Genomic DNA, 70920 nt, shown 5'->3' on the forward strand with positions numbered 1-70920 from the left:
TACATTTATGTATAAGCACTCAACAAAAATGAAGTGTGATAATGACATTAATGATAGTATTAACATTTAAAATAATAAATGCTTTAAAAGTATAACTGAAAAGTTAAAGAGTGCAAACTCTCTTTTTTCCATTTTTTTTAATTTTATTGTAGTTGATTAGCTATATGGTGAAAATAGTCTATTATTAATTCCCTTAACTGATCATTTTAATTTTATTTTATTTATACTTGTATTATTTCGTTCAAAATTAGCTCATTCCCATCGCTTTAGGACAAATCATTATTTTTAGTGAGGAATAATTGATCTTTTTAAAATATATCGAGAATAAGAAATATCTCAATAAAAGAAGGTCAATAGATCGCTGACTACAAGATAATGGGATAGTCTTGTACATCCGTCATAAAAGCGAAAATTTATCTAGTGTAAAGGAGATTATTCGAATCCGAGATCTCTCACTTCCAAGAGCAAATGCTCATACCCTTCAAGTGGGATAATTGATTTTTATTTTAATTAATAAACAAAATAAATAATACTATTGAGATAATTATAATTGCATAATGGCGATTAACACTAGTTAAAATTAGTGGCTATGATGATTTCAAAGAAAGATATTAGTGATTATGAAAGCAATGGTGCGAGGAGAGCAATAATGATTCATAAGAAAAATATTGTAGTTTTATATATCTTAATATAATTAGGTGTGTATCTTCTTTTGCAACAAAAATAATAATGCAGTTTAGAACAAAAAAGAATATGTAGTTTGTTTCATAGTAATTAAAGATAAAATAACTTAATTATTTATGCATTTGTCTGCCAATGGAATAAATGATAATAATATTATCTTGCTGTAAGAAAAAAAGGTATTAAAGAGTCAATTTGGCCCTTGAATTATTTTCCAAAGTCTGACTTTCTTTAAAATAAGCTTTCTACTCCAATACATTAGAACTTCATAAACTTTTCCAATTTGCTCCAATCCAATCGCAAATTCTGTCGGATGATAGTGAATTTTGGCATGCAATTCGTAAGGTCGAGAAATTATAGATATAAACTGACCATCAAAATACCAAAATAAATGAATAACAAAAAATTAAAGAAATTAATTATTTCAAACATATTGTTCCTAGTAAAACTACCAGACTGCAGATACTACTTATTAAAATATCTAAATTATGGTGAATTATTTAGGACCAAAGCCGACCATTACCATCATTGAAAATAAAATAAAAAATCTTATTAAAGATCTTGGCTAAAGGGTTTTGGGTGGTTAAAAAAAAATCTATAAAATTAAAAAAAAAAAAAGGGTGATTGGATATTAAGAAATAATTCAGGGGCCAAATTGACGTTAAGCTAAAAAGAGAAGAAGAAGCCACACACTCTGAAAAGTTCTTTTAACTACGATTTAGGAAATTGTACTTTCCAATAATTTCTAAAACAAATAACAATTAGAGGAAAGTATTTATGCATTTATCAAACAAACCAATAAAGTAAAGAATGTTGACATACCAAAATCCATTTAAGCTTTACCTATAATTTAACCAATCAAATCACAGTTCAATCAATTATTTCTATCATAAATATTTGTACTAGAATTATCGAATTTATTTTTTATTTATTTAAGCTTTTAATTAAAGCTGATTTTTTAAATTTAATAAATAACAAAAAAAAAAATTGAAACACATGATTTAAATCCGAATATTCTAAATTATGAATGAAGTTAAGGTTATTTTTTTTTATATATATATATTTTAATTCGGAAAACAAATAACGAAATTAACATGTTAGAAATTGAAGCTCAAACATCACATTCAGTTGAGTGGACTCTTCTTCCATCACATTCCTCATTTTGAAGTGTTTCAAGAGTTCTGCCACTTTGACAGTTTTTTTTGGCAAATTTCCGCAGAGGAATTAGCATTTGGTTAACTAACAAGTGGATAGCATCTTAACTTCCTATTGGTTATTTTTACTTAATGCCAAACCCCAAACATTCTCCCACTAACTTCTGCTTCTCCTTTCGGCCTTTCCTCCTCCCTCCATGGAAACTAAACCTCACGTGATGAAAAAGAAAAGCATTGCCATGGTCATTGACGACTTCCCCTTGAGTAGCCATGAGTTTAAACTAATTAATAGTTAATCAGAATTTTTCATTAATAGTTTTATCGAAAATAAATTTTATTTTTTAAACGTATGTCTACTGTATAATTGATGATAAAAATTTATAGAAAATTATAACTGCTAATTCTTAATTTTTAATCCTTTACTCTTTGTTAGAATTCATTTTTTTGTGTATTACTAGTTATCTTGATATCAATAGTACTTAATTTTTTAATAAATAATTATTAAATAGTTTTTGAAATTTTTTTGATATTCTATTATAGAATATGTTCCGGTGGTTATTCAGTTTTAACTTTGTCATTAGACTAAAATGTGGATTAATAAACTAAAAACCAAATGAGATTAATTCTTTTGTTCTAATCAACCTTGAAATTGACGAAAACAACACCAAAAGAAACAAAAAGAAATTTGCATATACATGTTTGTTCAAGTAACCCTACCCGCTGGAGCCACACAATACAGAGGGGCATAATGGTCAAAACAAGGGGCGGGTGTTTGGGTCAACCAGGGCGTCACAGATGTTTTGTAGTTGAAAGAGAGTTTCGTTACCAAACAGAGCAGTAACTTTCATTTTCATTTGTGGAATTTCTATAATTATTAAAAGAATTGGGAATTATCCAAAATAACGCTATGAAGAAATTGTTGTCGGGTAAGATTTAACACGCTGGATTCCGCCACCTGACAAGCATGAAGCCCTTACCTTAGGACGGATATCCTCACGCGCTCTCGACAGGCATTACACCCACGCTCTTGTACATTCCATCCTTCTTTTTTTTTTTTTTCATTTGAAGTATTTATATTTTCAAGTTCCTTGTTACAAATGTTTATGTAATTCTATTCGTAAAAATAACTTTAAATTCTTTTGATATTCTTATCCTTCTAATCAATATTAGTAAATAATTTTTTCCAATAAAAAGAATACTAAAATAAAATTCTATTCTTATAATATATAAACTATACAGAACATGTGCAATCATATGGTTGGACTACCAAAATCTATCAATATTTATTAGTGAAAGGGATTAACTTTAACTAAGAATTAAAAAGGATAAAAAATTCGTAAGGGTTTCTTTTAAGAATCTTTTTTATAAAAATAAAAAAAGGCATATGTTAATTAATTAAATAAATAAAAATTATAATAATTATATCAACAATTGTCATAATTTAAAATAAATTTAAATCTTTCGTAATATCAATTTTATTACCATTTAATTACTTTTATTGTTGATAAATTAATATGTTGCCTTTCTTACTCCTAATCACATTTTTTTTTATTTTTTTGTTTTATAACTCTTAAATAAGATAAATATTAAATGATTGTAAAAAAACAATAAAAACTTGATGACCAAATTAAGAAATATTTTATAAATGTTTAAGAATGAATAACAACATAGTTTATAAAATTTATCATATACTGTTAATTGATAATATTAGAATGATCCTAGCATAATATTAGGAATCTTATACCCGTATGATAAAAAAGTAGTTAAAATAGTAGATAATATCATAAATAAATTTAGTGAGAAAAGTATTTAGGTCTCACCTATCTTTGATATTATATTAAGAAATTTTTTATTGATACTTAAGTTATTAAATAATGACTAAATAATGAGATTATATGAATAATATTTTAAAAAATAGATTATAGCATAATTCATAAAATCAATAATCTTATAAATATTTATCATATGCATTTATATAATATTTTATAAATATCTTTTTATAATTTAGTAATTATTAATTCTTAATTTGTGAAAACGAGCTATGAGAATGTCAAATAACTTTTAACTAATCTATAACAACTAAATTAAATATTAATAGTAAAATTTAGAAAACATTTTCAATAAATAAATATTAGAGCCTTAATCCCTAATTAAATTAAAGTTTTATTCTCAAAATAAAATAAATTTTTTAATTTTATTACTCTTACTAAAACATTAAACATGATGATAGAAGGTGGAACAAAAGATGGTAAGATATTTAATATTTTTTATTATTTATCATACAAACTAAAATCTTTATTAGTAATTAAATTTAAATATTTTGCTAACAATAGAAAAAAACAAAACTCTAAATAAAAAAAAACTTTCTTTTTGTGATTTTGGTGATGAAATAAAATTCAAAGACATCTGAATATTATAAAGAAAAAAATAAAAATAAAATATTAATAAAACATATTTTATCAAAGAGGCTATTCCATTAATTGCTTCAAATTAATTTAACGTCTCACATTATATATTTAAATAAAATAATATTATATTTTTTTTATAAAATATCAAAATTTGAGTTTTATTAATTTTAATTTTAAATGATCATATATCCTTTAGTATTTACCTATAATCTTAATCAAATTGTTAATCGGAAGAGATTTGAGTTGGATGTATAGTTGTTAGATTGTACCGAACATTTGATAAAATAGGAAAGCAAATTTAATTGGAAATTCATTATCAAAAAGTTCAAAAAAAAAAAGAGAGCGTGAACTGCACCTGCTAGGCTGCTCCCCAGTAACACTGTAAAACGTAGTTTTTAAACAAGCTTCTGCAGTAATTTATTTTATTTTATTATTTTAAGATGCAAGCTAAAATGTCAAAAAAAAAAAATATAGATAAATTATACAACGTAAAATTGTACGTTTCTTTGTGGACTTAAATTAATTAAATTAATCAAATAATAAGAGAAAATAAAAATAAAAATAAATAAAACAAAAAAATAACCGGAGAAAAAACGCGGCTGCTGTAAACACCAAAAACAGAGAGAGAGACTCTTTCTGCTAAAGATCGCACCAAAGCGAACCCAAAACTTTTAGGTCCAAAAAAAAGAGAAGAAATTTCAATAATCTATTTATATCAAAAGATCCTCATTTTTTTTCCCAAAATTTTGGTTTTAGTTATTGAAAATTCTTATATCAAAATATTCTAAGTCGGTGGTGGCAATCATCGATTTGGAATTTTCTGATCGGGTCAGATTTTTGATCGTCTCGTTACCATTGGGAATTTTCCCGGTGGGGTTTCGGTTTTATGAATGGGTCGGGTCTGGTTTTGTATTTAGATTTATGGAGACATAGGTCTCAGTTTGCTGGCCTGATTGGCTAAGTTCTTTTATTTATTTGTTTATTTATTTTTAAAATAATTGCTATTGCTGTTTGATGATTTCATTGGGAAGAAGAGATGCGAGAAAAGAATTAGGGTTAGGGTTTGGTAGTGGGAGAGAGATGGAAGATACTGAGCTTGAAGAAGGGGAGGCTTGCTCAGACCATAATAACAACAGGGATGATGGTTATGATGCTAGCATAGACCCTGATATTGCTCTCTCTTACATAGTAAGTTCCTTTTATTATTATTATTGTTCTTGTTATCAATTTTGTTTTTCATTTTGTTTAACATATTTGGATGCGTTTGATAGATATTGTATGTCTGAGTATGTTTTTAGATCCAAACTACGAATATTAAGTGGGTTTTGCGAATTAGTTTTTAATTACTTGTAAACTACAATGCAGACTATAATTTGTTGTATTTGATTAATATGTCATTGCTTTTACAATAGGAAATAACAATGTTTTGTATTCTGAATGTGTTTGGTGCTTTGGATAGGAAACAAAAGGTCATTTTAGCTTATGAGGAGTATATCTTTCAGTAATTGGATTATGTTAGCTGTAGAAGCATAAAGTGGGCTTTGAGTTCTTTTCTTTTAAATTTATAAAATGGACGGAAAGATACATGTCTTTTGATATATTAGTGCTGTAGAAGCATGGAACATAATTTTGATTGGTTTTGTTAGTGTGTAGTATGAAATCTGTAGATACTTGGTTAAGGTTTGATAGTTTATTTGTTTGAATTATCCAAGTACTCCCAATTTTTATATTACTGAGGCTTGTTGGAAACTTTTGTTTCCATTCAAGAAACTTTTTGAACATTCGATTTCTACAACTGATACTTGAGAGCTAATATACATAGCTCTCTTCTAGTGGAGCTTTGAAACGTGAATACACCTGAAGTTTAGTAGCTAGCTAAACAACAGTATGATTTGCACTTATCAGTAGGTGTCCCGATCATCATGTCCTATCTCTGTATATCTGCAAAATTATTCTGCATGATTGGTAACTCTTTTTCTTTCAAAGGATGTGAAACTTCAGGATGTCTTGGGACACTTTCAAAAAGATTTTGAAGGTGGAGTTTCAGCAGAGAATTTGGGTAAGTCAAAACAAGAGCAGAAATTGGATTGTTGGGGACCCTACTCCAATACTAATTGTCTAGGGATTATTTACGTTTTAAACAGGAGCCAAGTTTGGTGGTTACGGTTCATTTTTACCTACCTATCAGCGCTCTCCAGTTTGGTCTCACCCAAGGACTCCACCCAAAAATCAGAACTACAATGCACCTAGATCTCCAAACAATTCACAACTGGAGGTATTTTCAGAATTGAGCAAATTATTTTTTCGCAATTGCTTCCTTTAATTTAAGGGATAATTGACACCTAACTTTTTAGTTGATTTAATAGTTTCTATATTACTCGTTTGTTTTTGTACATTCATAAATAGGGCAATCGTCATGGCTTAGTATCTTCATCAAATGCGCCTCAAACAGTAAAACTTGAACCTGCTACTGCTAGTCTGGTGTCTCTAACTGCTTCACAAGCATCCTCCTCTCCCATTGTTGCAGTCAAACAAGAAGCAGGCATGCCATCCTCTGATCTTGCTAAGGAACATGCATTGAGATTTGAATCAGTGAACAGAAAATCTACCAATTTTCCAGACCAGAAATTGCTCAAAGTCCGAATCAAAGTGGGTTCTGATAATTTGTCAACACAAAAGAATGCTGCAATCTACAGTGGTCTTGGCCTTGATGTTTCACCATCTTCATCGCTGGATGACAGCCCTTCTGGAAGTGAGGGGATGTCACATGGACGTCAAGATTCACCATTTGAATCTCCAGCTCATATTCTTGAGGTAAAGTGTCTTCCCACATTTTATTGTGTTTCATTTTTCCTGTCCTTATTTTTGTAATGGAGATTAGAATGTGATTATTTTGATGTTGTGTTGAAGCAGATTATGACTTCTTTTCCAGTTCGCGGGAGCTTGTTGTTGTCACCTCTTCCTGATGATCTAATTCACTTGCCGGAAAAGGTAAAGCTTCTTAAAGGCAGTGTAATTTTTCCTGTTCCAACCATTGGCTCAGAAAGTTCTGGGATTTTACCTAATGGGTCTGTAAAAGGTGATGGGAAGATACTGGGAGAGAAGAAAACAAAATTACCAGAAAGAAATGAAATATTAGCAGAATCAAAAAGTGAAAATAAGGATTCTCAGGGTGGTATTGATGTTTCCTTAAAGGAGGTAGACCTCGACACCTTGGCCTGTGAGGATCTCGTTTCTAACACATTAAAGCTCCCACTTCTCTCCAATTCATACTCGGTTGCTGATGCAGCGAAAGGCATGGTTAGGTCATCCAATAAATCCAGGGAAGCATCTAATGGTGTAGTTAGGGATAAAGGCTCTTCTGATCTGATAAAGGAGGAGGAGCCCAATACTCATGAGGATGCTTGGTTCGAGAATCCTAAAGCCACATCAGCTGGAAAAATCTGGGAAGAGAAAAAAGCTAGTTCTCCTGACAGTATTCCTGTCTACCCCCGGAAAGATGGCCATCGGAAAGGAAGAAAGCCTTCTGGCACTGTAAAAAGTGACTCAAATATTTCAAAGGGGATGAAAAATGCAAGTTCTGAACTTACAGATACTCTAAAGCAGAAGGCTGATCAGAAATTTACCTCTAATGAACAGGAAGGAACCAAGTTTCCTTCTGGAAAGGAGCGGTGCTCTTCTGATGGGAAAAAGAAAATGAAAGGAAGTCAAAATCAGGCAAATACAGTAGCGGATATATCAAAAGATAGCTTGACAGGTGGCTCTCATTCAATGGCCAAAAGTAAGATTAGTACTTACTTGGATGAATATATAACCAAAAGGGAGTCGGAAGACTTAAAATTGCAAAAGAATACTGGAAAAGCTGGGGATAGATATAAAGATTTTTTTGGAGATTTTGAACTAGATCAAGAAGAAAGTCAGATGAGTCCATTGGGAATGACTTACGAGAATAGGCAGAAGGATTCTGAAATATGTGAAAAAAACACTCGTTTCTATAATAACACATCAAAAGAGAGATTAAGTGGTAAGAAAAGTGATAAGCTGCTTCCAACAAGTGAAATGCATCCTAAAACAACTCAGGGTGTCACTCCCTTCTCAGGTAATGGGCCCATCTCTGGTGTTGCTTCTGCAGCAACAGCTCCTGCTGCAACCAAAGACAATTGGGTCTGCTGTGACAAGTGTCAAAAATGGCGGCTTCTTCCACTTGGTAAAAATCCTAATGACCTACCAGAGAAGTGGCTGTGTAGCATGCTTAACTGGCTGTAAGTTCTATCCGCTTTATATTTTATATTTCTGATCATTCGGACCGGTTAAATAGAAAACACAGATGAATAGACAGAAACATAGATTAAAAGAAAAACTGTGTTGGCTTCGATTCCTCTCTCTCTCTCTCTCTCTCTCTCTCTCTCTCTCTCTATCTATCTATCTATCTATCTATCAAGTTTGATTTTATGATTATATATGTTTTAGGCCTGGTATGAACCGGTGTAGTTTTAGCGAGGATGAGACAACAAATGCTGTAATGGCATTGAACCAAGTCCCTGCTCTGGTGAGTCAAAATAATCTCCTGACAAATCCTGGTGGGGTTATATCCAGTATAAGCGTGGTCGTTGATCAGCTTGATCAGAACCATCAAAACTTGGGTTTATATGCCATGCCCAGTGGTGGAAAGAAGAAAATTAAAGATGGTAGCGCTCTGTTGTCAAACTCTATGAAGAAGGGCATACAGGCATCAGTAGCAAATGGAACCTTAAATGAGGTGAATCAACCAATGGTAAGCGAACCTGATGTTTTGAAATTGAGCAAGATTAGTGACTTAACTGTGGAGAAACAGAAAAATAGGCAGAAAGAGAAGCATAAAGTACTTGAAAGCTGTTCTGATGGAGGTATTGCATTTGATATAGTATTCGTTGTGCTCTTGAACTTCGTCTTCTTTTAAGTATGGAATTTAATTTGTTGCTAAAACATTCGGACAGGTGATACTAGGCAACCAAAGATTAAGGGGAGAAGGGATCTTGAGGAAGATTCATTGAGGGTCTCCAAGAAAATCAGGGCTGAAGTCATGCTAGAAGATTGGGTGTCTGATCATGTAAACAGTGAAAAAATAGGTCCTAGCTCAGGTAATGGATTACCTACAATGTCTTCAGGGAAGAATCTGCCTAAAAACAATGGCCGCACTTCTTCCAAGGATCAGGTTTCTGCTAGAAAATCAAAGGACAAAGTTCCAATGTCCATGGATGATGTGTCCACAGATAATGGAAAACGGGATGATAAAGAAGTTAGAAAGAAGAGGAAACTAAAAGGAAGTTATGATACTCAGATTAATACAGGAACCATTTCAAATACAGGGCATGATCTCCAGGAAAGCAGAATCATGGCCAAGGAGGAGTTCAGTGACAATGAGTACAGGAAAGAAAAGAAGGCCAGGGTATCCATATCCGATGGAAAGGAGTCCAGTGCAAGTAAAGGTAGTGGTAAAACAGACAGAAAAGGTAGTCATAGAAAGAACCAGCAACTAGGAAAATATATAGGAAGTTCTGTGTCTCAACGGAGCTTGGATGGTGTGGATTTTTCAAAAAGGGATTCTGGATCTCTGCATCCTTCTGTGGCAGCTACTTCTAGCTCTTCTAAGGTTTCTGGTTCGCACAAAACCAAAGCTAATTTTCATGAAACAAAAGGGTCTCCAGTAGAATCAGTTTCATCATCACCTCTAAGAGTTTCAAAACAAGATAAGCTTATGTCAGGACAAAGAAACTTCACTGAGAAAGATGACTCAAGTGATGCTGGGTTATTTTCCCTAGGTGGTAGGCGAAAAATTTCAGATGGTGAAGATGACGGTGGGAGTGATCGATCTGGGGCAGCAAAGAAGGAGAAAGTTCTTGAGGTGGCTCATCATGCTTCTCATGAATCCTCTGTGCTGGATTTTCAGGAAAAGGACATTAGTCGTGTTTCTGGTGGTAAATTTAAACAGCAGATTGTTCCTTCTCCTGACATCACAAACCACCACCTGGCAAATGGTAGTTCAGATTATTTAGGGCAAGAGAATCGATGTTCTAGTAAAACTACCACTTCAGAGCGAGGTCACGTTGATGATAGACAGCATGAAAGTCATTATCTTGTGAATGGATCCCGTCCAAGGAAGTCTGGAAAAGGATCTTCTTCACGTTCCAAAGACAAGAATAGAAGTTTCAATTATGAACTTGACAATGGTAAACTTAAGGTTTCTGATTCTATTAATGAACAAGCACCTTCCTTTGCAGTGAAACCAACTGATAGTAAAAGTAAAACTGAGGAGAAGTTTGGGGTCAGGTCTGACGAAAGTGAGAATAGATATGTGGATAAGGACTCCATAGGACTATTTTCAAGTGAAAGCAGTAAAAAAGAGAGCCAGTCAAAGGTCCGGGAACACAGTGGTTCTGATAGTAAAGCACACGATGCGTCTATTCCAAGACACAATTTGCTGTTAGATTCTGAGGCAGCATCTGGTAGAGGAAAGTCACCATCATTACCTCCATCTGGAGGTGCTCAAAATGAACCAGTGTCTCACTGCCCTCAACCTGTCTCTGGATCTCATAAAGGAAATAGAGCAAATATTTCAGTTAGTAATGCCTCTGATAGTGATAATCCATCAAAAACACTGAAACAAATCAGAAAGATTGATCAGCCAAATGGGACTCATCACAACAGTTCAAAAGATCCTCTTTCTAATGGGAGGAGGGCCAAGGATCTTGATGCCCCAAGTCCAGTTAAAAGAGATTCTTCTAGTCAGGGTGCTATTGCTCTGAAAGAAGCTAAAAATCTTAAACACTCGGCTGATCGTCTTAAGGTTTTCCCCCTTGACGTTTCTAGTTTTGTTGTATCTATTCTTTCTGGTTTCGTGATTTCTAACATTGGTAATCTTTTGTAGAACTCTGGATTTATTCTGGAGAGTACGAGACTTTACTTTGAGGCAGCCCTGAAGTTTCTTCATGGAGCCTCCTTGTTGGAAACTTGTAGCAGTGAGAATCCCAGAAGTGCAGAGATGATTCAGTCGATGCAAGTGTATAGTAGCACTGCAAAACTCTGCGAGTAAGTCAAAATTTAAAGCTGTTACTTCAGTTTTGAAAACACTGGCTATGAGAAGGCACTTTGTTATGCTTAATCTTGCAACTTAATGGATCTTGTCACTCAAATTTTAACAAATGCTTGCAGTAAAAGTTGTAGCAATACTTAAAAAGTATCTTTATTTATTCTTAAATGTAATTTCTGAATTGGTTCAGTTTGGCTTTAAGAGGTCATACTACCATTCCAATCAGATTGAAGTGTTGTTTAGGTCTAATCAGACATGTAGTGGCAATCAAAACTCTTTACTCATGTTGTTCCTGGATGTTTCTCTCCTTCCTTTGTTGGTGCTAAATAAATTCCTGCTATGTTGTGCCCTAAATTGCTGTTGCATTAGGTAGTATCTCGCTCAATTACTCTGACTTGAATGTTAACAACTTCTAAGACTCAGGTTAATTTTTAAGAAAATAATTTGATAGCTATTTTTGCTTTTCTACAGCTCTTAAATACATCATTGATAGATTGTTTTCTACTTTATAAATATGAGTAAGGTTTTCTATAATGCTCTATCTCTCTCATGAGTTTAGCTTCTGCCTTTGGACCTGACCTCTACCTGAATGTTGTCAGTCAGCATTCTGATTGCATGTAGGTTCCACATTGCAAAGAAACAAGATTCCTCCATTTCCCTAGAAGGATTCTTGCCATGTTTACTACTTATAAATGACCATTCTTTATTTTTTTTCTTATGTCATCTTTGAAAGTTGTCAACCAAACTCCTGGGGTTTTGTTTTGAATTTGCCACCATGAAACTCTCAAGTGGGCTTCATCACTGTATTGTGGTTCCTTATCTTAGCAAGTTATGATACAGATTAATTTTTAAATGGGTATTGCCTTTCATTTGGTGACTCTATTCTATTTGGATTTGCTTCATAGTTCAGTATTATGAGAAAATATTTTCATGATACTACATGAAGCATCATATAGCATAAATAACAAACAAATATAACGGGAAGAAACTGAAATTATTATTGGATAGCTTCAAAATAAGTTTACATTGGTTTATATAGGCACCAAAAACCCTAAAACATAAAGGAAAGAAAATCAAATCCAAACAGTAAAAACGATATTTTTTAATTGATTTTAGGGATATTTTTGAGAAGTCCCCTATTTGTTAATATATTATGGGCCCAAACACCATTTCAAAATCAATAGTTACAAATTTTTAAAGTTTCCCCTGCCAATATGATTGAAACCTACTAATTCCACCACCCCCGTGAGGATTTCTGATGATTGGAACAATTTTGGAAGCGTATGCGATATCTCCCACGTCAGTACCGTTTTGAGTAGAAACCTTTTCTGACATACTATACATGCAAGCGTCGTACATGTAATGCTATGGTTCTTAGCAGCTGTACATTCTCTTGTATGTTTTTTGGCATATGTCAATTATGTAAAGGTACATAATCTCAGTCCTGGATATTATCGTTCTCATGTGAATTTTGAAGCTGTTTTTATTTTGTGGTTGCAATTTTGAAGGCTTATATCGTTTGCAGTTATCCTGCTGCTGTCTTTTCCTTGACTTGTCTATATTTTTAGGTTTTGTGCCCATGAATATGAGAAATCCAAGGACATGGCTGCTGCTGCCCTGGCCTACAAATGTATGGAGGTGGCATATATGAGGGTAGTCTATTGTGCGCATAACGGAGCAAATAAAGATAGACATGAATTGCAGACAGCTCTTCAAATGGTTCCTCCAGGTAATCATTCATTTGTCTGTGGGATTTGTGTTTTTGGGACGTGTTTTTCTAAAATTAATAAGGTGGCAGGACCACCCTGTTGTCTTTGATCTTAGGAAGTGCAAAGCTTAGTCATGTGTAACAGTTGCCATCCGCATATAATAGATACTAGTCCTTCATTAGTACCTTTTCTATCTTGGAGGGAAGGAATGACGGGGATAGGTTGAAAATTTACATTGAAGTGTCATGATGCATGTCTACACTTAGTATGATTTCATGGTCTTCTCATGGTCTTCTCAAATTATAGTTGAGCTTCATTAACATTATTCTATAAAATATCCAAATTTCTCTTCCTTTTTTGCTTGTCCCTGTTTGTCTGTTTCTTTATAAGAGGGCTTGATGGTTGGTGGTGGTGGTAGTAAGAAATGCTGTGATTGTCGGTGAGAGACAGCTATTAAATTCATATGGTCGTTTAATATTTCAATGTCTATTGTCTGGTAGTATTGTGTCTCATGGGTGTTTAGAACTCAAGAGTGGCTTGTCTTGATAGTGATTTGCTCTCTGGGTTTTTTCTAGAACCTGTTGATATTAGTGTATAATAGTAGATATGTCGCTTTTCATGGAATCGTAATGTGTAGCTTTCCACAATTTTCTTATAGAGCAAACAACCTTTCTTTTAAGTTTGGCTTTAGCTTGACTAATTAATGTGCTATATTGATATGATACCATCCATTGTTACCAGGTGAGTCACCTTCTTCTTCTGCCTCTGATGTTGATAACTTGAATCACCCAGCAACAGCAGACAAGGGTACCTTGACCAAAAGTATAAGCTCTCCTCAAGTGGCAGGAAGCCACATCATTGCTGCACGAAATCGTCCAAATTTTTCGCGGTTGCTCAATTTTGTAAGTTCATTTTATTTTATTAAGAAATTTGTATTTGTTGTGCTTTTTGTTGTTGTATAATTTGTTTCCATAGTATGCATTGTTGAGGATGAGATTATGAAGATATTGGTCAAGGGACTACATTGTGATGTAGAGTCAAAATGCTAGTCTAGAATAAACTTTGTCGCATATGAGAATGAAGAAAGGTAGTAAGCTTAAATTGCCTGTTTTTCTATTGATACCCTAGATGCAAAAGCATTATTTTTGCTCATTATGTTCGTCTGCTTTAAATTTTAGTTGGCAACATTTATTGAATGCCAAGCAACCCATAGAGCTTTGCCGTAAATCTTACTGCTTTGATCCTTCTTTTTTTAAATTTCTTTCCTACTTGTATCAATGTGCATCATCAAGTGTGACAACTTTGCAGGCTCAGGATGTAAATTTTGCAATGGAAGCCTCAAGAAAATCAAGGCTAGCTTTTGCGGCAGCTAATTTAAGCTTGGGAGAAACACAGCGTAGAGAGGGTATTTCTTCCATTAAAACTGCTCTTGATTTTAATTTCCAGGATGTAGAGGGATTACTACGTCTGGTACGGCTTGCAATTGAAGCTACTGGCCGCTGAACAGTTGAGTTGTTCGTGGAGAGTATGAAATTTGGGACGAAATGAAACCGCCTAGTTAATTGTGACCTGGATCTCTCTGTTGCAGCCTCGAGGCTTCTGTTCGAGACCAGTTATTCCCATGTCACCAGCTCAGTGTTCTGTACATGTGTATGATACGGGATGAATTTGGAATTCTGAGTATATTTTTTCATCGAACTGTCAGCTGCTTTCGGATGTAAAGAAGGATCATACATGTTAAACCCATTTCAGAATCGGTAATAAGAAAATTTGATTCATCAACTTCTGCGGGATTGATCCTGAGGTGTAGAAAGCAGCATGATTGTGGTGCAGCATAGTTGTGGTTTGAAGAAGTAAATGAATAAAGATAAAGAAGAATCCCCATTATAAATATATCTGGAGTTGTAGAAGACTGATACCAGAGTGTGCTGCCTTCATGGCAATTGTTTTTCTCTCAGGGAGAGATTAGTTTAGCTGTCCTTTAATTGTTAGTTTTAACTTGCTTGGAGGCATCTGAAAGATCCGAATTGTAATATATGTGCGCTGACATCACATCTTAGCTCTACCATCAGGGACTGCACTAACTTCCTTGGCTCAAGCACGGTGTAAAGATGGCAATAACATGGCAGTCTCAGGTTGGCTATCTTTCTTCAGCTTCTTATTTTTTGCCCTTTCATTTTCTCCTTGAAATAAATGATATCTGTTATGTTTACTGACTTGTGCATGGTTTGTTCTGATATTCGCTTGCCCTAGGAGAATGTGTATACAGAGAGAGAGAGAGAGAGAGAGAGAGAGAGATACTTATTCGTATGTGTACTTAAATTTAGTTGAATTATTTCCTTGTGCAGGTTGTCTTCAGGAGCTTCTGATAATTGGAGTTGAGAGCATTTTTTAGGTGTTGTTGACATAGACAAGGAGGAAGAAATTGGAGAAGTTGTATATTAGAAAAAAAAAAGAATAAATAATAATACTGCAATCAAGTCATCTGAGTCATATCCTTTGAAGGTTTATGGACTACTGGTAGCTGTGAAAATTTAGCTGGATTGAGTACTGTTCTTGAATGAATTCAGTTCTAAATTGTCTCTGTTTTGTGTTTTGCAGTGGCGATTATGTATATATACAATCAGATTAAACAATAGTGCAAGCGGCATTTTTTTTTTCTTTCCAAAACTCCTGTTTCTCCCCTTTTTTAGGGCGTATGAGGGTGCTAATTATATACTCTCAGCCAAGAGATTAGGATTTAACCCTATTTGTAACCCAGTTCCAACATTATAATGTTAGTGGAAATTTTTTCAGATCTTACAGTTTTTCAAAGAACTGCATTTGACAAAAAAGAAAACTTGTATGAAGATTTAAGTCTTTTGAGTTGCCATTATTGATCCGATTCCAAGAACTAACAAAAGTCCAAGGGATTCATTCAATTCATCATTCATCTTCACTGCATATTTTATATACATGTCATGCAATTTAATTCAAGCCTATAAATTCAACTTTAGATTAGGTCAAATGCATATTCATATTATTAAATGTTGCTCGGTTAGTCTGTTTTTTTTTTTTTTTTTTACCTTCGAAATAGATTAATTCATTAAATCATGCAACAAATCTTCACTTACAATATCAAGGGCTATAGAGCTTTCCAACCGACCAAATAAAGAACACGCTGCCTTAGACAACCTATGGGCAACCGTATTCGCTGAACAGTAAACAAAAATAATACTACAATTAATTAAGGCTCTAAGCAAAATTTGACACTCAATCACCAAGCTAAGCACATAAGAATTTGGCTGAATCTCTTCCTGTATTAGCTCCACTATTTGTTGACAATCAGATTTAATCTGGACTCCTTGAAAACCCTTGTCATATAACCAAGATAGGGCCTCTTTCAGAGCCCAAACCTCAGCCATCTGTAGGTTGCTTATATATGGATGAGATATCAGAGTCCCTGAAACCTAAGCTCCTTCACTATCCCCTTAATATAAAGCTTGCACCTGACATTCTGCTCTATTCAGAGAAGCTAGCATCAACATTCATCTTGTACCTTCCTTCAACTGGTTTATGCCAACCACTATCACCACCCACTAATTGGCTTCCTAGCCGTTAAAAATCATTTATTCTCCTCGCCTTTCCCCATTGAAACAAGTACATGCTGGCTCTGTTAAGAATAGATTTCCACCCCAATTTCTTTCCGTTCCAGACACAGTCATTCCTGTTAAGCCAAAGACTCCAACAAATAACAACAAAAAGGGCAACTCTATGATCATCTTTTTGGAAAAATATCAACTTAGCACACTCCATCAGATTCGAACCGTGACATAGCAGATGAGACAAATCAACATGATTCCAAATCTGAGTTGCTCCTTCACAAGTCACCAAGGCATGCAAAACTGATTCAGGTATTGAATTACAACAAGGACACAAACTATCAACAATTACCTTCTTTGTTACCAAATTAACTCGGGTTGGGAGAATATTTAACAATGCCCTCCACATGAAAATCTTGCACTTCGACGCTATGTTGAGTCTCCATAACTTAGACCGCACAACAGAATCACCACTGTCACTGCTGGACAAGTCATGTTGCTGTAGTATATAAGTGTCTCGAACTGAAAAATTACCTTTCACATCTCTGTGCCAATATACTCTATCCAATTCTGCTACAGGACTTAATACAATGCTGTGAATGAGCCTTTTATCGCGGTCATTAAAAAGTCATCCAAAATCTCGTTGTCCCATTCAAACGTACCTGTCTTAGAGAGGTAGCTAACTGTTTCCTGCACACTTCTTCCGGCAAATCAGTTTGTATAAAGCCATTAGTATCATCTAGAAGCCAAGTATGGTGCCCAATAGTAATCGTCTTCCCTCTTCCTATCTTCCATCTTGTTCCTCTCTGAATAACATCACTAATTTTCTGGAGACTGGCCCAAATGAAACTTGGATTTGCACCAAGTTTTGAAGAAAGAAAAGTAGTAGTTGGATAATAACGAGCTTTATACTTGCCCAACAAGAGAATTCGGGTTCAATAGCAATCTCCAAGCCTGTTTGCACAACATCGCCCTATTGAAATCATGAATTTTTTTGAACCCCAGTCTTCCATAACTCTTTGGTTTGCATAAGTTTTCCCAAGTAGACCACATAACACCCCTACTCCCATTATTTCTCCTTGTACCCCACCAAAAGGAATTAAGCATTTTCTCAATATCCTTGCAGACAGATATTGAGACACTAAAAATGTTGAACCAATACGTAGGAATTGATTGCAACACATTCTTAGTCAATACTTCTCTTCCGCCGCCCGAAATAAACTTCCCCTTCCAACCTTGGATTTTCCTCCAAATTTTGTCCTTCAAAATACTAAAAAGCATATGCTTATTTTTTCCAACAAAATAAGGAAGGCCCAAATATTTACCATTTATCCCCATTTCAGCTACACCCAAATTCTCCATTATTAACCTCTTGCAATCTTCGTGCACATTTGGACTAAATAAAATTATAGATTTAGCAAAATTCATCGTCTGTCCCAAGATAGACTCGTACTGTTTAGAAGAGATTTGATGTGATCCAGCTCAATTAAATTGGCTCTAAAAAATAAAAGACTGTCATCTGCGAAAAAAAGGTGTGAGATAGCTGGAGCACCTCTACACACACGAACCCCATGGATCTCTCCTTTTGCAACTGTTTCATTTATTATATTGCTCAACCAATCCGCACACATGATAAATAAATAAGGAGACAGGGGGTCTCTTTGTCTCAAACCCCTAGACAGTATATGATATGGCCAATCTGTTTATTCCCATGAACAATGAAATATCTCACATTTTTTACACAAGCCATCAAAGTCTGGACTATTTTGGCATCGAACCCTAAACTCAGCAGTACCTTCTCCAGAAAAATCCACTCAACCCTGTCAAATGCTTTACTCATATCGAGTTTAAGCGCTGCATATCCATCTTTCCCTTGCCTCTTCCTACTCAGGTAGTGCATTTTTTCAAAAGACAACATTATATTGTCAGTAATGAGTCTCTTATCTACAAAGACACTTTGATTTTCCGAAATTAAGTCTGGTAAAATCTTTTTGATTCTATTTAATAGAACCTTGGCCACCATTTTATGAAAGACATTACATAAATAGATGGGTCGAAAATCACATACCGGAACTGGTGTCACCTTCTTTGGAATCAGAGTTACCACCGTGTCTAGCATTTCAGATGGGAAAGAGCTCGAGTCCAGATACTTTCTAACCGCTTCAACCACTTCCATCTTTATAACATCCCAATAATGCTGAAAAAAAGTAGGGGACATACCATCCATACCTGGAGATTTGTCTGGATGTTGAGAGAATATAACAGCCTTAACTTCTCCTTCTGTGACTTCGGTAAGCATATATTCATTTTGCTAATTTGAAACTCTCTTACCCACCCCATTACCCAACTTGACATCCTCTTTTACTGAAGAGGTAAACAACATCTGAAATTAATCTTTCACCAACTCTTCCAAGTCTTCTCCCCAATGAACCCACTAACCATTCTCATCATTGAGCTTAGAAATACCATTTTTCTTCCTTCTAGCTGATGCCATATTATGAAAAAATTTGGTATTTAAATCACCTCCCCTATACCACATCTGTTTTACTCGTTGTTTCCAGAACCTGTTATAGTTATCTTGTATTATAGCCAGCTCACACGAAGCTTCATTGAATTCCTTTAGACCTTCACTATCCGTTCTTATATGCAACAACTCCATTCTTCTTCTCAGCGAATTCATTCTGGTTGTAAAACCATTCACCTTTTCCTGCCCCCACTTCTTCAGATCTTAACTTACCATATTTATACAGTTTCTAATATCGGCATTGCGATCCGCATGCCAACCAGCTGCAACAATATCTTCACTTTCTTTGTATTGCGTCTAAAGATTTTCGAATCTAAAATGACGACCTCCTTCCCTATCTTGTTTTCCATAAATCTGAAGGAATATGGGCAAATGGTCGGACACATTTATTTATATTGTGGATACTACAACTCCTTTATAAATAGCAATCCAACTATTTGAGCCTAGAGCCCTATCTAACCTTTCTTGTACCCAATTATCTCCACCTCTTCCTCTTTCCCATGTAAAACGGCACCCATAATAATTTATTTCTATTAGGCCCGTAACATCAACAACATCTCTAAATCCTTCAATAAGCCACATTAGCTGTAACACTCCACCCCTATTCTCATTTGGGTCCAAAATATCATTAAAGTTACCCATGCACACCCAAGGTAAAGTAGATGAATGTGCTAAGTTTTTGAGAAGATTCCAACTTTCTCTCCTTCTACTACGATTTGGCATACCATAGAATCCAGTAAGGCGCGATGGAATACCATCAATGAGACTAACTTCAACATCAATAAAATAATGGGAAAAACTCAAAAGATTAACTTTATTCTCTTTATTCTAAAAAAGAGCAAGCCCACTACTATGGCCTCTTGCATCAACAACAAAAACAAAGTCAAAACCCAACACACATTTAATACTTTCAATTTTTCCTCTACTAGAAAAAGTTTCAATAAGAAAAAGAAAATGTAGCCTTTTTGCAAAAACCATACTCCGAAGAGCTTGAATTGTCCGTGGGTTGCCAAGCCCACGACAATTCCAACTAATAACACTCATCTTTGTTTGCAAGCCTGGTCCCTACCAAGGCCCACCTCCTTCAAGTTTTTTGGATCATGAACCAAATAATATTGTATCTCATTTCCAGTTTGGGCCTCTGATGTTGCTAGGCCCATCTCTTGGTCAATACTCTTTTTGAGGTCTTCTCCAGCCTCCCTTTTTCTTCTCTTATCGTCATGGATAATGACTCCTTCCTTATTTGAAGTGTCATTTAAATTTGAAAGAGATATATCCACGAGATTACTGCTAGAATTACTCCCAATATTTTCGCCTCCTCCTCATCTATAATCTTTCCTACCTTGTTCCTTTGATCTCGCAACTTCCTTAACCGTTCCTTGAATCACGCTACTTTCAAATTCGAGTGGATTCCTCCACACTTGCCCTGATTTTGCTCGATCTTCCATCCTTTAGCCACCGCTCGCCAGCGCTTGCTGCTATTGTTCTTCTTGGAGCTGCTCGGATGTCTTTTGATAAAAGCGTTCAATATCCAGATTTTCCAAAATTTTTCTACAAAATTTGTCCGAATGGCCTCTGTAACCACATATGAAACAGAATATGCCAAGCCTTTCATACTTGAAATCAATTGCAGACGACTCACCTCCAACCTTTTTAATCTTCATATTAGCCAATAGTGGTTTGGTAGAGTCCACTCTCACCCTTAGACGAATATATTCCCTCCATGTGCCATCAAAATTATTTAGGTCGGATTCTAAGTACTCGCCAACATAGTTTCCAATATTTTTTACCACCTTTTCACTCCGGAAACCTATCGGAAGACGGTAGACTTGAATCCAAAAATCAGTCCATTTCAGTTCCACTTCATGAGAATTTTCCTTCTCCTTCAATCTATGTAAAAGGATATGATAATTGTTGAAAGTCCAAGGACCTCCATTCTCTACCCTTTTGACATCAACCTCATGAAAGAATTGGAAAAGGTAACGCTGCTCCTTTCGTTCACCATTATCACTGAGTTCTTTGATACACACTCCTTGTAATGGCCGCCATAACATCGCCATAGTATTTCTCATGGCTTGAAAGTTGATCATTTTGTCAGCCAACACACGACTAACTAAGCACCATTGAAAATCCTCGTCTAGCCCCGTAGTATCCTCCTCTTCCTCCTCTAAAACTAGTCCGGCCAAACCATCATTATTTAGTTCCATTTGCTTTTCTTGATCCACCTCCATTGATGAAGACAACGACATAAATCACAAAAGAGAAGAGATGAAGCTAGCAATATGCTAGAGAAATTACACTGTCATGTTGACAGACTTTTAAGTTCGGTTAGTCTGTTTTAGTACTTTATTTTTTGATGTAATTTGATAGATGAACTTTTTTTTGTTATGTGATATTTTTTTATATGTGTTTTCATTTAATATGTTCACATATATTACATAAAAATATTTAAATATTATTAAAATATAAAATTTAGAGTTTAAATATTATAAAATATAAAATATAAATGTATGCTAAATTAAAATAGAAATTAAAATTGTTTAGATATTAAAAATAATAAAATTTAAATATTTAGTAAATTAAATTAAAAATTTTAATATTAAATTAATCAGCAAGATAATTTAAATTTGACATTTAAATTAGTAAAACCATACTACTATTTGTAAAACCTTTTAATTTATATCAAGTTTTTAGTTTACACTTGAAAGAGAGGATCTTTAACCTGGCCTGAAAAATGATCTTAAAGGCTACATATCGCCAAAAGCAACTGCCTATATTTCAATCTCAATGTTCTTCTTAGTTTCATCTTTTTTAAATCTACTAATGCCATTACTAAATTTGTAAATATAAAACAAACAAAATAAGTTCCTTCCTTTGTTATTCTGTTTTTACTCGATGATTTTGACTACCAAATGCCAGCTATAAATGTACGCGACCGCCAATAGGAAACGCGCACGTAGTTTTGTAATTGTTTTTTTACTTCTTTTTATTTTATTTCTGTTCTTTTGGAAAAGAATTTTTTTGTAATTGTTATTTGTTAGTATTTTCTTTATTTTTCAGGAAAAATTATAAATTCAGTTGGTTTTTAATTTTTGTTTTAATTTTTTCTATTTTGATGTGTAAACTATATTAACTATATGTTTCAATTTACTAAAAATGTTTAACATAGTGTGTCTAACCAGTTTTACAAGTTAAAATATCTATATGACTTATTTTGAATGGTAAATTAACTTAAATATCTCCTTTAAAATAATATCATATTTTTTAAATATTTTTTCTTTTTTTTCTACCTATTTTTAGTTTTTACAAAAATTATTTATTTTTAAGAAATTAAAAAATAGTAAATTCTTTTTTTAATTATTTAAATAAAAATTTAAAATAGATTTAAATTCTATTTTTTATTTTTTTATATCCACCTTATTTTTTCACTTTAAGATAATAAGAGAATAAAAAAGAAAATATTACAGTTTAAAAAGAATAACTTTCAAAAAATGAAGAAGTGAGTAGATTTTTATTTTTTTAAAAAATAAATAAAAATTTTAAAATTTTAATATTTCTTTTAGTGCTAGAAGAGATTTAATAAAAAAATAAAAAGATCAAAATACAAAAAAAAATAAAAATAATGATGAATAATAATATTTAAATTATTTTATATGTATATTAAATTAAATTACTATTTTAACATGTAAAATCTGTAAAAAATAATATAAACTACATATACTAATAATTTAATTATTTAATTAAAAAACAAAAAATAAAAAAATTTAAAAAATTAAAGGCACTAAATTCCTAATTATCCCTATTTTTTAACCTCTTCTGTCGTCTCACGTGACAGTTTGGGGCTTTAGTTTGGTGCTCCAATTGTAAGTGCACCTTATTCACCGCTAGCTACCCCGCTTCTTTTCCTTTCAGTTCATCACCCTTCCCTCTCTCTAATCAACCAAACCCTAACCCTAATAGATGCAAACTCTGTTCTTATTTCACTATACATTTTTATAATTCACACATTCCATTTCTCAAACTCTGATTTCTTTTAGTATCTTAGTGGTAATGCGTTGTTTTGGCACACAAATTTTCTTCAAATTCGACAATGGAGAATTTAGAAGAGATAGAGATTGGTACCTCTGTGGTGTCCTTTCAAAAGATTTTAGATTCACAGAAGGAGCTTTTTCACTGTCAGATCGATCAACTTCAACGCATCGTCGTTACTCAATGCAAACTCACCGGCGTCAATCCTCTCTCGCAAGAAATGGTTCGTTTCTTCCAATCGCAATCTTTAAAAACCGATTTTGCTATCTAAGCCTTAGATTTATTTGTTTACTAGCTTCTTTATTTAGTTTCGAATCTTAATAAGCAACCAGCTTATGTTTTTGCTTAAAACTTGCCAATTAGAGCATGGTTACTCTATCTGATAGTGTCTTTTCTATTCATAAATTATTAGTTGTGTACATAAAGGTACTACAACTTGTGGTCTCACAGATTGAAATTTTGTGGTTTTGTCCTTGATGGGGAATGCTTTTCTTTTTTGTTGTTTGTTATAATGTAAACTGATAGTATCATTTTTTTTTAATCATATGCAGGCTGCTGGTGCCATGTCAATAAAAATTGGTAACTTGTGTCTACAACTCTATATCACTTGATTATACTTTTTTTCTGTTTTGATGTCAGTTTCTAGTTGTAAATCTTTTCCTATCTGCCATAACTTCTTTATTGATTTGGCAGGAAAAAGACCTAGAGATTTGCTGAATCCCAAGGCTATAAAATATATGCAAGCAGTTTTCTCCATGAAAGATGCAATCAGCAAAAAGGAATGTCGCGAGATAAGTGCTCAATTTGGTGTTACGGTCACACAGGTGTTTTCTTTTTCCATATGTTTTTACATTTAAGCAATGCAATGGATTCATATGAATGAGTTGCTCACATTATAAGTGCTACATTGGTTGTAGGTTCGAGATTTCTTTAATAGCCAACGCTCAAGAGTGAGGAAACTAGTCCGTTTGTCAAGAGAGAAGGTTGCTAGAGCAAATTCATATGATGAACGACAAGATGGGGTCCCAACAAGCTCTGATCCCATGGTGCCCATTGATATGGCTCCATTAAACTCTGTTTACCCTGATCTAGTAAATTTTGTTGGCTCCAATCCAGCTCCCTTAAGCTCTGTTGGTTCCGATCCAGCTCCCTTAAGCTCTATTGCCTCCAATGCCGCTCCTTTAATCTCTGTTGGCCCCAATCCAGCTCCCCTAAGCTCTATTGGCTCCAGTCCTGCTCCCTTAAACTCTGTTGGTTCCCATCCAGCTCCTTTAAACTCTTTTTACTCCAGTCCGGTTCTCTTAAACACTACTGGTACTGATCCGTCTCCCTTACTCTCAGTTGGGCCATCTAATCTTGAAGAAGCACCATCTTGCTCAATGCAAGATGACATATTACCTGGCTTACATGACCAAGACAGACATTTTGTTGAGAATATATTTAATTTGTTGCGAAAGGAAGAAACATTTTCTGGGCAGGTGAAACTTATGGAATGGATCTTGCAAATACAGAATCCTTCAGTACTAAATTGGTACTTGACAAATCATTTTGTGTATTAAGAAGTTAAATTACTCTCCTGGCCATTTAACAAAATCTATTATATCTATCAGGTTTTTAACTAAAGGCGGTGTCATGATCTTGGCTACATGGTTGAGTCAAGCAGCTGCTGAAGAACAAACAAGTATGCTGCTTGTAACTCTTAAGGTGCATATTTATTCCCTGGAAATTGCTTATAATATTTTTATTTGTTTATTTTAATTTCAATATCCTGCTTAGGACTGAGCCTTGGCTGTCATGCAGGTCCTTTGTCATTTGCCCTTGCATAAGGCTGTTCCTGAACATATGTCGGCCATACTGCACAGTGTTAATAGGCTGCGTTTTTACAGGACATCAGGTGTACTTTTGTTTAGACTTATACTTTGCTTTCTAGCTCTCTTACATCAAACAACAACAGTGTTTTACTTTAAGATGAATAATTAGCACTTTTACTTTCTGGCTCTCTCATGGTTACATCTTACATCAGACAAAAACAGTGGCTTATTATAAGATGAATAACTTTTCTGCTTGAGTGTCTTCATTGCTTAATTAAGACATGTTTTCAATATAAAGATTAAGAAAACATGTGTTTGTTAACAAGCGAAATGCGTAAAAGAGGTGGTTTTGTTCTAATTTTGTAATGAAAAGATTCGTAAGAATTTCTTGATTTTCGGCACAGTTAGAAGTTTTCAAAACCTATTCGATTATGCCACTTGTGTAGTTTTAAGACATTAGCATCGAGATTAAAAGTGTAGCAGTTATGTAAATTTCTTCTTCAATTATACAAAAATTTCATCTTCTATCTTGGTGCTTGCTACATTTTTTGTTTTATATGCTACATTACACGCATTTTGCACTTTGGTTGTATTCCCTTTATGCTTCTTGTGATAATTTGGATCTCATTTATCTGATTTTAAGATCAGACATTTCAAACAGGGCAAGAGTTTTATTGTCAAGATGGAGCAAAATGTTTGCAAGAGCCCAAGCCATGAAAAAGCCAAATGGCATGAAATCTTCTATGGACCCACAGGAGATGATATTGAAGCAGAGGTAAGTCCATATACATATATATAGTTCAATAGCTGTCCAATCATTCTCTCATTATTGTTTCTTTTTTTTCTCTAATTGACCAGCATTGATGAAATTATGGGCAATGAGTTATGGCATCCTAATGGAAATAATCTTGTAAGTCCTTTACAAATCAATTATTTGGTAAAATGTGACTCAATGTTATGTGATGTTTCTTATAATTTTTATCTGGTACAGGAAGATGTTCTTGCTTTGTCTGAAAGTTCTGAGAATATGAGGTATAACTAATTATTATTTTTCAGACTCAGATTCAGCTTATTGGATCTTCACTTTTGTATGGTAACTCAGCAGTAATGCTCCGTGCAGGAAAATGGAGCCTTCGCAAACACTGAAGCTGTTGCCAGCACCAACAGATGATTCAAGCAGGAAGCACATCCTAGGCGTATTGTCATCCCGTATCCTCAAGATAATAATTTCAGTTAATTGATTTCCTTTTCTATTTTGGCTTGTGAAAATTAGAAGTATATTGCTGCATACTTTCATCTTTGAGGAAACTTCTATAGATTAATTCATTTTCAAGGGATGCACTTGTTTATCAATATTATCTCTGCTGCATCAATCTCCAGGTGCTAGTTTACATGGTAAACTTGGCTTACATTGTTTATTAAAGTGTTCAAAATTTTTTGACATTGGCTACATTGTGTTTTTGATGGAGTTAGCTGAGCCCAGATTAGCATAAAATCAGATGAATTTTCTGCTACTCGGTAGAATAAATTTTGTTTGGTCACCGTTGAAGATTTAGTTGCACAGTATAGAGATTTAGGCGATAGACAAGCTTATGCTTTTTTGGCATATCAACTGGTTGTAACTGTCCAATGATCTAGCCAGCCCGATCAACTGGAATGTGCTACTCTGTTTGATTCATCATTGCTTGTGTTTTACTATAATGTGCACCGGTATCTGCCATAAAATGACCTCCATCAACACACTAAAAGGCTTATTTGATATATCTGCCGCAGCTGGTGCATGAAGCTATAGAAGACTGTTCCACTGCTTGGATACAAGTGTTTTTCTGGATTTATCCCCTCTTGATCATCACAGTCAAGAGCTTGCAAAGTAAATGAGATTATATAATATCTATATAATCTCAGGATGTTATGCATTTAAGAGGTCAGTTAGTTGGTTTAAATATTTAAGAATTCTGAATAAGAAAAAATATATAATGCTCAACTATCAAAACTCGGTTATCATAGTAGCATTAGTGATGAAAATGGCAGTTTCAAGTGTGATTCTCACTGGTGTCAAATCTCATGTAAAAAAGGTTGATGGTATGTAGTTTCTAAATTTGTTCACACATAACTTCGTATTCTGTAGGCAAAAGTTAAGATTGACAGGACACATAACCTTTAACCTTAGTTGTAAGGATTATCCCTATTGGATTGGAAATTTAGTCTGGCTGGTGGGGCACTTTTGTGCGGATCAGTTGAATCATTAGTGAATTAATGATTGGAAATCAGTGAATATTTCCTCCAAAACCTAAGCTTAAAATTGCTCTCTTAGTTTCCATTTTCTAATTTGAGAATTATGCAGCAGGGCTTTGTTCTAATGATAACATTTGTTCTCCTCGAAGGCTCATCGCCTGTTTTAATGATCTTTCTTAAGCATATTTTTTATTGTCCATGTGTCTGAAACTTAGAAATGAGAGTTCGCAGTTGAAAACCTACCTTGGAAAATTAGTAAATATAATGGTCTCAATGATGTTATAGTTACTAGATTCTATTTTCTGTGTGTGGATGAACTCTTAAGTACACTCCTTAGCCAGTACCAGATACCAGAGAACGCAGAAAAGTTCAGCTTGTGGAACAGCCAGGACAAAAAACTGGTGGCAGAGGCCCCCAGGCTACCAAAGCTGCACCTGCTAGTCAAGGCCGCCCAATGTCCACTGATGATATCCAAAAGGCAAAAATGCGTGCTTTATTCATGCAGAGCAAGCAAGGGAAAACTGTTTCCTCATCTAATGGAATAAATGGTATGAAGAAAGGTGGTCTTAGTAAACTTTCAAGTGCTCTGTCTGGTAATTTGTCCTCGTCATCGGAAGTTCCTCTTCTACCTAAGGTTGAGGAAACCAAAAAATCTGTTGTAGCTCCGCAAAAAAATTTTAAACAAGAAGGTCCCCTTGATCCAATACGGAAAATGGATTTAAAGGAGCCTTTGGAAGATCTGTGCAAGAGGGTCCGGATCCCATGGCAGACACCGCCAGGTACATTTGTTTTGTTGATTATTTATTGGTTATTATTAATATTTGGCAGCAAAATTACTGTGGAAAGATATGCAATAATGTTTTACAGATAAAGGAGGATACTGTTTTTGAAAGAATCCCTAAACCGAAAGCAATAGAAACACATATATTATTCCTGCACGTTTTGTGAATGGAGAATTAATTGGTTTTTTGCAGCAACAGATTCTGAGATTTTCTCTTCATGCTCCCATTCTCTTTTTCCTATTTGGCAATATTTATTTATTCATTTATTTTGGTGATTTGACGGTGCTAGGAGTGAGAGGAATGGAATATCAATTTAATGTTGATATGTAAAACTTGGCACATGCTCGACTTTTAATGACTTGTTTCTTTCTATGACTCATTCTATCCATTTATTGGTAAATATTGTTGAAGCATAAATACGACACATTATCTCTCATTTGATGAAATTTATCTTTGACAGCCCAGTTCATGCTCGAATGTTTGTTGCTCAGTTTAATGATTTAAATACGTCAGAATAATGATTTATGAGCATGACTCTTCCATTGAGTTCAAACTTACAATAAGATGCTGGAATCACTTCAGCTCTTGAATGAACCTTCTAATACATCTAATTGAGCGACATTAAAATGCACTGAAGATACCATAAGCTTGGATATTTTTGTGCTATTGGAGCTTGGTTTAAAGTGAGACTACATGCTATTTATATACTGACCTTGTAACTGTTATTTATGGGAAGGAAACTGAACTAACCTTCTGAGTTGCTTCTTTCAAAATGGTATTCTGGTGGAGCAAGATATTGAGGAAAAACTTTATTCTGATACTTCAGGTGGGTAATTGGTTTACCACTAATCTTTTGAGACGGAAAATGGCTCAGGTTTACTGTGTAATGAACGTGGAAGACTTTATGTTGTTGTTTTAACCCATCAATGAGCTTGATTCTTTCCCTAAATATACTTCTATTCTGACCAAATGACTTGGTTCATCTAAAACCTGCAAACTTCCAGAGTGGACTTGTGAAATTTCACATTGGTGGGGACCATGCATACACGATTGCTTTAATAGGAAATGTGAATATGGAAGTGAAAGGTCACACTCCATATAGTGTTTGGTTACATATCAGTTTCATGAAGAAGTAACGCTTGTGTTCCTTAAATTTGATTAGAACGATATTTAAAGGCTAATGGTGCTGCTTTATTTGAGTATTACTGAATATAGGTGTTTGGCCAAAACACGCGATTCCGTACAACTACTAAGGCTGTAATTATTGCTCTTAAATTTGTGATTCCCACAAAGCAATTAATGGACTCTGTTGATTTATTACTGAAACACCTTTGGTTAATTATCAAGCAGCAGTCCCTCAAAGCTGAGGGAGGCGAGTATATGATTCAGGCGTTTGTTTAATCTCAAGGTGCATTGGTTGGTTGTGACTCAGACAACATCTTTCACTTACTTTCCATATTTTCTTTAAAGAATTTATCCTTCGTCTGAAAACCAGTAAAGGGCCCTGCTCATCTACTTCTTTCCAGGGCATGCCACCTGTATGTATTGCAGTAAAAAGTTCACCGATCCTGAGAGTGGATCTTTTTTTCTTTTGAACAATTAAAATTATCCTGAGAATGGATGAGTATCATGTTGTTTTGTCTTTTCTCTTCTACTGTTTGTTTCCCTTAATTATTGTCTAAATCCAAGGTTTATTCACGTTTGCTTTCTGCAGAAATAAAACTCAATGATCTATGGAGAGTTGGCAATGGTGAGAATAGCAAAGAAGTGGATGTTCAGAAAAACAGAAACCGTAGAGAGATTGAAATAATCTATCGAACAGTCCAGGATATACCAGCTAACCCCAAGGCTCCCTGGGACGTTGAGATGGACTATGATGACACCTTGACTCCAGAGATTCCAATTGAACAGCCACCTGATGCTGATGTTGCAGAAACACAGGTCATCCCTAATGAAAAAATAGTGAACACAGTTGTCACACCTGCACCCACCTTGCCCCAGATTAATGGTGGGAGTGCAGCTGAACCAGACCTTGAGTTGCTTGCTGTATTGCTCAAAAACCCAGAATTGGTATTTGCATTGACTTCTGGCCATGCCGGAAATATATCACCTCAGGATACTGTGAAGCTGCTTGATATGATCAAAAGGAGTGGTACTGGTTTAGCTGATAGTGTAAATGTGTTTGGTGGAAAAGTAGAGGAGAAGGTTGAAGTTTCTCTTCCATCTCCCACTCCCTCGAGCAACCCTGGAACGGTGCGTGACTTAGGCCCATGCTGCAAGTTTTGCCACACTATTTTTTTCATCTGTTATCAGCTTCCTGGGGCCAGAGGGATTTGCTCTCATGTATATATTAGTTAGTATAAATATATGAGAATGCATGCGTTAAAAATAAATGAACTGTAGGTACAAAATGGCAAGTGTCTGTCAATTAACAAACGGGTCAGGATAAAAAAGTAAAGAGCAAAAAAGAAAGAAAAGGTTAGATTACAAAATGCATTTATCATGCAATCAAAAGCTGTAGATCTGGAAATGGGATTCTCTATGGGACTTGACTAAACGGTTTCAGTCCTTGTCTCGTTGGGGTAGATTCATGGGTCTTTCCTGCTCTAGTTTCGTCGCCATTTATCGATGGAAGCGTGGCAAGTAATTAGTAGGATTTATGATTTAAAATTGTTTTTTCTGGTCCTTTTTCTTCTTCTCTGCTAAAAGGAGAAAGGCCGAGGAGCTGGCTTGGCGGACCTTCCATGACCTGGGACTGATGGGAGGATGTGTCTCATTTTAGCTGGTTCACATTGTGGCAGTCCCTTTAACTTGTCTTTTTATATCACTAAAACCAAAGTCCAAATATAGAATTTGAAAAGAAAAAGAGAAGAAGTTTCGAAGTTCAGTTGTTCTTCCTTGGGTATAATCCACGATACTAACTTTTCTCAGAATCTGTGAAATTTGCAGGCTGGATGGAGACCACAGGTTGTGAAGAACCCCTTTTCACAGCAAAATTCGAGGGGAAAAAGAGTTGCCTATAGTGATCGACCTGTCCCTACCACCATCCCCTCAATGCAGCCTCAGAATCTAGACAGTAACATTAAAATACCTCAACAGCAGGCAACAGCAAGCCCTCAGTCACTCTCCCAACAAGTACAATCAGCAATTCCTCGCTTCTCATTGCCTCAAACAACTTCAAGTTCTTATATACACGAAAACCAACAACTTTCAATGATTTTCCCATCGCACCAGAGCCTCCCCACCAATTCTTCAATGTTACACACAAAAGCCTCAGAAATGGGCTTACCCATGAATACCCCTCACGCACGCAACTTCTTAGCTGGGTCTTCAGTGCGAGTTGAAACTGTGAACCATGTTCAACCAGCTCAATCTGTATCTTATGCAATGAATACACCGGAGAGACAACCAGTTTCATCTCCTTTGCCTCCCTCTCTGCCAATTACAACTCGTGCACATCCTCAAACACATCTTGTATCTGACCCTGTGCATGTGCACCAATCTACAGGAAACATGGGTTCAATGCCCGAATCCTGGAGAAGTAGGCAGCTTGTAGCTTCCAATTCTGTATCTCAAGTTAATCAAACCAATTATGATGCATCCTCATTTAGAGGGCCTGCACAGCCTCAGGTGCGTCCAGGTCCTCCTTGGGAGAGGAATGAGTATATGGGTAATGATGGATTTGAGTCCTGGAGTCCAGAGAATAGCCCTAGTAGGTCACCGGAATACATGCCCGGAAGAAACTATCCAGGACCCGGAACAAATCCGGGCTGGAATTATAATCCTGATAATAGGGCCAGACAACGGGATTATAATTCTGGGCACAGGGACCAAACCAGGAATGGAAACAGAAGGTGGCGTTGAGTGGGGGCGTTAAACATGCTTGTTAAACTGGTCAGGGCAGGGGAGTTGGGGTTGTTGGATCAAGTGATGGGCATTCTGGATTGTTGAATTATTGGATGTGCAAAGCTTCCTTTTGATTTTGAATTTTGATAACAAAAGAAAAGAAAAGAAAAAGAAAATTAAAGCATCTTATACTCGCAAGGTTATGCCATGTGTTCTGTTTTTAAGTGCGTGAAGCTTTAATGGGCCTGTGTGTACTTAAAAGGAATCGTGGATTAATTAGAGTTTGAAGAAAGACACAGCACTACCCAGTCCGTAAACACAAATAAATATGTGACTAAATCAACCGAAGCGTCTGCAGAAGGAGAAACTAGAAACAATCAAACGCCAAGGTTGTTTAATCGCAACCAAACCAAGTTTGCATAGTTTAAAGTGGCAATGTTTGGGGAAATATGGTCTTAAAAATCTTCGTATTTTAACAACTGAAAATTACCATTCTTCAATCCGATATTCTCATATAGTCAGTTAAAAATATCGACTCCCAAACCTTACTAACAATTTCCTTTTTAAGTGCAGGTACTCTTTCATGTGACACAAAATAGGAGATGGGCAGAATATTGTATTCCTAAAATTGTACGTGTTTAGTACTATTTATATAAATGTATGTCAAAGACACCCTATTTTTGTACATTATAGCTTATGCTAAAAAGACTTTTATGTATATGATTTCTCGTCCAAAAATGGATTCCTATAATGATTAGCGGTCATCGAATTTCATGATAAATTGATTTAATAGCTATAATCAGACTTATCATAATCTTACTAGTTATGCTAGTTACATAATCTTACTAATTATCTTATATAATTAGCGGTCATCAAATTTCATGATAAATTAAGAATTATTTTTTATTTATGAAAAATTACATTTGTTTTAATTTTTCAGGTAAATAACATTATCTGTTTTTATTTCTTTAATTTGTTTTATGAATCTAATTTTGTCGATTAGAAAGTGGAGATGATATTATCATTGTTATTAAGGTGTATGTATTAACTTATTTATTAAATAAGTATACTTTGTTTAGTCGTTATCAACAACTATCTTAGGAGTAATTTAAAAATTATCATTATGAGAATATATTTATAGTATAATTCGAGATAACTAAAATTCCTTTGTTCGCCATTGTTCCCGCATCTCCTAACATCTACAATCTTAGCATTAGAATATTAAATTTGAAATTCACATTTTACAACACTCAAATCAACACAATACCCACTGTTAGTAACTATGATCTCTCCAATGGCAGCAGTAATGATGTTATTTTTTCTATGTTAGAATATTAAAGAACAAGGATGGTGGAAATGGTAGCAGTGCTTGTGAGCTTTGTTCTCTTTTCAGTTGGAGAGTCAGTAGTTGGCTTGATGGCGGAAATGGCAGTGTGGGTAGTGGCCATTAGTTTAGAGTTGATAATAAGAAACAGGAGAAGGAGAAAAAAAAAAGAGAGAAAAATAGTATTGGTGCATAAACTTTTAAGGGTGAATTTGGTGTTTTAATTTAAATTAACAATATATTAATAGAAAATCAAACAGAAGAGGTATTAGTATAATCTATTTAAATAAATATAGATTTTGATGTATTCATAGAATTTCAAAAGACTACCGTCCGCCAAAATCTCAAGGAGGAAATAGTGAAAAACTCTTATAAACTTAATATTTTATTCAATTTGCTATGTATTTTTCCTAAAACAGGTCAGACTTATATATAAAGAGAAAAGAGAATTAAAAAGGTAAGATAGCAAGATACAAGCTGTATACTATATTAACTTCTTGATTATAGGCATGAGTTGATGAGAATGATTCCTTTGAATATTTTCTTGATTTTCTGCAGTGATATTTGTTTCCATTGTCTTTGTGAAATATTTTGTTTCCTCAATTAACTTTTCTTCCTTATCAGCCCCCTTCAAGTTGGAGACGGAGTGTAAATGGAGTCTCATCTTGTCGTGAAGGAAAACAAAAGGTGCCTTTGGTAAAGACTTGGTGAGAATATCTGCTATTTGATGTGAAGATGGCACAAACCATGTGACAAGATGACCCATGGCTACCTTTTCTCGGACAAATTGATAGTCTATTTCAATATGCTTTGTCCTCGCATGAAAACGAGGATTAACCGACATATGAAGAGTGCTGAGATTGTCGCAGAATAATTATGGAGCATGAAGTAAAAGGATGCCAATGTCACGTAATAAAAATGTGAGCCAAGTTAATTTAGCTGTGGTGGAAGCCATGGACCTGCATTCTGCTTCTGAACTAGATCGAGTAACTGTAGGTTGCTTCTTTGAACACCAAGAGATGCAATTTGCACCTAGAAAAGCACAAAAACCTATTGTGCTTCGTCTGCTTAAGGGACAACCTGCCCAATCGGCATCTGAAAAAGCATAGTCAAAAAAAAGATTATGTTCAATATAGAGAGGACTGTTAGAAATGAACTGTAAGCCATAGTCTTGTGTACCTTTAAGGTGGTGAAGAATTCACTTGACTGCTTTAAGATGTAGTTCTGTGGGGGAGTTGAAGAATTGACAAACTTTATTTACAGCATGTTGAATGTCTGGTCGAGTGAATGTGAGGTATTGAAGAGCGCCAACAATACTTCTATAATAAGTAGCATCTACACCATTTTGTTTTGACATATTATTGTTTTCTTTGAGAACCATAGGAGTAGTATTAGGAGTACAATCTGCCATCTTTGTACGGTTGAAAAGATCCTTGATATATTTGCCTTGAGAGAGAATGACTCCTCCATTGAAGTATTTAATTTCCACACCTAAAAAGAATTTTAGATATCCAAGATCCTTTATAGCAAATTCTGCACTCAATTGATGAATTAAGTTAGAGATAAAGGAGTCATTATTTCTAGTCACCAATATGTCATCTACATAGATGAGAAGCAATATTGTAACATAATTTTAACGATAAACAAATAAAGAAGAAATTTTAACGATAAACAAATAAAGAAGAATCTGCCTTACTACAATAAAAATCAAGATGAAGAAGAAACCAAGATAAGCGATCAAATCAAGCTCGAGGAGCTTGCTTTAGCCCAAAGAGAGACTTGTGAAGAAGGCATACATGATCAGGTTTATGTGGATCCACAAAACCAAGGGGTTGTTCGATATACACAATCTCCTTTAAATTTCTATGCAAAAAGGTGTTCTTCACATCCAGTTGTTTCATGTGCCAGTTTAGAGAAGTTGAAAGTGCTATCACAAGACGAATAGTAGTATGACGAATAACTAGGCTATAAGTCTCATCAAAATCAATACCTGAGACTTGTGTAAAACCACGGGCAACAAGACCAGCCTTGAAGCGCTCAATAGATCCATTCTCTCGTTGCTTTATACGATAAATCCATTTTGACCCAACCATATTCATATTTTAAGGTCGAGGAACTAGAGACCAGGTTTGGTTTGAATGAAGGGCCTGTAGTTCCTCTTCTATGGCCATAAACCATCGAGGATCTTTTAGAGCAACATGATAATTTCGGGGTTCAACAGGTAACTCGAGTTGAGATAGATAACATTCATAATCTTGTAGATGTTTTGGAGGTTGCCTATAGCGTTGAGGATGAACATAATTTTCACTTTCATTATTGTCGATATTTGTATCAACAATATGCCTAGGCAAGTCATTTAGCAAAGTGAGAGTTTGTGTATCTGTCGGTTCAGCTGCAACTAAGGTTTCATCTTCATGAGGCACATTAATATCAGGCAAAACTCCATTATTGTCAGGAGATTCAACATTATTGTCATTATAACATCTGTCATGATCATTATTTTTATCGCAACATTCGTTATTAGTTATAATAGATGTTTGAGTTGCTGACTCTGCATTTGTTCCTACCTTTAGAGGTTCACCTTCAAGAGTGACTTTAAACCATTCATCAAGTGCTAGAAATTCAGCAAATTCTAATGGTACAGGAATTGATTCTTGAGGAGAGGGTTTATAGAGGAATTTACCTTCATCGAAAACAACGTGTCTTGATATATATACTCTTTTTGTTCGAGGTTCATAGTACCTATAACCCTTGTGAATAACCAATAAATATACAAGAATAAGTTTTCTTAACAAATTTATTACCTCCTTGATGTCTTAGAGAAGGAAAGCATAAGCATCCAAACACTCGCAAGCTTTTGTAATTTGGTTCTTTGTGATATAGTTTAGAGTATGGAGACTGGTTGTGTAAAACTGAGGTTGGCATTTTATTGATTAAATAGACAGCTGTAATAAAAGCTTCAATTCATAAAAATAATGGCAAGTTAGCATGAAATAACAAGTTAAACCTGTCTCAACAATGTGTTCCTCTCGGCCACTCCATTTTGCTCTGGTGTTCCAGGACATGAAACTTGGAGCTGAATACCATAATTACTAATATGACTAAGAAAATCAAAAAAGTTAAATTCTCCACCCCCATCACACTGAAAAAAATTTATTTTTCTATCAAATTGATTTTCTACTAATTTTTAAAATTTTTGAAAACAAAGAAAAAATCTGACTTTTTCTTTAAAGGATATGACCAATAAAATCTTGAAAAATCATCTATAAATATAACATAAAACCGAAATCCTTGATTTGAGACAATGGGGGTTGGTCCCCAAAGATCACAATGTACTTTTTATAATGGATAATTAGACATATCATTATTCAAATTAAAGGGTAATTTACAACTCTTTCCAGATTGGCAACTAATACAGATAGAAGAATTATTTTCACAATTAGTGACATCAACGACTTTCTTTCCTTTTATCAGAGATAAAATCTTTGCACTTGGATGTCCAAGGCGTTAGTGCCACAAAGAGAATGAGTTGTCCCCTTTTATTGCAGATAAAGCTTCTTGAAAACCAGGTTCCAAAGTATAGAGTTGTCCTCGTCTATGCCCCTTCCCTATTATTCTCTTGTTTTGATCCTTAATAATAAAATCAGATGGTGTAAATTCAACAGTACAAGAGTTATCACTAGTAATTTTACTTACTGAAATTAAATCCTTTTTCCGTTTAGGAATGACAAGAACATTTTTTAAGTTTAATTCTCCAACACATGCATTTCCAATATATGTTATATCAAGTTTGTTTTTGTTTCCAACATAGATAACATCCTTTCCTTTATATGGTTTTGTATAAGACAACATACCTGCATTGTTGGTCATGTGAGTTGTAGCTCCCGAGTCCATGTAAAAAGAAGGGTCATTATTGTTTAAGGTGAGAGCTGCCAATGCTTATGGTAGATCTTCTGATTGATAGGAATAGTCAAATCTATACCAACAATCAAGAGCAACGTGATTCAGCTTACCGCATATTTGACATGTTGGTTTGTCACTTTTTGATTGTTGTACAACTTCGTTTGTTCTCTTTTTTTTGAAGCTATTGGAATCAACATTGTTGTAACGTCCTGCTGGAGTAAATCCTCTACATTTTGAATTAAAAATCCCGTGACGTCCACGTCCACATCCACATTGGCTAAAGAGTGCTTGATTATATTCAATATAACTATTATCTTTTTCCTTTTGAGAAGCTAGGGTCTGCTCATATCCCTGAAGAGCAAGTAAAAATTGATTAAATTTAGGATAAGGAGGTTTAGTTACCATAGCTAGATGGAAGCTTTCATATTTTGCTCCTAGTCCATATGCAAATTGAAAGACTTTATCAAGATCATCCACTAGTTTCTTGATAGCTGCTAGGTTGTCGCAGATTGATTTGAATTCTTTCGTGTAGTCATCTAAGGATCATGATCCTTTCTTGATGGTCATCAGCATATTTTTCAAAAGACCTCCCTTTTCAATTATGATTGGTAGCAGTTGTTCTTCTAAAGAACTCCACACATCGTAGGCAGTAGCATCTTCTGCAATGGATGGTTGAGCTTCTTCTTTTATTGTGCCAAGTAACCATGAGATAAGAAGACCATCATTTGTTAACCACAATGTATAGGCTGGATTCATAACCCCATCTTTTAGCAAATGTTCAAGTTTGTCATCATTCTTTTCCAAATGATGAAGCACGCCGAGACTATGAGCCAGATAAAGGATTTGTGATTGCCACATGAGATAGTTATTGGAGCCTAGTTTGATTGAAATCAAACTAGCACATTGATGGAATGATTGTAATGTAAGCTTGGGTTCTTCCATGACTGATCAACAAGAAAATGGAGGAATTGGGCTCTTGATGCTTGCAAGTTTCAAGGCTCTGATACCATGAAAAACTCTTATAAACTTAATGTTTTATTCAATTTATTATGTATTTTTTCTAAAATAGGTCAGACTTATATACAAAGAGAAAGGAGAATTAAAAAGGCAAGATAGCAAGATACAAGCTGTATACAATATTAACTCCTTAATTATAGGCATGAGTTGATGAGAATGATTCCTTTGAATATTTTCTTGATTCTCTACAGTGATATTTGTTTCCGTTGTCTCTGTGAAATATTTTGTTTCCTTAATTAGCGTTTTTTCCTTATCAAATAGTATTTATCCCATCTCAAAATCATGGTTCCTAAAGGGCAACTTCAACCAATCAAGTGAAGAAATGAACAGATGAAGAAATGACTATTGGGTAAATTACTCAATCAACACCAAACCTTTGGATATAATATCCATTTGGTATCAATATTTTGATTTTTTTCTTTTTTTGGTACCAATACTTCTATCGCTATCAGATATCTATCAATTCTGACTTATTTTTTTTGATATTGCTCTTGAAAATGGAAATTCTTAATTAATTTGGCACATCAATAATGTCAAACCACTAATAACTTATCCTACTAAATATGTAGGATTTATTTTTTAAATTTTTTTCAAAACTACATATATTTAGAGATAGATCTCATGTTCTTAATAAAATAAGTTTTTAATGAGTTAAGATTATTAATGTGAAGAATCAACTGATAAAGTTTTATTTCTAATGGTTACATCAATGAAAATAGAATCCAAAATTTATATATACCCTAAATAGAAACAAAAATAGAAAAGCAAGTGATCGTTACAAAACTGAGAAAGTAAAGGAAAGAAAGCTCTTGAGAGTATTCTATAGGTATTTGGCATCGTTAACAATAGGGCAATGAATGATAACAATATGATAATGATCTTAGTGCAATGGAAAAAGCCTGTACATTATCCATGGCTACTCCTACAAATAAGCAATCCTCACAATCCTAATATGTAGAAGCTGAATCTAGATAAGAAGTAAAATGAATTGAAGTAGTTGTTATGCCCTATTAATATCTTACAATTAATTTATGTAGCCCTCCGACCGAAAAAATATACTTTAAGGGTCCCTATTTTCTTAAAAGTTGGTGCTTGTTTTGTGTTAATAAGTGGTTTAGAATTTTGTTCCACATAACAATATATTTGAACCATATTTTCACATAATATGGATAAATTCTTAGTTAGACTTAGTCTATCACGTTATCCATCTATACAATTGGTTTTGTCTACGGATAATGTGGTAGACTAAGTGTACCTAAAAATTTCTCTATTATATGACATGTATAGCTCTTCAATAACAATATTAATCATCACAATATTAAGTGCATATATAAGTACAATCATCATTATTAGGTTTGGCCGCTCTTCTTGTGTGGAAAAGAATATGCTTTGTAAGCGTGAAGAAGGTGTGCATATGTAGAAAAAAAGGATGGAAAAGATGAAAAGAATATAGACTTTTATAAAAACAGGTCTCTCTCTCTAAGATTTTATCTCTCACTAAAAATTAGCTAATTTCATACTTTAAATTAAAGTTTATGGATGGCTTGGTGGCTATTGCTAAAGGAATGCCTCGTTTTTTTATTATGTATATAAGTGATTATCTAGTATTGCATTTCTCTCTAGTTATGCTAGCCTTTTTAGTTATATTATAGGTTTGTATTCCTTTTATGGTATTGGTTTCCAGCTAAGGTGGTTTATACGACTTTGTTCGACTTTCTCACTAATGACATCTCTGCAGTGAGTCGTCGATTGACCATTGTTAGTAGGAAGAAAAAAGAGAGCTAGTGATGGTGTTGGTTAGTCAAAAAGCTGGTTGTCGAGCTTTGAGTCCTTTCCTCATCTGGACTTCATCCACAGGAGAGCTCATGGTTTTATGGCCACAGTTGTATCATAAGGATCGAGTGAGTTTGACTAACTACTGGATATTATGATTGTCAATAGGTCTATCGGTCTTCTATAAAGAATAATAAAAAAAGCAATATTGAATATTCACTATCTTTTTCTTTCCATTAATCTAGAGTATTCTTATCTAGTATTTTATATACTTTTCAAATAAAATTAAAATAATAAGAAAAAGGTACAAAACTACCTTGTGGTTTTTTAACAACTTTAAATATGTGTTATTATTTTAAATAAAAAATGTATGCGGTCAGAAATCATGATAAAATTAAAAATCTCATCATTAAAAAGTTTTGATTCGCAAGTATTTAACCGTTTGTACTCCAATCAGTCATCATTATCATATTACTTATATATGATAACATAGTTTTGGAGTTTAACAACTCTTAATTTTATTACTTAACTATTAAATTGCAATGAAAATGGCAATTATCTAATAAGATCGATTTGATGGTCAAACAACAAAGTTAGGTATTGTTAAACTTTAAACTCATGTTATCAGATACAAGCAACATGATAATACTGACTAATTGAACTAAAGATAGTTGAATCCAGCTAATCAGAATTTTTTACAACGAAACACTTATTTTTATTATAATTTATAACCCTATATCTAAAATAAAAATACATATTTAAAGTTGTCAAAAAATAAAACTACATGGTCAAATAAAATTAATATTAAGAAACCACTTTATGGTAGTTGATATATCAAAGATAGTAATAACCTACTTTGTACAACTATATAAGGAGCTTGGCTTTATAATTATGTGTATGCCAAAAATATAAAATGAGTGAGTGCAACAAAGTGAACAAGATGTATGCAAAATGAGTAATGAGATTGTGAGCATTAGTGAGATGTATTAGTGTGTGGTGAAGTACAAAATCTTTTATACTAAGATTTATGTATATTCTACATTTAGCACCAAAGTAGGTGGTTAGGACTGCCACATGCTTCAAAAGCAAGCAATTAGCGACCTTGTTATGCTGGGGTGCTGCTAATGTGCAATTTAGGATTGTGGTTCATTGGTTTGATACCAAGCTTACTCGATTAATGAGAGAGGATAACTAAATTAGTATGACAACTATATCCACCTTAGTAAACAATCTTGAAAAAACTTAATAATAATAATAATTATAGTATTTGGAGTACTTATAACCTTCTCGGTCAAGATTTTTGGAGATTGTTAGAGGAAGAGAGATAACACGTCTAGTAAATCAAGGTAACTTTAAAATGTGGAAGGTCAAGACCAGTAAAGCCATGTATGATTTATTGGTATCTTTGGTAGATGATTACTTGAACGCGACATAGATGCAATCCAAGAAGGCATGAGATGCTCTAGCTAAATTATTTACTCGGATGAATGATCCTAAGCTACAATAACTTGAGAGGTATCGTCAATCATGAAACATGACATGGTGATGAATGAATATTTTACCAAATTTAAAGATTTATGTCATGAAGTTTCAAGAATAGATCCTCAAAATCAAATTAAGAAACAACGATAAGAAGAAACATAAATCATGGATTGCATTTCAAGTGTAATGCACTCATTTTGGAAACTCATAGATGGACTAAGGACTTGTTATTAACGAGTTAGGAAATCTATTAGCAATTTAAGAAGCTTAAGATAAGCAAATGTCTAAAAGCTTCGATAAAGAAAGAAAATAAAACCTTTTTAAATAATAATAGAATCCAAAAGTTGCAAGATTAAGAAGTATATGAAAATCAATGTAGGAAGGATAGTAGAAATGAAAACAAGAAAGGAGTCGACAATAAGGGAAGCTTACTGCACCCACGACCAATTGGAGGACAATTTTTGCCATTAAAAGAATAACCCGTATTTTGTTCTAGCAAAAAGGTCATTATGCTCGAGATTGTTAGTATAAGAAAGAGGAAGAAAATGTTATGACATCCAATCAACCCTAAATTGAAAGTGAAGATGAAAGAAATTTGTAGGCCTCGTCAACCATTAAAGACCTCTGACGAGTAAAAAAGAAAAGCAATCGCTTTATCATGATGAGCGCTAATTACATTAAATATAATGATTGGATATCATATTCAAGATGATCTACTTATATAGCAGGAGATAAAGAAGAAATCTAAGTAGATTAACGTTTAATAAGGAGCGAGTTGTTACTATGAATAACTTAAAGCTACCAATTACTTATACTGTCAGGACGATGACAATTCTCTAGTACAATCTGAGAGGAGTATTGTTAGGGAGTGTGTTCATGTATTTGGCATGAAGAGAAACTTGATTTCAGTATACAATTGATATCCACGGGAAACTATATAGTGCTTACACAAAAGCTTAAACTCGGCAAATACACTACTCATGGAGGGATAAAAAGCTAGAGCTTGTATTACATGTACAGACAACTTGATAAGACCAAAAGAAGTGAGATGGTTGATTTATAGCATGCACGCCTAAAGCTCGTGAACTATAACTTAAAGCTACCAATCATTTATATTGTCAGGACGATGGTAGTGCACTATTACAATTCGAGAGAAGTACTGTTAGGGAGTGTTTCATGTACTTGATATGAAGGAAAAATTGATTTCAGTGTCACAATTGACATCTGCGGGAAACTATATAGAGTTTATATAGAAGCTTAAACTTGACAAGCACACCACTCATGTAAGGATAAAAAGCTAGAGCTTGTATCACATGAACAGACAACTTGATACAACCAAAAGAAGTGAGATGGTTGATTTATGGCATGCATGCTTAAGGATTCTCAACTTGATATTCAAAGGTACATAGAGTGTGTTGGATGTTAGTTAAGAAAGCACACTAGCTGTTCTGAGTACAAAACAAATGAGCCTTTTGAGTTAGTTCATTCAGACATTTGGTCCAAAAAAGCTTTCATTTATCAATAGTTTTCACTATATAATAACTATCATTAAAAACTAGGGTACTCAAAAGCCCTAAGCAAGTTTAAAAAGTTAAAAAAGATGGCTAAAAAAGAATTTAATCAAAGAATACAATGCCTATATATTTGATAATATAGGCAGATATACTTCATATGAGTTCTCTTCATATTTGGAAGATTGTAAGATACGTCGTTAGTGTACCTGTAAGAATAGGTCAAAATAAAATAGGATAGTAGAATGAAAGAACAAAAATATGCTGCTTACAAAAAAAATTTCATCTCAGTTCTAGGAAAAGTGCATGAAAACGGTTGTGCACCTTATCAATAGGTTACCATAAAAATCACTTGGATCTATTTTAATCATTTCTACTTTGTTTGGCTATGTATGTCACGTTATCATTCTTGATCATTTTTGCAAAGAGTTTAATATGAAAGCAATAAGGTATATTTTGTGAGTTATGACAATTAGAAATAGCAATAAGGTGACCATACAATATGGAAATGTCATACTTCAAAAGATATGATATTTGATGAGACTTCATCTTGATAGTTGTCTCATATAACATACCTAAAAAGAATTAAAAAGGACATGAAGAAAATATAAAAACCGATGAGATTTCGATAATTAAAAAGATCACACAATTAGCAAATGATATAGATATGAATGACAAATCATTTTAAAAGGCCAAAATACTTGAAAAAACTAAATCGAACCGAGAAAATCAGGTCTTTATGATAGACATGCATATATGAACAAACTCCAAATAGAGGACAACAATCCAACATAATTTTAAGGTGCATTAGAATTTGGACTACATTTAGAGAAGACAAAAAGAAACTAAATACTAAATATGTCAAAGCAATGCTTAAAGAGGATGAAAAATAGAAGGAAGTACACATACAATACAATAAAAGCGAGTAGTTGATAAGGGTTATACAAACAATTACTCTCTACATTAATCTAGTATTTTTTTTTATCTATTTTTCTTTTTATACTTCTCAAATAATAATAATAAGAAGAAGAAGAAATGTGCTGGTGCAGTACACAAATTTTGTACCAAAGTTCTATTTAATATAATAAGAGTTTTCTATGTGCAATTAGATCCTCTATATAATTTATTGCTAAAGAAGGTTATATGAACAGTTGATATATTTTGAGTTCTCATTTAGTGAACATCATCCCTTTTTAACCGAGAAATAAGAAGAAGAGGTAAAGGAAAAAAAGAAAAAGAAAAAAAGAAGAAGCAATGGAGGAGCTAGACAAAGCATCAATTGGTAATCTGAATGTACATTCAGTTGTTCAAAATTAATAGATTTACCAAATTATTAATTAAATATAATTTTAAACATTCAATTATCAAATTTGAATAGTCACAGTAGATTGTGTAATTATCCAAAAGAATAAAAAAGTAAATGATGGTTCACCTGTGCTGCGCCAATGTTAAGCTAAGAAAAGGCATGAAGAAAGAGAGCCCAGTGAGCCGCTGGATTAGTAGAGAAGAATCTGAGCGCCGCTTGATACAAACAAACAATCATTTATCTGCACTAACTGTAATATTTCTTTCCTCTGTATTATTATTAATTTTGTTACTATTGTCCTCTATTCCTCTGTTTTTCCAACTTTCAAATCAAACAATCAGCAAAACTAGCAGCGATCAATGGGATTTAGAATCCTCTGCAAATCCAATCTACTCGCTACGCTCTCTTCCCGCCATAAAACCCTTCTCATTCAATCCCTTAATTCTCACCTCCTCGATTCTTCTTCTACTAGAACCCCTAAAAGGTGGCATTTTGGCCATTCTCATTCCCACTCCGATCACCACCACCGCCACAATCACCCCGCTTCCGGCGAAAAAGGTGAAAATATATTTCGTTTGGGCCTCGCCGCTGATATTGGATTAGCTGCTGGAAAAACTTTGACTGGTTATTTGTCTGGAAGCACTGCGATTATCGCTGACGCTGCACATTCGGTCTCTGATGTGGTAATTATTATAATCAGTTTGTTATTGAAAGCTTGTGTACGATATCAACTTTGATATAATGTTTATCGTTGGTAGGTCCTAAGTGGAGTTGCATTATGGTCCTTCAAAGCTGGGAATGCTCCTAGAGATAAAGAACATCCATATGGTCACTTTTAATCATTTGTACCTACTCCTTTCATCTATACTTTATGCATGTTTGAGAAAGAAGTGTTTTTTCTTTTTCTTGTTTTAGAATGTTTATTCTGAAACTTTTGAATTGATACTGTATTGATTGGACTGAACTGATTTTCCTTCTGTAATATGTTCTTATTGAATGGGCACTGTTCTTATAGGTGTTACCATTTTGCTTCTCAGGGCATGGGAAATTTGAGTCTTTAGGAGCCCTTGGGATTTCTTGCATGCTTTTGGCAACTGCTGGTGGTATTGCTTGGCATGCTTTAGATCTTCTTATTGTAGGTGTTTTGTTTTCTCTCTCATTTTTCCCAGTTTCAATTTGCACCTCTGGTTTTGAGCTCTGATCCAGGAATTGGATAATTTTGGTTCTGAATTGACAACTTTCATGTGCAGGGTTTGCTGTCTGCATCTCCTGAAGTAGCAAACCATTCTCATGTGCATAGTCACGGTCATGGTGGAAATCATCATGGAATCAACATGGATCATCCTATACTTGCATTGAGCATGACGGTTGTATCAATATCTGTAAAAGAAGGGTAATTTAGATTGCTTGAACAAATCTTGGCTAATGCTACTGTTTTTTCAAGTATCCGTATCCCTCCTAGAGTCTTTTGGAGGATACTAATTTTGTAATTATTGTGTCTCTATGATTGTGCTAATATGTAAATGTTGGTTGTGTTTTATCAATGCCTTTTGAAGCGTAACTTATGTTAAAAGGCTCATATGAAATCCATAGCCCATTCTTTTTTATCCGTTTCTTTCTTTTAAGCTTTTATTCTTAAGGGATGAACACTAGAAGCCTTCAGTTTTTCCATAGGTTATTGGCCTTTTCTATTATGCCTCAATTAACTCTTCTTTCACCTTCACCCTGACTTCTACTATTTCACTTTGTGTACAACCACTTCTCCTTTTGTCTTCCCAAGTAAAAATATTTAAATTTATGATTCATCTAGAATCCAGATCCTACCATCTGTCTGCTACTTGTGCTGAAGTTCTGTTCTTGGTGCAAATGACTAGTCAGCTCCGCCAGTTTTTTATTAATATTATCATCTGACTGTGATCTCTGTTTCTGACTTGTGTATTTCATGCCACTTGCAGGCTTTACTGGATAACAAAGCGAGCTGGGGAAAGGCAAGGCAGTGGACTTATGAAAGCAAATGCATGGCATCATCGTGCTGATGCTATTTCTTCTGTTGTTGCACTTATTGGGGTTGGTAAGAACTTCTTTTTCCGTGCAATGAACATTTCACTTGGTGTGAGCTGTAGTTAAAGTCAGTACTTATTGAGGTTGGTAACAAGCTTTTCGTTTATCAGTTATACTTACAGGGTCTTGCTATTAGTTGGCTGGTTTCTGTAAGTTTTGTTATTCCCACTCATGTCTTTTTCAATTATTTTGCCGCTCCAGACTTTTTATTGTTTATTTTCTTGGAGTGCTCTTGATTTATGAAAGGGTGTTCAATCTTGTGAACTGTAGAAATCCAAACTAGTCATATAGGAAATAATTAGTCTCCTATAATTGTGGATTTGCTATCTGTATTTTAGGAATATTTCTTATGCATACAGCTCTAATTTACTTTCCTTAGTCAATCAGGATTATCTCATGGATCCTCGTGTATGTATATGTACCCAAAGTGTATCTAATGGAATATAACAAAATTTCTTCTCAATTCAACTTCATGCTATCAAAGCAGGACTTCTGAACCCAAATTCCCAACTATCTGGCCAACGCCCCTAGACCATCTTCAATATCTGTTTCTTCATCAGCTCTGGTGACATCATCTCTCTTGAAATCTCATTCATCATGCCAAATCTGAGCAGACTTCTAGGGATGCATCCTCATCTACCATTCCATCCCCCATATTTCCAGCACCACCTAGACAAGTTGGGCCACATCCGAAAACAATATTGTGCTTATCATCAGCCACAAACGCAATGGCAACAACTATCTTCAATGGTCTCAATCCATGAGGATGTTCATCAGTGGATGAAGACTATCTTACAGGTGCTGCTGCTCAACCAAGTCCAAGTAATCCCAGATTCAAGGTCTGGAGGGCAGAAGACAACCTGGTTATGTCCTGGTTAATTAGTTCAATGACTGGGGAGATTGGTGAGAATTTCCTTCTATACACAACTGTCAAGGAAATACGGGATACAGCCTGTGACACCTTCTCTAACAGTGAACACTGCTGAACTATTCCATGTGGAGAGTATTCTAAATTATCCAAGTCAAGGAGAAAGCTCAGCCACCACCTATTTTACCTCTCTGACTCGGAACAGTTAGACCTCTTTGAATCATGCAAATGGAAGTGCCCAGATGACAGTGCCTATTTCAAGAAAATAGTGGAGACCAAATGCATCTCCGAGTTACTGATGGGTCTTGATAAGTCCCTTGATGAGGTGTGAGGTCGAATCCTTGGAACTAAGCCACTGCCGAGTCCCAGAAAAGTCTTTTTTGAGGTACTCCGAGAGGAGAGATGCAAACGAGTCATGATGGGGCACTCTGATAAAACTTCAGTCCCTGATGGCTCAGCCCTTGCTACTGTCAAGGACCAGACATCAGAACATGCTGCCTTTGCCTCACAAAATCCCAGCAATAAGCGACTACACATGAATCACAGCCGAGGTAAACTTGATGAAAGAGCTCTCAAATGCATCTTCATTGGCTATTCATCCAACAAGAAGGGATGCAAATGTTTCTCCTATCACCAAAAAGTTTAGTCACACCATGTTTATCACCTTCCTTGAGAATAAGCCCTTTTTTCCAAATTCTGTAATTTAGGGGGAGAATAATACACATGAATTGCAAAATTTGAAGTGGACTTCCCTCATTAACTTGGTTCCAAGTTCCCTTCCAAGTTCCCTCTACTCAACTCTCTCTAGCCTACCTAACCCAAGATCATCATCATCAAGCCCACATGCATCAGCTAGAATTCCAAACACATGCGAGTCATCAAATTCACCATCCGAAACTCAACTTACACAGATTCAGAAATATAGCCCAAGCATCTCCATCTTCCTGGTGAGGTAGTAAGGGTCTATACTAGGGAAAGCAACCTCAACATCCTGTTCAAAATCAGCAAAACCAGGAGTCTAACCCAAACTCAACCAATCCTAAAATAGCACAATATGAGGTTGAAGTTAACCCAGAACTTGGTATTGAAAAGGTGGCAGAATATTATCCGGACCTAGATCTACACACTCCTTAAAGGAAGGGAGTTCGCTCATGTACATAGCACCCTATCCACAACTAAATGACTTGCTCAAACTTGTCCCAGAAATTCAGAGCATTTGTGATCCATCTAGATGAAATCCAGATTCCCAGAACAGTTACATGAAGCACTAAAAGTTCTTGAATGGAGAGATGCTACCCTAGAAGAATTCATGCCCTTGAAAAGAATGGTACATGGGTCCTAACAACTTTACCACCTTGATAGCAAATGGTTGGGTGCAAGTGGATTTTCTCAATGAAACAAAAAGCTGACAGGGGTATTGAACGCTTCAAAACCTGTTTGGTAGCTAAGGGCTTCATTCAGTGGTATGGAATTGATTACCAGGAACTTTTGCTCCTGTAGCCAAACTCAATATGGTACGTGTTTTTTATCTATTGCTGTAAATCAAGATTGGCCTTTATTTAAGCTCGATATGAAAAAATGCATTTTTGAATGGGGATTTAATAGAATATATATGGATATACCTCCTGGTTCAAAACTGATCATACAAGGCGCAGAGTCTGTAAGCTAAGAAAGTCGCTATACAGGCTCAAACAGTCACCTCGTGCATGGTTCAGATTTACAAAGGTGCTAAAACAAGATGGGTACTTGCAGTCTCAAATTGACCATGCTGTCTAAAGTTCTACTGATGTTGATGGTATAGTTCTTACTGGGAATCAAACACTCTACTGATGTTGATGATATAGTTCTTACTGGGAATCATGAAGAAGAAATGAGAAGACTTATGCTTCTACTATCTAAAGAGTTTGAAATCAAAGAATGGGGACATCTAAGATAATTCTGGGAATGGAGGTGGCTAGAAGTAAGGGAATTTCAGTTTCTCAACGAAAATGTCTTGGACCTCCTAAGGGAAACTGGTATGCGTGGATGTAGGCCAGTAGAGACTCCTTTGGACCCTAACACAAAATTGAAGCCACAGACTGAAGAGATGGCTGTGGATAGAGGTCAACATCAACAATTAGTAGGGAAGTTTATCTGTTTGACTCACACATGTCCGGGTATAAGCTTTGTTACCTGTGTTAGTCAATTTCTGATCAATTCATCTAAAGAACACATGGAGGCAGTTTACCGTATCCTTAAGACATCTTAAAAAGGATCTTGGGAAGGGGCTAATGTTCCGAAAAACCCTTTGCCAAGCCTTTATGTCTACATGGGTGCAGACTGGGCTGGGTCTCCCATTGACCGAAGATCAACCTCCGGGTATTGCTCATATGTATGGGGAAATTTGGTAACCTGGTGTAGCAAAAAAAACAGGCAGAATTCCGACCCTTAGCTCAGGGTATCTGCGAAGGAATCTGGTTAAGACAGTTACTGGATCAGGCCCTATTGATATGATGTGTGATAACCAGTCAGCTATAGCTATTATCCATCATGTTGAGATTGATAGGCACTTCATCAGCGAGAAGATAGAAGGCAACATTCATATCACTTAAGCATGTCCCTTTTCGATTTCAAGCAGCAGATCCTCACAAAGGCTCTTTCTTTTTTCCAAACTTCATTTTAATGAGCATATATCGCCTAGTTTGAGGGGAATGTATAAATTCAAACTAGCCGTATAGGAAATAATTAGTCCCCTATAATTGTGGATTTGCTATCTGTACTTTAGAAATATTTTCTTATGTTATACAGTTGTAATTTACCTTCCTAAGTCAATCAGAAATCCTTGTGTATATATATCTACCCAAAGTGTATCTAATGGAATATAAGAAAATTTCTTCTGTATTTAACTTCATGAACGCTAGCTCACCATGAATCTGCTTTTGTCATGACTGCAGGGGGCTCCATTCTTGGGATTAGGTTTCTAGATCCTCTCGCTGGACTTCTTGTTTCAGGCATGATCCTGAAAGCTGGACTGGAAACTGGGTACCAGAGGTGGTTTCAGTTCTTCACTGACCTCTTTTATGCCTGTAGCTAGATCCTCTTTTTGATTGTGTTACTGTCTTGTCATAAATATTTGAATATGGATTAAGGTCATATGCATTTGATTATAAGGTCATATTAGCCCATCATATGTTAAGCCTCCTTCATTGATACATATGTTCATGTATCATGTCCTATGGAGTCTCAATCTAGAACTAAATTATGAAACTGAAATAGTTCCTATGATTGCTACAAATGGCTGCCAAGATATCTTGCCTGCTGTATTTGTCATTGGCCCATTTCTAACATTGTCTGATCATTGAATTATTGTTAGTTTTTACTCAGAATTGGGTAATTGTTTTTCTGGCAATATGGATCTCCCTGTTTGACTTCTTGATATGGGTCATTTAGTGTCTTGGAACTGGTAGATGCTGCAATTCCAGCAGAACATTTGGATCCTATAAAGCAAACAATACTACAAGTTGAAGATGTCAAGGTTGGTTCCACAATTTTCCATGCAAAAATTATCCCTGTAAAAAACTTCATAGCAAGATTCTCTTTCAAAGCATGTTGTATTTATGTCTCTTGGAAAATCACTCTGTCTGGGCGGGTCTTTACTTCCTGTCTTACTAGTACTCTTATTGAAAGCATTTTGGAACTGTTCACAGGGATGCCATCGTTTGAGAGGAAGGAGGGCTGGTTCATCTTTACACCTGGATGTGCATATTGAGGTTGGTTTCCAAAATATGACATAATTTGATGCTTGTACAGTTAATCCAATTATGGCCAGAACCCCACTAATGCTCACAGAGTGGTAGAGAGAATGCTAGCTCGTCTCAAGGTTTATCATGTAATTAACTGATTCTGAAGTGCAGGTTGATCCTTTTCTTAGTGTTAGTGCTGCCCATGAAATTGGTGAAAAGGTTCGTCAGGAAATTCACGAGTCCTATCCTGAAATAGCTGAAGTCTTTATACACATAGGTATGGCACGTCATTTTATGTTCTAAAAATTAGACAAGCTACAATGAAATCTGTTTGAAGCTACCTGATGGAAATGCAATTTTTAAGAATCATTGACTGCTGCTGGATAAAAAGGAAAAAGATTTTCAGAATAGGTAATATCAAAAAAGAGAATGGGCAAGGGAGAACAACATATCTAACTTGATATTTCTACAGTACCAAAATACATAGTCGTCTCAAGGTAATATGCTTGGTCCCAGGGTCAGGGTGTACAGCTTATATTATCTGAGGTAAACATAAGCATAATGTACTTCCACTAAGGGAAATAGTGGCACAATTACTTGGTACCATATATTTACTGTTTTTTTCGTTGAAATCTGAAGAAGTTATTTTATAGAATGCACAGTATCTTTTCACAATCATTCACTTGGAGATTTTCAAGGAGCTTGGTGTTGCTCAATAGAAAAGATTGGCTGCAGTGAGAATTGTCTGATTAACTAGTCTGGGATAAGGTTTATCAGTGGGATTCCTATCTATGAGTTTAGATCTTGCTGGTTCTTGCATCCGAGACTATACTTTCATTATTGCTTTGCCTGAAGGATTTTGATATAAGAATTTAGATTACCATCATATCTCCTTGCCATGGATGGCTGCCTTATCTTCAGTTCCAATTCTAACTCTGTCCTGTGACTTTTTCCAATATGGCTGCAGATCCTGCATATTTACACTTCTCATCAAATGTAGAAGGAACAGCAGATCAGGATAGATATATCTCTTTGGATGACAAAGACATTGCAATGATTATTTCCAATACTTTTTTGTCAAAGTTCCCAGAGGTAAATGTAAATATCTTTTTTCTTACAAATTGAGGGTCGGTGGTGCTAGATTGTGAAACATTTCTTGTCACTATTAAAGATGGTCCACAATCTTCCTATGGTATAACCATTCTGAATACGAGCATAGGTGCTGATCTTATTTGTGCTTCTCAAAGGGGACCTTTAGTTTTTGTTACTGGCGTCAGAATTTGAATCTGCCAATATAGGATAGCGCAAAATAGAGTTTGTTCTTAACATAAAATGATAATAGGTTATGCATTTTTTAGCAAGTATTAGTTAGTGAGCTGCAGATTTCCAAATACATTGGGGGTATTAAATACTGTGTTTGAATGACTTTTCAGAAAATGGAGGTTGAGCGCATTACACGCCACTTTTTGCAACAAAAAGTATTACTGGAAATGGAGGTATCCTTGCCCCCTGACATTTTAATAGGGTAAGTAAATCATACCACAGTGAGTTTGCTGTGATCTACAATACGTCACATTGATATCTTGCCCATAACAGGGACGCAATGGTAGTAGCAGAAAAAGCAGAAAAGGAAATCTTGAAGGTAGCCTCTGATATAATTCAAGTGAGCATTCAGCTAAGATTGGGCAATCCAGTTCCAAAGTTTGGCTTCAAATAATAAACAATAGTAAAGCGAACTGTAGAACACAGTGACTATATAGAATAACGGGATAGCAATGCACTAAGTAGACCGGTATACCTTTAGTTCAAGATTCTTCAGTTTAATTTGAAATTATTGGCATCCTTTATTGTCTCGTTCTTTATGACTTTTCAAGTCAAGAGTAGTAAATGGGCACAAGCTTGGTATTAAGCTGTTAATATGAGATTTCAGTATTAGTTGAGCTTTGTTCCTTCGATTTTTCAGTTCTGATTTTTCCTTCCCCTTCAAAAAATCACCGTTAAAAAATAAAAAGCAAAACGAAAAGACAAGAAAATTGGAGAGCCAGATGATCAGATAATTGTAGTCTGATTATTTAGTCGACACTGTATATTCCGACAAAGATATCATCACATCAATTGGCTCTCTTTCAAAATTCACAAAAACAATTCCTTTTTTTTTTTTCAAAAGAACAAAAACATAGAACAGACGAATAACAAAAATCGTAGAGGGAGAGAATAGAAGGCTCAGAAGGATCCATTGGTGTTTTCTAATCACAAAGGAATTCAATTCCTTCATAAAATAGGTAGTTTTAACACATCACCGCCTTTACTTCTCATTCCCTATTCCATGATTCATTTTATTAAAACCTAAAATTGCGAAACAAACAGAAAGACAAGAAGAAGCGGCAGAAAGAAGAAGTAAAAAGAAAGAACGATTAAAACAAACATAAGAAAAGTAGAGGCAGAAGAAGAGCAGGCGAAAACAGATTGCTTGCAGATGCGTATTTATAAATACGCATAAGCCCTGTTAGCATTGCATAGGAAAGGTAGAAGTCGGCGAAACGAGTTTGCTTGCAGTTGCCCACCATCTGTAATCCTTCATAAGCCTCTCCTTTTATAATTAGGATTAGGGTTAGCATTTTGGCGAAGGAGCGGTGCGTTATGAAAAATTACTAGAATACCCCCCAAAGCTATTATTCTGTTTATTGGGACGAATGTAGATGGCGTTTGTTATTGAAATTACTAGAATACCCCCAAAGCTATTCTTTTGTTTGTTGGGCTGAATATGGACTTTCACGACAAAACACTTTACTTATGCAGACTTGAGCCCTATTTAGGTTTCTGTTTCAAAAGCCAGCCCAATATTAACTTTTTTTACTGCTAACCTTTTTTCTTTTTTTTATATTCGTGGAAAAATATAAAGGCATCTTCATTTATACGTTTTCACATGAAAGTTTCTTAATTTATAGTCTTATTATTTTAATATTCCCTCAATTAATTTTATTATCTTTTTATATTATGATACAATAGATATTGTTTTTAAATTGCAAAATCGTTTTTTAAATAATTTATTACCAAATTGACTAATGAAAGATTCTTTAAAAATATTGTAAATTTATATAAGAAATTATCTAATATTATTTCTACAAAAATTAAAATCTATATGTTAATTTTATTTATTGTGAATTCGTTGCAGTCAGTTGTATCCAGAATAATTTCATAAATAATTTTATTTTTAAATTTTATATTGTTTTAATAATAATAATATGAAATTTAATACTAAATAAAAAAATTTATTAAAATAAAAAAAAATCACAGATATCAAAACTAATAAGAAAATAATTATAAATTCTGAAATGAAAAAATAAATAACCATATGGCATTTTTCTTTAATTTATTCATTCATTCAAGAAAAATCCTTTCATTTCATTTGAGTAGATATTAAACAATAGCGTCTGACATTTAATTACTGGATTACTTTCTTTCTTCTTTTTTCTTTTGTTTCTCTTTTTTCCTTTTGTCTTGTAAATACAAAATATTTGGCTGAAGGCAAATACTTTGGCGGGCCATTCATGAAATTAGCATTGTTTTTGGGAAGAACAATTGAAATAAAATTTGCCTTCATTCTTAACAAAATAGTGGCAAACTCTAGTAATTTAACACATTATAAACCAACCACTGCCACGGGGCCAAGTTCCTCAAAATTTGAGTGAAAATTAAAATAATCGCTAATGTCGCACTCTGATTCCTCCATTAATTTTTGATTTTTGAATACAATCAAGATCTAGATGGCAAAAGCACAATAAGGAGACGAGCCGCATAAAATAAAACTCAAAGATCACTGAACCAAGAAAGAATTAGAAAAAAAAAAAAGTTGGGAATGCAGTGAGAGATATTATCGGATTCTGGTTTGATAAATTTATGGGAGAAAAATCACTGGTGAGTAATTATTAAAAGAATTGTTCTCATTAAAGCTTCAATAAAATTAGAGAGTCGGGATCTCATTTTTGTAAATTCTGAACAATAATGCAACTACTTGATGTGATCCATGCAAATATGTAAACATATTCTTTATGGTGCTTGCAACACAAAACCAGGATTGGCATATTCATTTGAGAACTACCGAAATCTGCCCTTCATGCGCTCATTAACATTCCTTCTGAAATACTAACAAGTTATTCCTGTTCTCCAGGGAGAAAAAAAGAAATGTAAAATATAAAAAGTTTCTAAAATAGGCTTATCCAAGGCAAGTGACCCATGCACAAGCCCTGATGGATCCTACAAATTAAGGCCTTATGTTTTGACATTATATATGCAGGCCTTGACCCTTTTTAGGCCCATTTATTAGGCTTCCTCTTCCATTACCCAATGTCAAAAGCCTCTCATTATCGACTCCTTCACGGTCCACATGATGAGCAAGAAATTGCTTCCCTTGGTCTATGCATTATACACAGCTCCAATGCTCAAAATCAAAGAGAAGATAGAAGAAAACTAGCAATTTCAATTATTTTCAAACTTCCCATATGGGCTTCTCCATGGCAGATTCCCCAAGTGAGAGCTGTTGCTGAAAATGACTCATCATTGGCATTCTCTGCTGGCTCATTGCTCCCATTTCCATTCGCTGCTGCTGCTGCTGCTGTTGTTCATGCAAATTTGCTGGTCTTGACCCTCCAATCCCCATAAAGTCACGAGTCATCATGTCACTGCTTTCACCATTATGCCCCACAAGTCTTGATGGTCCACTCGCGGTCCGCTCCATTGAATGAGCCCTTCCATGTATCAAGCTAGTAGTATTACCACTATCTTGATGATCATTATTACTATGTTCTATGTTTTTCATGAACCCTGGATTTTGATCAGTGCCCATGAACATAGTACTGAGCATTCCCATATCGCTCATGCCTGAGCTACTTGTAGGATCAAAGAATTGTGACATTTCTTGTTGGCCTTTTTGTAAGGTACCGTTGGGTTGGTTGTATCCTCCACCATTGATTCCCACCAAGTGTGTTTGATCAAGCAGCTGTGACGATGGAAAGTGATCATATGAGGTGGTGTTATTATGCTGCTGAACGCCACCGAAAGATGGAGGTCGCGGTAGTTGTGGTCTTATGGGAATGATCTGATCTGGACATGCCATGCTACTCGCAAAGCTCTTTTGCATCATAGGGGAGTTAATACTGTTACTAGCAGTTGCACCCATTTGCGCTGCTTTTTGCAGTAAGGCTGTTGCTGACATTTGAGCTGAGCTTGAAATTTGGCAACCATTTTTCCCATCTTGTAGATAATTGTACCCAGACGAGCTATTGGAACTGAGTTGTAAGCTAGAAGAAGTTGAGGCAATACTTCTCGGACCGCCAAAGAGAGTGCCTGAACTACTTGAAAACATGCCTCCTGCCATGTTCATGGACTTAAATGGCATAGGTACGAGCTCTTGAGGAAGGGATTTCAGTGGATTTTTGGGGTCAAAGCTATTAAAATCTGATATTCCAATAGAAGTGTTTGTATTGGTGGTTAATGGCATAGAGGACATGAGCTCAGGCATTTGGTTTTGCAAGTGTGATCCCGTTAGTCCTTGGTTTACTTTGTTGTTTTCTTCTGCCAATGCGTCACAAAAAGCTCTATGGGTAATGAAGCTATCTCTTCTGCATGATTGGTCATTAAAAAGTAAGGTCAAAAGTGAGATTGATAAGAGAGCAAGATTGCAAACAAGAGCAGGTACGTAGATCCTGTAAGTTAAATGTTCAAAGTATAAAATTAAGGTGCATGTCAAAAAGGAAATGTGAAAAGTACATTAATTTGTCGGCCATTCCCTAGCATATATTTTTAACATGGAGAGAGACAATAATTACAGTTCTCTTTTGAATTATTATCATCATAATAATGCAATCTGCATACAGTAAGTAACAAATCATTAACTCAAGTATCTCTGCGGGCCTGGACCCTTTTCTCATAACTAAAAAATCAAAAAGAAGCATCCACATTTTATGCATATAGAAGAATCATTTTCAACAAAAAGAAAATACGGTCTTTAGATTGTTATTAACCTGGAAAAGATGGTTCCACAATCACATTTGTATTCCCTTGTACCGCAGGTCTTTTGATGAGCTTTCCAATCAGATTGAACTGCATATTTCTTGGAGCACTTATCACATTTCCATTTCTTCTCACCATGTTTTCTGCTAAAATGCTTTTTAATGCCTGTTAGGTCTCCCAATGCACGAGCCGGGTTGTGGTGAACACATGTTGGTTCAGGGCATATATAGACTCGTTTCTTTACTTCAGTTGTAGTTCTTTGCCTTAGCTTCCATGGAAGGTTATGGCCTCTTCTATGCAGTTGTAGATTTTGATCCCTTTGAAACCCTTTGTTGCATATTTCACATACAAACCGGTTGGTTGCCATAAGAGTTGTTGGCGATAAAGCAATAACATCCGCATTAGGATCTGATCATTAAAATTAAACCAGTATTATTATTTTTAATTTTTAAGAAGAATTAATATTAGTTACTCAATTGTCATTAGAGAAAAAGGAGCATGATGATGTGCTGCAAGAAAGTAACCGGAAGTAAGAACATTGACAATTGTGATCCGTTTTTGGTAATATTTCTATGAAAAGTACAGTCAGCAGTCATGGCTGTATGTTTGAAGACAGTGTGAAACAAAAGGAGACAGACAAGATACCGGGAAAAAAAGGAAAAAGAAAAGGAAGTTAAGAGTCAAGTAAACAGTTCACTGCAATTATTGTAATCTCAAAGCAATAATTGAGCCTTTCAATTAATATCATTAATAACTATTCCTTCCAAGAAGAGAAGAAAGTAATGAATACCTCTTGAAAATTCATACCTTTTCGAACAGTCAAGAACCCCTTTCTCATTAGTCTCTAAAGTCTTATTATTACTAAGACCAAGACTAAAATCAATCATTATTAGAAGTATATGTTAATTACTGGGTTACATAAATGAGGATAAATAGTTGAACTTGCCTGGAGTTCCTGGCAGATTTCTTTTCTTCTTGACTGCAGTCTGTTGAGAGGTAGAGCCATTGCTGTTAGTAGCACCAGAATTAGGTCCTGATAAGTTGGAGCCATGGAAGTGATTTTGTAGCTGCTGCTGCTTTTCTTGAAGTTGCTGCACTTCTTCTCCAGTATTTCCAGAAGAGAAGCTTCCCTCCCCACCTGTGATATTTGACATTTAAAAGTGAAAAGATTGAGATAATTATAACACAAGTTTCACTTTGTCTCTTTCCTTTTTCTTGAAAGTCTTTTTTCTTTCCAAGCTCTTTTTCTTATTGTTGGTGCTATCAGTAAAAGGGAGAAATTGTTTTTTGGTAAAACGGGAAATCAGGAGTTCTGCTCTCACCAGAGGAAGACAAAATCCAAGGAATTCTCCATCATTTCTGGTAAAGAAGGATACTACCAGTACTATTCCTGATAAAAGACTAACTTTGGAACTTGGTCTTCTTTGGCCTTACATACTTATATATAGTGTTTAAAAAGAGACAATCAGTAAATAACAGCAGTAATAAGGGTATTGATGTACTTAACCTTCAGGGTGGTAGTAATTGAAGATTTTCACCAAACTATATAAATTTCTGGGTTGAAATCCTAAAGGGACGATTCTTGAGGCATTTATGCTTCTTGTAATACCATCCAAACCACGCTTAGATAAGATCTATTCCATTAAATTCCGAAATTAGAACTGCGGTCACAGATTTGTACCAGTAAAAATTGCTCCACTGTTTGTCTCTCTTTCTCCTTTTTGTGATTTAAAAAAATATTAATCACCCCTAAAAAGGCAAAAAGGAATATTAGTTATTATAATATTAGTCAAAATAGTAATAGAATTACTCCTGGTTCTTTCTTTTTTAAATTGGATTTTATTCGAAGAAACTCATAATATTGTATCTTGAAAATTTTTAATAACTAATTATAAACAAATTTAAGTTAGATTTTTTTTAATAATTACTGATGTTAGGAGACATTGAATTGATAAACATTTTAAGTAATATGGGATAAATTCAATTACAATGTTACCTGATTATATATATACATATTCGATTAGTTCTGATCTAATGGTGTGTAAATAGCTAAATTAACTTTTAGAGTAAAATAAGTCAATTATTAATGGGTTGATGAATTAACTTCCATGTCTGTGTGAAATAAAATATTTGTCAAAGAAACCTCTGGTGAGGAGGTGCTTTCTTTTGCCATACCTTCAGAAGTCAGTTCATTTCATAGATGATGAATGTTTAATTTGTTTTCTTGGAGAAGCTTATTTTGTCTTTGGATATATCTCTGAGAACTCTTTGCCATGCCGAAACCTTTTTGTCTTATTTGATCCAAACGGCTGAACGGAGCCAAGCAGGTCATTGTCTTTCTTTACGAAAAAAAAATTTAAGAAACCCTGATGAATTAATGACACGAAAGAATATTTCTTCTTTGTTTTTCTAGGTACAATTTTATAATCACGTTGATAGCTAAGGCTACTTTTATTATTATTATTATTAAGAAAATAATATGCTTGCTTTACCCACAAACTTTGCAATATAGTCACACTAATGCAGTGCAGACCCTCTTCGATTATATATTTATCTCTGTAGAAGGTGAATCTTGTTCTGATTTTCTTGTCATTAAGTAATTTTACATCATGGATTAAATATAACTATCTTGTCACCTAATATAACAGCAAAGTTAGGATGCATATGCAGTAATATTTATATTTGATTTTGCCTGAGTGACAATCCATAACTCAGGAAAGACAATCTATGAAGTTAGAATTGGACAATCTCTAAATCCAGTTCATAATAATAATAATCAAAAACCCCACAACCAAACCAGAAGAAAAGTGTAAAACAGATTCCACTGCCATATTGTGTTTGAATCTCTTGTCCATTACCTCCCCGAATTGAATTAGAACAAAATTCCAGTACGTACCAGCATCTTAAATATATATGTAAAACGAGATGGATAATGGGATTTTCATTATTGGTGAAATTAGAATGATAGATACTTTCTCTTAAGCATTGTAATTAAAATGTGGACTTACTTACGTTACAAGTTACCATGGCTACAAAAGATTTAACCAGAAACAACAAGGAGACAGAATCTGGAATATGAAACAACATAGGCTAAGATCTAAAACTCTAGTCAAAATAATAATATCTTGAAGCATCGGCTTGGAGCAAATGCTACTTCTTTTTGACAACTAGCGACGATGACAAACAAATTACTTAGTTATTGTCGATGGAGTAATTCTAATCGATGCAATCTATGCAGCCAACATCAACACAACAATGCACAGACACACAAGGAATTGACAATTTTACGTGTATTCTTTTCTTTTCTCTCTCTTTTATATGTATCATTGATTATAGTTGATGACTTGAATATTTAGTTGCAAGTATTTAAGTATAAATTTAAAGGTTAGACCAAGTCGCTAATTGACATTAGCAAGAACCCTACGGATAAAACCAACAGAAAAGACGGCCAAGGACCTTATATTCCTTTTCCCATGAGCATTTTCCACTGAAAATGATGTTTGATAAAAGAAAGCAGACAATGGAATTTCTTTTCTTGAGGATGTAGACATGTTTTTCTTAGGAAAAAGAATAAATACAAAAGGAATATGTTATTTTGGTATTATAGTTTCCATCATACCTATTAACCTTGACGATATTCTGTGTCAAATTTATAATCTTCTGTGTGCTCCATTTTAGAAGTTAGAACACAGCAAGTGGTAAGATTAATTGCAGCGAAAGACTTAGAGATCCCCTAATACACACTTATTTTACATGTGGACTGGCTTAATTAAGCAGTTTCATTAATTGGAAAAGAACGAAATGCACTGGGTTGCTGGATTATTAATTAGGGCAAACACTCTGTAAGCCAAAATTTATCCCTTTTTACATCTTTCTTCTAGTTTTATAAGCTTAGGCCATTGTAGTTCACAGGCATCAAACTAAAAGTAGGAGCAAAAGGGGAAAATGAAATCAAGGACCCTTTTGGGCTTTGACCCAAACTAAAGTTACAGTTTGAGAAGAGAGATCAAAACCTTCTTGAAAATTATTGGACTGATAGTAGGCAGCACTATGCCACTAATCATTAACATTATCATTATGTGCCAAACTTATGAGATGGACTCCATCTGCTTTACACTCCATTTCAAATTTGATTTCTTAGGGTTAGTTTGGTAAAAAGTTTTGGCTTTAATTATGTACTATAGCAATTATTTCATATTTTTCTTTTATTCAATTTCAAATCAAAAAATCTTATGAAAATAATATGTACAAATACATAGAAAATGGGGAGAGTACAAAAAAGGAAAAAATAAAATAAAAATAAAAATGTGAGATAGAAAATATAGAAAATAAAAATAATAAAAGAACTAGTAATAATTTTTTTTTTTTAAGTTTCGTTTTTAAGAAACAAAAAAAATGCTAAAAAAAGAACAATAAAGCACTTTTTATAAATACATTTTATTTTTACTTTGAAAACGTAAATAATAATTTCTCTTGATTAATATATATAAATGTATATTATTAATCTTCAGACCTGTTAGATTGTGACAATATAGACACGTCAAGCATATTTGTTTAACAAATTTAAGCATATATCAGTATAAAGAATTAACAAACTATATCTACATAACAAATATTTGAATATAAAATACATTTATTCTTGACGCTTAAAAATAATAATTCAGTGCATCGTATTAAGTTATATGTATTGATTAATCTCTGATGAGTTTTAATAATTAATATTTTGGTAAAACGAAATCAACTAAATGCATCATGAAGATAAAAATAAGAATGAATGTAATGAGGATAAAAAAGAAAAAAGAAGTGTTATCCAACCACAACCAGATTATATATAAGTAAACAACGACAGCAAATCATGAAGATAAATTCAAGATTAATCAAAGAATGTACTGACTAATTAATTCTAGAAATTTAAACAGAAGAGTGCAAGGCATCAAGTCACTTAGTTGATGTCCTCTATTTCGTTCATATCATATTACATGCTTTGCTGTCTTATCATCAAACTGTGTTAAAAAGAAATTATTACATCGATCTCATATACAGTAAGAGATGCAAAGGTTTGATACGAAGGGATAATTTTCCCCCATTTCTGTTAGTAGCAGCGCAAAGTCCAAAGTTCAATTGATGGAAGTGAAATTGCAGCTGCTTCTGCTGTTTTTCATGGAGCTGCTGCTAGCTGGACCTGGTGTCCAGTGTATCCTGAAGAGAAGCTCCCTGTTACATTTGAAAAGGTTTTTCTTTCTGTCTTTTAACCTCATCTATACGCCTCTTTGTCATCACCCTTTTCCTTATTTGTGATATAAAGACTACCTAAAGCAGCCTCTAATATTATTTATATATACTATATAGTTTCATAAAGCAAGAACACATGCAGGGATAAGACAAGCATAAAAACGACACTGACCTTAGGGCTTATGAATCCAATGAAAATATGGTATTTTATAAAAGCAAAGCAAACAGTGTAATATCTGCTAGCTCCTGTTGCTTACGAGGACTTGTTTGGTTAGGAAAAGTTGTCGTCTGCCATTGTTTTTACTGTAAATGCATTTTAACAGGGTTACAGACTAAGAATTTTGTTTCTTCAAGAGAAAGGTTCCAGGATAGATTGCTTTTGTTAGAATTAGAGGTTATAAATAAATGTTAACTAGAATAATCCTATTATTTCCACTTCATAAAATGCATCGAACAGTTTACTTTATGTTTTGATTACATTTCATATTTTCAGTATTGCCTTTCTAAGCTTTTCTCTTTAAACTTGGTAAAAGAAATTTCTAATTTCTTTTATTGTATACTTGAATACTTTTCTTTCAATTATTACCAAGAAAAATCAAGTCATATACGCTTGAATGTAACAAAAAAATGTATTCCATTTTGCAGAGTATGAAATTTCAAAGTAACTGGCTCAGGAATGTTGTCAGTGGACTGCTTCCTTCTTTTGCCCACCATGAAGGTTAAGACAGATTGCAGTTGGTCAATTTCATTTTCTTCAGGAATATTACAAAGAGATAAGCACAGATAACATGAAAACCACAAGTGAATCCATCCTCTTCGTTGCCTTTTCTTTATAGAAGTGCAGCAATTTAAAAGAGATACAGGGACATTTCAGAAAAGTACTTGTCATTCATTATTTCCATTTTCCCCAATGTGGGTTGTCTTGGGAGCAAAGAACTAAACTTGTATTTCTATATGCCATGACAATACCTAATATGCAAGTAAAATCATTATTAGATTTAAGTTTCTAAGAATCAAAAAGGAGATGCTATCTCTTGTTACATTGGAATGATATGGATATTCACCTGTAATATCATGAGGATCAACCAACTGAATCGCAATTTTCTAATTTCTCCATCAAGATTCGGGCATGCGATGGGAGACCTCGAGCAGAACCTTTCTTGCAAGGGAACTGCCATTTACACCAACTGTGCCAAAATGTTAAGCTTAAGTGACACTTCAACAGCATACTTTCAGAAAATCCTCTCTAAGCTTCATCTGACTAATGTGATTTTCAAATTTCTAGCAGCTGGATTTGCTGCTAGCATTTGCATTGGATGCATGACTGAAGAAGGCATTGCTGCTCTAGTATGATCAGGGAAGCATTTCAAATTTTTAGACCAGTGAAAAAACATGGAGAAATCAGGGTGTAGAGACAAAGTCAGGTTCAGGCAACTGTCAAGGACATTTCTCACTGTGTTAAACCTAAGACTGACCAACCATGTCAGACTTATCATGGAAACCATCCAATGACTCCCCAGCTTTGGACTGTGCAGCATCATCTGTAGCACCAGCCTTAGAAGTTGCTTTGGAACTAGTCTTTCTACGAACTCGTGGAGAAGGCCTAGATATTGAGTTCTTTTCTAGTACGTCTGCGCATTTTCTCTTCTTTGTTAGGGCCAAAAATCCCATTTCTAAAGCTTCCAGTGCCTTCGTGGTCAATGGACGACTCCTTGTACTCTGCCTCCGGCTGTTCATGATAGGCTGTTGCCCTGTATGAACCTCAGCATCGGGAAGCTTATATGGCTCGGGCTGGTGACCTAGTCCAGATAAAAAGGATGAATTATTTACACATACATACTCATTGTTTTGTTCCATGGCTGTCATACCATGTCCATCAACTGCCAAATCTGGTGATACAGAAGGAATGTTCAAATCAATCAACTTAGGGGAGAGAGGTTTTCCTGAAGATGCATCTTGAAATAGGAAATGCTCATTAACCAACCCTTCATTACTCTCAGCTGGACTATCTTTACCCAAAGAACTAGCAGATGATAAACTATGTGGGTCCACCTGAACAATCATTTCCTCACACACATCAGGCAAATTCGACATGTAGTAATGGGACTCATCTCGAGTTAACTTCCTGTCTGCAGACATACTTTTAGTGTGGCAGCTTGAATCTCCAGGATTACAAGCAACGTTTCCCTGTTGCTTAGTTATGGGAACCAAATATTTGGAGCAACCAGACTCCGCCTTCCGGCTGAATTGATACTTCATAGTCTTCCTTACCTCCTTGTCAATGTTTACAGTTACGCTTTGATTTTCATGACTTTCCTCAGCTAAAACTGAGGGGCCAGGGGTATTATGTATGTCAATATTTGGAGGACTATTCACACAAGCCAATGAGTCCACACAAGCTCTCCTATTGATGACATTCTCTTGTGGATTTGAGGTGTTAGTTTCTACTACATTTTCTTGTGAATCTTCAGATGTATCTTCATCAGTTTCACTAGAAAGACTGGAGAAACTAGATAAACTAGCATTTTCAACAGGTAAACTTCTAAGCTCCCTCACCTTTGTTCGTTCTGCTCCGTGAGCCAAACTGGTATCCACAACTGTAAATTTTGTTACATTCTGATTATATTGTGAATTACGTGGCTGGAGATAACAATAGTGTTGCTTTTTTGAGAGACCATCCTGGTCCTGATTTCCAGGTGGATCCAGTGCACCTTCTTCCTTATGTTGGCTGCTTTGGGTGGCTTCAATATCAAGCTCAAGTAGTCCAGGTTCTGATGCAACTTTACTCAAGACATCAGTAACAGAATCAAAGTAGTGGTTGCCTTTGACAAGTCTTCTCCTTGAGAACTTTTTGATACCAGGAATGAGAAATACCAAAGAATTCTTAGAACCACAAATGCCATTGTCCTTGGGCTTTTCAGAGTGCCATCCTCTTGCTAAAAGTCGGGGCCAAACAGCTTCCCAGAAGAGATCACCAGATCGGGCTTTACTTAATCTAAAATCCCCTGTCAGAAACTTGATGATGCCTGAAGATGTAAGAGAGGACCAGGCTTTTCCAACTGGTATTTCAGGACGAACAGAAATTGTTTGATTAGGCTTTATTGGCTCCACGGCAGTACCAGTGAGGTCATCTTTCCCTTTTCCAATGGCCACAACTTGGATGAGTGTACTGATGCCAACTATTCTTTTCAGAGTGAAAACATATTCTTCAAATGAAATTCTCCCCTCTGCGAATGACCTCGACACCTGCAGTACAACTGCCATTAGAATGAAGCAAGACTAGCTGTCGGAATATAAACACACAGCTAATATACCAAGGTTCTTCATAAACTCTATAATAGACTGGGATCAACTGGACAATCATTTTATACAAGCAAGATGAATTCCCAACTGATGCTCACTGGAAGATTATATTAAGATGATAAATGTAATGACTGGCTGTGTAAAGATGCCTCTGTGGTGGAAAATTTGCAGATATTTATATATTGAACTACTAAGTTCAACAGCCATGAACCATATCATAAAAATGAAAAATTACACCCCAACTCAAAATCTGAGAAAAGGAAGAACTGTCCTGAGAAATGAAAGAATGAAGTTGCTTTTCTAGAACAAATATCTATCAGTCCAGAGATCAGAATTAAACATCTACAACGCTATTCAAGAGTTGATATTATTTTCAAAGCTATGGCAATTGATCTCATCATCATAACTAGAAATCCCAAAAAGAAAGACCCCACTTTTCAGTTCCAGTTCTTCACACTTCACATTCTATAATAAATTAATGCTTCTACAGAATATTCTCATATGCATCCAACAGTATAGGTAAGCGGTAAGAATGTGCATGCATTCCAAAATTTGATCAGGAAGAACTTACATCATAGGATGACAATTAAAATCACCGGAAATTCTACATAGTGTAAAATAATATTATATCCTTTCAAAAAATATATATTTATAGTTTATCAATCTCGTTGTCTTAAACTTCCAATCATTATGAAAAATAAGGGCAACCCTAGACACATAGTGAAGAGATCATGAGTGTACTGCAAAGAGAAGTTGAATAGGAGAATTGATAGTGAAGTTGAATAGAATAAGTGAAATTACTCTAAAAGCACCTTGTCAAACAGCATTGATAGACTACTGGTTGCACAAAGCTGAATTTACAAGAGCATATATACACCATATGGAAGCACTATTACAGGCGCATGCTAGTGAGGCTGAGGAAGATGAATAAGGGAGAAACCATTTTGACCTACAATTCATCCTAAAAAATGTAAGGGGCCCAGTTACCTGGGTGTTCAGTTGTACTCGTGATAGAGCTAACCAAAGAGATATTAACATGCACACCCTGAAAGCTATAAAATTAGTTTTAAACCCACCTTACACTCTGTGGCTCAACATCCATAGTATGGTGCATCTTGCAAACCGATATGCCATTTCCTTATTCTAAAGATTCCCCCCTGTAGAATATGTAAAATTCTATGGAGAGCCACATTGATTCAAGATGCAGCAAACTAGTACCACCATTTGGCAGTCTTGACCTTGAATTTTCTTGCACCTTCCTCAATGCAACTGTATCTTCATTATAAGAGAGATTTGATAGACATTTAACTAGTTTAATGGTAGGAGAAAGACTGATAAGAAAAGGTCGGTAAAGACTGATAAGAAAAAGTCGGTACATATAATAGAAACAGGAAGGAGAAGTTCAGGATATGTAATAAACAAAGGTTTATTCAAAACTGACTCTATAAGCTCGATAACGAGATTAAAAAGAGAAATAATGGACGCAAGAATAAGCAGACAAAAGGAAGGAGGTGGAAGGAAGAAAGACCCAAAAATTAGAAAGAGCCAATCACCAAGTAACATGTACAATTAAAAGGACCTTGATGGTACTTGAAAGGAAAAGCTTCAGATGCTAGACAAGCATGCATCATAGGAGACAAACCAGGAAGAATGTTTTGCATAAGAATGATTACCAAATAGGTATAAACGGCCCATGCCAAACATTAAATGGGAAGATTGATAGAGAGCACATACAACCACAAAAATTGACTTCTCCTACTCAAGTATAAACTTGTCAAGAACTCGGACAAGATTAAAGAAGACTCATAGTAAGGATTATGCACATATACATGGAGTGTATAGCAGTTATGAAAGTAAGAAAAAGCCCTTACAATTGATAGCGCAGTTATACGATATAATCTTCAAGTACTAAACCTGCTACCATTTCACTACTGATGCTATAACTACATTAAGTACAAACACGTTCTTAAATTATGAATAAAATACTTATGTTTTTTGCGCTCGTAGTAATTGAACATTAAGAAATATTTGTAAGAAAAAGTTCAATGCCAATGCACTATGTAAACAAGTATATTTAGTTACGGGCAGAATAAAAGCAAGCAGATAAAATCCCATATAATGCTTTCTGAAAACAAAGGATTACAGGTATAGAGATTATAGGTATGTGCTTATAATGCAACATCGAGAAAATACCTCAAGCAACTGACTCTGGCATTCCTGTGAAACATGACAACATAATCGTGACAATAGTTCTTGTTGCCTCCATCCTGTAAATATCTTCTGTCCATGGATACTTCGCCTACTTCTTTGTTTCCGGCACTCTGACCATCTACGATATTCATCAGACCTGTAAAACTTTCCATAGTAGAAAGACAAAATATCCTCCATCTTTTTACTCTCAACAAACTTTTTCACAGTGACAAGATTCTTCCCAAAGATGTATAGACCAAGAAGAAAACTATCCCGCTCAATGTCTGTCCATGATTCATCCAATGAATCAGGAAGAGGACACAAACCTGTTTCGAGCAGACCCATTTTACTTTCAGATTCCTGTGGCAAGACAAAATCAACTTCCATCTTATCACTTCCAACTTCTAGTTTAGTGCTTGAATCAACTCCTATATCCTTGCCATTACCTGATAGAGTATCCCTAGGTTCAACTTTAAGATCTGGGTGTTCATTGTTAGAAGTATTTTGACTCTTTTCGCTATTCTCAAGTTCAACAATCCCGCTAATGTTCTCAACTCCAGTATTTGACCATGTAATTGGAATGGGCAGTCCAAGTAGATAAAATTCATCAATATTAGCCATCAAATCTATGTTTCTTGGTAAATTTATGAGCTGTAGACGATCCTGATCTGAAATTAGAGGAGGAATTTCTGGCTGATATTGATCTCCAACACGAGGAAGCACCTCTGGATCTCCAAAAGAATCTCCCATTTCAGATGAACAAGGAGAAAGTGACTGCTGAACACTTTCATCTTGAGTTTCTTCCATGTTGCTATACAGACAAATAGAATCAATCTGCACATAAAGCAGCAGAAATAACTCAGAAGATCAGAATGTGCAAGAATTTTATCGTGCGAGTATGATCATGTTCAACAGTCCTTGAGAATTTGCAGCTGCTTAATCAGACAATACATTTAATCAAACTGCCAATAAGTTACATGCTCAAGACCAAAGTACACTTTAAAACTTCCTTATGAAAGACAAAAGATTAGATAGATCATTGTGCAAAGAGCTAATTACAATGGAATACTGTAGAACGAGAATTGGTGCTCCCTAAGTAAAATGGAACTTAAAATTCCAATTTGCATGGATTATTTGAGTGTTTTTGGAGAAGAATAAGGCTATGCAACCACAGTGATATAATGCAGGTAGCATAAATCAAAGTATTGAAACACAACTTCAAAAGCACAACTGAATTAAATGAAAGATAAAAAGAAAGTTAATAATTTTTTTTTCTGTTTACAAATGACATAAAATTTTATCTAACTCCATATATATGGAATGTATAAATTACGTATCGGAGGAAAAAGGATAAGTTGATACTGAGATTTGAATTTGCAAAAGAAAAGAACATTTGCAATCTACTCTGCAAGGAACAGAATCCCTTAACCAGCATAAAGATATATTGAACACAGGAAAGGAAAAGAAAATAAACATAATTGAACCAATTCGACTCAGCATGCCTACTAAATGCCAATGGGATTCATCCCCTTATGTCTCATTGTGATCTGGAATGAACTTTTCTGAATTTTAAGATTAATAAAAATAATTATCCATGTTAAACAGATAAAATGGCAAAAGTAAATATCAGAAGTGATGCAGATAATTTTCACATAAAACATTTCAATCATAAAGCAGTATTCTTTCAATACAATCCCAATAAAACAAAATACCATATACAAGTTCATTCACGGATTCAACAACTAACGACAAAAGTAATAGTTACGCCAAATCAAACAAACCCAATACAACGATTTTCAAAACCCAAAACGTAGCATTATCTTATACATACGACCAGCATTCAGGAGAAACAAATAAAGAATAAGACTGCCGTGAAAATTTATATATAGCCCCATTACTCTAATGATAAAAGGCTAAAAAAAAAAAGTAACTGTTTAACCAGTAAAATAAAAATGTACATTAAACCATATATATATACATACAAAAGAAAGAAAGCAAGACGTGATAAAAGAAAGATTGAAGTAAACATATATATGTATAGATGTAGCTGACCTCCATAGAAGAACAACTTGAACGTTAAAACCCACGTGGAAGAGAAAACCTGCACAAATGGGTAGTTCTTGGTTATATATATATATATATATATATATATATATATATATATATATATGCATCTATTAACCTCGATTCTCAACTTAATTATTCTTCTTCCAAAAAAAAACACAAACATACACGCAGACATAAAACCAAAACGTGTTTTTATGTTCAAAATGAAAGATTATGACAGAAAGATAGTTAAGAAATAAGATACCTTTTACTTACCTTGAAGCTTCTTTCATGGATATGAAGGTTGAATTCTCGAAGACTTTAGCAAGCCAAACCAAGCCAAGAGAGGAATATAGGGAGCGAGCGAGCGAGAGAGAAAGAGAGCAAAAAGAAAAAAAAAAGAATAAGAGAAATAAAATTCTTTTGCTATTTTCTCAAAGAGAGAGAGAGAGAGAGAAAGATTAACGCTTGTTGTTCGGTTTGATTTATGAGAGAGACCACGCGTTCGTATGGTGGGTTCTATTAAAACTAATCCAAATTACTAAGCTGTCCACGCTTCTCTTCATTTGCTCATTCATTATCCTTCCTCTTTTCGGAATTTTGTACCCTCTTTTGGTTAGTTTAAAGTGCATATACGTAGAATATTTATTCTTTTATTTTACCTTCTTTTTTTACTGGGATGATTGCTATTTATATCGTATTATTTTCTTATAGTAAATATTTTTTATATTTAACTGCAACTGACTTTAGATGCAGAAAATTAGTAGTTAGTTTTGTAAAATTATAAAAAAATTTAATAATAAAAGCGTCATAAAGATAATTTGTGTATTGGAATAAAAATCAGGGAGTAAAGAGTATTTACTCCCTTAATGAAATTCAAGGGATTAGATTGATAATTTTAAAAAATTAAGAAGATTAAATTAATAATTATAAAAATATAAGTGTAATACTAAAATTTTGAACCCAATACTAACTCTATCATTGTTGTGTATAAACATACTGAAAATTTAGTATAAGATCAGGCTTGATCGAGTTTGAATTTCAAATTTATATTTGAATCTGATACTGTCCGGCTATACAAATCTCAAATTCTAATCACACCCGGTTCGACATAAAAAATATAAAAAGATTTTATTTTATAAGGTTGGATTTGCAGATGAATCTCAAAAAAAATAATATTTTCAAGCTCGTCTAAAAAATAATTAGATTTTTTTAAGTTCAGGCTCGGATGGATTTAAAATAACATAATTCTAAAGAATTTTAGGCGGGGTGATCAGGTACTCAAACGCATCAACAGGTCTTGTGTACATTGATTATTGAGTTTCTTTAACAAGATGAATT

General features: G+C 34.6%; 6 protein-coding genes, 1 long non-coding RNA gene and 2 other non-coding genes across 12 annotated transcripts; 3 read left to right on the forward strand and 6 right to left on the reverse strand.

The window, feature by feature from the left end:
- Positions 1–4818: 4818 nt before the first annotated feature.
- LOC8287159 (cysteine-tryptophan domain-containing zinc finger protein 7) lies at positions 4819–15816 on the forward strand. The gene is made up of 12 exons (XM_002520615.4): positions 4819–5431; positions 6230–6302; positions 6388–6518; positions 6650–7057; positions 7157–8505; positions 8714–9129; positions 9220–11069; positions 11151–11311; positions 12881–13041; positions 13763–13923; positions 14330–15156; positions 15370–15816. Exons 1-11 carry the CDS (start codon positions 5258–5260, stop codon positions 14522–14524), a joined length of 5079 nt encoding a protein of 1692 aa, XP_002520661.3. The 5' UTR covers positions 4819–5257; the 3' UTR covers positions 14525–15156; positions 15370–15816.
- Positions 15817–20604: 4788 nt separating this feature from the next.
- Positions 20605–21375, reverse strand: LOC8287156 (uncharacterized protein At4g02000). The gene has a single exon (XM_002520612.4). The coding sequence runs from the start codon at positions 21373–21375 to the stop codon at positions 20605–20607; it is 771 nt and encodes a 256-aa protein (XP_002520658.3).
- A 1451-nt stretch (positions 21376–22826) lies between these two features.
- On the forward strand, positions 22827–34509 carry LOC8287155 (homeobox protein LUMINIDEPENDENS). Of its 2 annotated transcripts, none has more exons than XM_048371852.1 (13): positions 22827–23378; positions 23707–23734; positions 23849–23979; positions 24073–24686; positions 24766–24859; positions 24956–25049; positions 25615–25741; positions 25825–25876; positions 25958–25998; positions 26072–26175; positions 27549–27980; positions 29698–30236; positions 30933–34509. In XM_048371852.1, the coding sequence occupies exons 1-13, from the start codon at positions 23217–23219 to the stop codon at positions 31845–31847; spliced, it is 3333 nt and encodes a 1110-aa protein (XP_048227809.1). In that variant the 5' UTR covers positions 22827–23216; the 3' UTR covers positions 31848–34509. The 2 variants fall into 2 exon arrangements, with proteins under 2 accessions (XP_048227809.1, XP_015575659.1); XM_015720173.3 differs by having other exon boundaries at positions 22829–23378; positions 26087–26175.
- Positions 34510–43978: 9469 nt separating this feature from the next.
- On the forward strand, positions 43979–52736 carry LOC8287153 (metal tolerance protein 2). The gene is made up of 12 exons (XM_002520610.4): positions 43979–44828; positions 44904–44973; positions 45183–45280; positions 45396–45538; positions 46101–46216; positions 50008–50104; positions 50504–50588; positions 50761–50823; positions 50968–51073; positions 51764–51888; positions 52230–52321; positions 52393–52736. Exons 1-12 carry the CDS (start codon positions 44505–44507, stop codon positions 52511–52513), a joined length of 1440 nt encoding a protein of 479 aa, XP_002520656.2. The 5' UTR covers positions 43979–44504; the 3' UTR covers positions 52514–52736.
- On the reverse strand, positions 51431–52234 carry LOC125369606. The gene is made up of 2 exons (XR_007215283.1): positions 51915–52234; positions 51431–51766 (listed from the first exon to the last, which is right to left on the reverse strand). It is a non-coding gene; the product is annotated as an uncharacterized LOC125369606 (long non-coding RNA).
- A 103-nt stretch (positions 52737–52839) lies between the features above and the next one.
- LOC112535138 lies at positions 52840–52913 on the reverse strand. The gene has a single exon (XR_003079334.1). It is a non-coding gene; the product is annotated as a small nucleolar RNA Z155 (small nucleolar RNA).
- Positions 52914–53011: 98 nt separating this feature from the next.
- LOC112535137 lies at positions 53012–53105 on the reverse strand. The gene has a single exon (XR_003079333.1). It is a non-coding gene; the product is annotated as a small nucleolar RNA R41 (small nucleolar RNA).
- Positions 53106–54886: 1781 nt separating this feature from the next.
- On the reverse strand, positions 54887–58317 carry LOC8287152 (zinc finger protein GAI-ASSOCIATED FACTOR 1). Its single transcript, XM_015720157.3, has 3 exons — positions 57755–58317; positions 56820–57216; positions 54887–56417 (listed from the first exon to the last, which is right to left on the reverse strand). The coding sequence occupies exons 1-3, from the start codon at positions 57960–57962 to the stop codon at positions 55286–55288; spliced, it is 1737 nt and encodes a 578-aa protein (XP_015575643.1). The 5' UTR covers positions 57963–58317; the 3' UTR covers positions 54887–55285.
- A 4525-nt stretch (positions 58318–62842) lies between these two features.
- LOC8272074 lies at positions 62843–70144 on the reverse strand. Of its 3 annotated transcripts, XR_001535321.3 has the most exons (5): positions 69856–70143; positions 69586–69634; positions 67537–68367; positions 63105–65286; positions 62843–63009 (listed from the first exon to the last, which is right to left on the reverse strand). XR_001535321.3 is itself a non-coding variant. In XM_048379581.1 (4 exons), the coding sequence occupies exons 2-4, from the start codon at positions 69589–69591 to the stop codon at positions 63505–63507; spliced, it is 2619 nt and encodes an 872-aa protein (XP_048235538.1). In that variant the 5' UTR covers positions 69592–69634; positions 69845–70144; the 3' UTR covers positions 62843–63504. The 3 variants fall into 3 exon arrangements, 2 of the variants coding, with proteins under 2 accessions (XP_048235538.1, XP_002520652.3); XM_048379581.1 differs by having other exon boundaries at positions 62843–65286; positions 69845–70144; XM_002520606.4 differs by having other exon boundaries at positions 62843–65286.
- Positions 70145–70920: the final 776 nt, after the last annotated feature.

Source organism: Ricinus communis, chromosome 1 (genome assembly GCF_019578655.1).
Source record: "Ricinus communis isolate WT05 ecotype wild-type chromosome 1, ASM1957865v1, whole genome shotgun sequence".
Taxonomy (NCBI): Eukaryota; Viridiplantae; Streptophyta; class Magnoliopsida; order Malpighiales; family Euphorbiaceae; genus Ricinus; species Ricinus communis.

Coding starts and splice junctions, on each gene's coding strand:
- LOC8287159 (XM_002520615.4), top strand. CDS start 5,258: ATGATTTCATTGGGAAGAAGAGATGCGAGAAAAGAATTAGGGTTAGGG. Junction 7,058..7,156: donor CTCCAGCTCATATTCTTGAG/GTAAAGTGTCTT, acceptor GTGTTGAAGCAG/ATTATGACTTCTTTTCCAGT. Junction 11,070..11,150: donor ACTCGGCTGATCGTCTTAAG/GTTTTCCCCCTT, acceptor AATCTTTTGTAG/AACTCTGGATTTATTCTGGA.
- LOC8287156 (XM_002520612.4), bottom strand. CDS start 21,375: ATGTCGTTGTCTTCATCAATGGAGGTGGATCAAGAAAAGCAAATGGAA.
- LOC8287155 (XM_048371852.1), top strand. CDS start 23,217: ATGGAGAATTTAGAAGAGATAGAGATTGGTACCTCTGTGGTGTCCTTT. Junction 23,379..23,706: donor ATCCTCTCTCGCAAGAAATG/GTTCGTTTCTTC, acceptor AATCATATGCAG/GCTGCTGGTGCCATGTCAAT. Junction 23,735..23,848: donor TGCCATGTCAATAAAAATTG/GTAACTTGTGTC, acceptor TTGATTTGGCAG/GAAAAAGACCTAGAGATTTG.
- LOC8287153 (XM_002520610.4), top strand. CDS start 44,505: ATGGGATTTAGAATCCTCTGCAAATCCAATCTACTCGCTACGCTCTCT. Junction 50,824..50,967: donor ACCTGGATGTGCATATTGAG/GTTGGTTTCCAA, acceptor TCTGAAGTGCAG/GTTGATCCTTTTCTTAGTGT. Junction 52,322..52,392: donor CCCCCTGACATTTTAATAGG/GTAAGTAAATCA, acceptor TGCCCATAACAG/GGACGCAATGGTAGTAGCAG.
- LOC8287152 (XM_015720157.3), bottom strand. CDS start 57,962: ATGTCAAATATCACAGGTGGGGAGGGAAGCTTCTCTTCTGGAAATACT. Junction 57,217..57,754: donor AAATCTGCCAGGAACTCCAG/GCAAGTTCAACT, acceptor TTTAATGATCAG/ATCCTAATGCGGATGTTATT. Junction 56,418..56,819: donor TGTGGAACCATCTTTTCCAG/GTTAATAACAAT, acceptor CCAATCATGCAG/AAGAGATAGCTTCATTACCC.
- LOC8272074 (XM_048379581.1), bottom strand. Junction 65,287..67,536: donor GCCAGAGTCAGTTGCTTGAG/GTATTTTCTCGA, acceptor GTTGTACTGCAG/GTGTCGAGGTCATTCGCAGA.